Source organism: Beta vulgaris, chromosome 2 (assembly GCF_026745355.1).
Source record: "Beta vulgaris subsp. vulgaris cultivar EL10 chromosome 2, EL10.2, whole genome shotgun sequence".
NCBI classification, from domain to species: domain Eukaryota; kingdom Viridiplantae; phylum Streptophyta; class Magnoliopsida; order Caryophyllales; family Amaranthaceae; genus Beta; species Beta vulgaris.
The window spans coordinates 39,885,751-39,957,839 of NC_079203.1; the positions used below are offsets into that span (position 1 = coordinate 39,885,751).

The following is a 72,089-nucleotide window of genomic DNA, read 5'->3' on the forward strand; positions in this document are numbered from 1 at the left end:
CTTGTGCTTGCTAATTGGTCGATTTCGTGGATTGTGGTTTCAAGGGATGATATGGTTTGATCTATATGGCCAAATTCTTTTCAGTTCCACTCTTTCAATCTCCCTTACAAGGTGCAATTTTTCATTAATGTCGCCGTAGGAAAATTCTCCCCAAGTTTCCTTGATGATACGCATACATCCTGGATGGGTCAGCCAACAGTTCTGAAAACGGAACGGTTTGGGCCCCAATCTGACTCATTGGATGATACAAGAAGTGGGCAGTGATCTGATAGACATCTCTTCTTGATTGAGACTTGTAGGGCTGGAAATTTTTCAATCCACTCTGGGTTAATAAGAAGTCTGTCGAGTTTACTTTTTGCTTGACCCCGGAACCATGTGAACCACCCATCTTTTGCAGGAACCTCAGAGAGGTGAACATTGTTTATGAAGGCTCGGAAGTCAGATGAACCAGATTGAGAGAGAAAATTGCTACCTCTTTCATTGGGGTCTAGGACTTCGTTAAAATCCCCGATCAACAAACATGGAAGTTGTATGCTCAGACAATAATGTGCAAGAGATTGCCATACTTGCGCCCTTTCCTCCTGATCACATGGGTTATATACATTCACCAAGCAGCCCTTGAAATTAAGAGTGGGAAAAAACCCGACAATTGCAATCCAATTTCTCTCTGCTCTGCTAGATTCCATAGTGAATATATTTGATTTCCAAAGCGACAATATGGTTTATTAACATTTACAATCGTTAAATAACTATACTAAAGCCGCTGGCAAAGAATTATTAAATGGTTTATTAACATTTACAATCGTTAAATAACTATACTAAAGCCGCTGGCAAAGAATTATTAAATCCCGACCAAAATTTTCTAACAGTTAAAATCGGTCACCTTTAGTTCAAAAAGATAATAACACATACAAAAAACCTCAATATTTTAAATCACTACCAAACTAATTTTAGATTAAAAAAATATATGCCTATTTGTACATAAGATTGTCGACGTACGCATCACGTGCATATACGGCTAGTATAATTTAAAAGAAAGGTAGTAACTTAGTTCCATTTTGAGTAAATAAAAAAGAAAAGAAATCTATAAAATTTGGGAAAATTAGAGGTGAATTTAGGACGACACATCTAACCTTATTAATTCTTGTTCACATTGTTGCTTCTTTGAAAAAATGTTGTACACGTACTTGTTGATACCAAAATTTAAATTGATGCATTTCTTGAAGGTGAAAACTTTTGTTTCAATAAATGAATTTTCGATGAAGATTAATTACGTTTTTCTTTAAATTTAATTTTTGGAATTTGAAATAAATAAATGCCCAATCCTATATTAAGTAATTAAACATGGAAAAAAGTGAAAAGTATACTGAGAAAAGGAAAAGAGTGAAGAAGAAAGAGGAAGTGTTGCCCCTCTTTTTTCAGGTGCCATCTCAATAGCTCATAGTTTTTCCATGTTTGGAGTTTGGACCCCTAGATGTGAAGCCCTGTTCTATAGAACACCTTAATCTTGTAGTTAACCGGGCATGATGGTTCCCCATGGTATGAGAGAGAAAGAGAACACACAAACAATAAGACTAAACCCACTTATAGACATAATTAGTCTAGCAAAAATAAATAAGCATAGTATCAAAGGAAGAGTCTATGGTCCTGTTTGGCACTAGCGTTTGAGGTAGCGGTTAGCGGTTGGACAAGATTGAAACGCTACTTAAGAAAATTATGAGTGTTTGGTAAGGTAGTGGTTGTAGTAGCGGGTAGCAGTTGGAGTAGATTATAAGTAGTGGTTGTGGAACGTTACTACAAGTAAAGTTTGAGGTTTAGAGGTAACGGTCTACGAAATAAACCCTATATAATAGCATAAGGTAGAATTATTAACCAATGTTTTTTTATCTTTTACAATTCTAATAGCTACTTTTGCCAAACACTTCTAATTAAACAACTAATTTAATCGCTAACCGCTAACAACTACTAGTAGACAGCTAGCAGCTACCCCCAACAGCTACAGCTACTACAACCGCTAGTTTTGCCAAACATGCCCTATATCTCAAAACAATTCTTAATATTAAGAATATTACACTCCAGCGATAACCAACAAAACATACACCATGCATTTAACTGAAAGCTAAGAACACATTCGGTATTACTGTGATTTTCTGTTTTTTGGTTTTTTGATTTTCAAAGTCATAGATATATGTCCTATAATGAATAAAAAATGAGTCAAACTTATCTGAAACATGATAATTTTGAAAACTGACAACTAAAAAGTAAAAACACTTTTTCTGATTTCCCGTTTTTAGATTTTAGTTCTTAAAAAAACTGAAAACAAAAAACAATAACGAACGGACCCTAACATCCAAAGATACACCATGCATTTAACCGAAAGCTAACATCAAAATTTTCTCAACCATCACTTTGTTTCAGAAGTATACACAACAAAGAGACTAGCAAAATGTGATAAGTTAAGAACCTTCAACACCATTCCAGTCTCATATTATGTCCCGTTTAGGTTCCACATCTTCCGCATTCACCAAAGGTCTTAACACTTCATTTGAATACGGAAGGAAAGGGACACAAGATGAGACATAATAGTGAACATATGATCTTAAACCACTAATGTGCATTTAGTTCATAACCAAGATAAGAAGTAGCGGTAGTGGTTGTGGAACGTTACTACAAGTAAAGTTTGAGGTTTAGAGGTAACGGTCTACGAAATAAACCCTATATAATAGCATAAGGTAGAATTATTAACCAATGTTTTTTTATCTTTTACAATTCTAATAGCTACTTTTGCCAAACACTTCTAATTAAACAACTAATTTAATCGCTAACCGCTAACAACTACTAGTAGACAGCTAGCAGCTACCCCAACAGCTACAGCTACTACAACCGCTAGTTTTGCCAAACATGCCCTATATCTCAAAACAATTCTTAATATTAAGAATATTACACTCCAGCGATAACCAACAAAACATACACCATGCATTTAACTGAAAGCTAAGAACACATTCGGTATTACTGTGATTTTCTGTTTTTTTGGTTTTTTGATTTTCAAAGTCATAGATATATGTCCTATAATGAATAAAAAATGAGTCAAACTTATCTGAAACATGATAATTTTGAAAACTGACAACTAAAAAGTAAAAACACTTTTTCTGATTTCCCGTTTTTAGATTTTAGTTCTTAAAAAAACTGAAAACAAAAAACAATAACGAACGGACCCTAACATCCAAAGATACACCATGCATTTAACCGAAAGCTAACATCAAAATTTTCTCAACCATCACTTTGTTTCAGAAGTATACACAACAAAGAGACTAGCAAAATGTGATAAGTTAAGAACCTTCAACACCATTCCAGTCTCATATTATGTCCCGTTTAGGTTCCACATCTTCCGCATTCACCAAAGGTCTTAACACTTCATTTGAATACGGAAGGAAAGGGACACAAGATGAGACATAATAGTGAACATATGATCTTAAACCACTAATGTGCATTTAGTTCATAACCAAGATAAGAAGTAGCGGTAGTGGTTGTGGAACGTTACTACAAGTAAAGTTTGAGGTTTAGAGGTAACGGTCTACGAAATAAACCCTATATAATAGCATAAGGTAGAATTATTAACCAATGTTTTTTTATCTTTTACAATTCTAATAGCTACTTTTGCCAAACACTTCTAATTAAACAACTAATTTAATCGCTAACCGCTAACAACTACTAGTAGACAGCTAGCAGCTACCCCCAACAGCTACAGCTACTACAACCGCTAGTTTTGCCAAACATGCCCTATATCTCAAAACAATTCTTAATATTAAGAATATTACACTCCAGCGATAACCAACAAAACATACACCATGCATTTAACTGAAAGCTAAGAACACATTCGGTATTACTGTGATTTTCTGTTTTTTGGTTTTTTGATTTTCAAAGTCATAGATATATGTCCTATAATGAATAAAAAATGAGTCAAACTTATCTGAAACATGATAATTTTGAAAACTGACAACTAAAAAGTAAAACACTTTTTCTGATTTCCCGTTTTTAGATTTTAGTTCTTAAAAAAACTGAAAACAAAAAACAATAACGAACGGACCCTAACATCCAAAGATACACCATGCATTTAACCGAAAGCTAACATCAAAATTTTCTCAACCATCACTTTGTTTCAGAAGTATACACAACAAAGAGACTAGCAAAATGTGATAAGTTAAGAACCTTCAACACCATTCCAGTCTCATATTATGTCCCGTTTAGGTTCCACATCTTCCGCATTCACCAAAGGTCTTAACACTTCATTTGAATACGGAAGGAAAGGGACACAAGATGAGACATAATAGTGAACATATGATCTTAAACCACTAATGTGCATTTAGTTCATAACCAAGATAAGAAGATAAAAAGAATATTTAAATAGAACACAACAGAAGTATTCCTTGACGGGTCTAATATGGAACATTATTGGGAAGATTTCGGATGACATTGCTCTTCATTCCCATCTTACTCCGCATGGCTTCAACTCCAGATCTGTTAATCTCCTTCAACACCTTCATTCTTATCGTTTGCTGCTTTGATTGCACAGTTACTATACCCATGCTCTTGTACCTAAGAAACACGAAAATAGAATTTCAGAAGAGAACTAAAGAGTGTCCATCACCTTGTAATCCATGAGAATGTCATTGATATAAAATGCTTTTGAATTGCAAACCTTGAGGCCAATGCAATAGCCATATTATTTGCAGCAGCAGGGGCTGGTTTCTGCTTGTAGTAGCGCAAGAATTCCCGTGATCCAAGCGTCTTGGCAGATACACCCTTGTCAGTCCTGCTCTTGATGATGAGCTCACACCCACCACTTCCAAATTCAACAGAGTTAGCCCCGTCGTTGGCTGTGATGAGCTGTTTACCATCTTCATCCATGTAGCTAGCAAAAATTAAAGAGCCAGATCAGCATTTAACAACATGATGAAAAAACATATATTTTAACTTGTAAAAATAAATGAAAGGAAGAACAGGTATATAGTCGAAAGGGGTGGAAGCACCCCCATCCACTCACAGCTCCCAGTCACTCAGGGTCCATCTGAATACATATGAACCTTTAGAAGTCAACAACTCAACACCTACGCTTCCCTGTCTTAGATTTCTTCCTACCTTTCCTCTGCCCTTCCATAGACTAGTAATATACAAGAACGTATAAGCTTCTTCCCGCTCGCACTTCTACCATACATGTAATTTTCTTCCTTCTCTTACTTTTATCCTTTTTCTATTTTATTTTTTTTGGAAGGGATTTATCCTTTTTCTATTGATAGCACATTTGTAGGTTTTATTTTGTAATACTCAGAAACCAAATCAACCTCAAGTGGTAGGAAACAATGAGTCATTAGATAGGTATTAGCAATAGATAAGATTAGTACCTGCTGCTGTAATCATAAAATTCTTCTAATTCCACCTCCTCCTCATCATCTCCATCACCATAACGGACTTTGCAGTGCATTTTTGCTTCCATGTGCTTCCTAACAGCCTCTAAGCTGCTAAATGGTTGACATCTCTCATTGCAGTACAAGCACAAGAAATCCCTTTTCACCTAGCAGAACAGGCAAAATCATAAGAAGTAATGTAAGAATCAGGCAGAAGGGGGATATAATAAAAGAGTGAATTATATGCAAGATTCACAGCAATTTCTGGCCTGATATTTAGAAGGCGTAGAAGCTTGGTACCTTAATCCCAAGATATGTTAAGAGACCCTTAGGATCTTTCAAATACTCAATGTCAGGAATGAAAAACCCATGCTTTTTGTGCATATGAACCATACAGCTTTCTATGGTATCATTCTCCAAATCACACATAAAGCAACAGGTTGGATCCAGCTCTTCAAACTCATCCTCTTCATCATCATCAGTACCCGCTGCAGCAGTAGAGTCCCCATTCACATTCATAGATGTAATTGAATCAATCATGTCTTCCTCAGGATCTACCTCCTCCCACTCACTATCATCACTCTCCATGTCTACATCTTTTGGAGGAAGAGGTCTTACTGGAGTGCGACGTGGCAGCGGCTTAATTATGGTATTGTCTTCATTTTGATTATTTACTCCCTGGGAAGCTCGCATGATGTGACTCTTCGACTCAAGATGCTGAGCATGGGCCTTAGAGCTTCTGTAACCCTTGCCACAAAGTCCACAACTGTAAAGCATGGGGGCCGCATTTAACTTTTCCTTCTCTTCATCAAGTGCAGATTGCCTTGCCAAATACAGTGCTTCAGTTACCCCTGGAACCCCAGCAATCTGCAACACAATTGTTTTGAAGGGCATTAATTACATTACAAACAAAACTGCATCAATAGAACATCACTATCTTTCGTCACTAAAAGGGCACCGGTTCGAGGGCATTTTGGCATCATCTATCACTGTGCTGACAAACAATCAGAAAGTGAAGACACAAGAAGAGTTACATCCTCCTACAAAGACCTACATCAGGCCTCTTAAACAATGAATCAATGATGATATGCCAGAGACCAACCCACTCGAAGAGAACATAACAATTCGAAAAGCCACAAAAAACATAATCTTACAGCGACATGGCTCCTAAAGCTACCTCTCGTATACAAATCCTTGAAAGGAAATCTAATCCCAACCACACTACAAACCACATAAGAAACAAACACAATACTAACTCACCCTAGTCTTGCCACAAAACCCTTTTGAAACTTAAACGTCACAAACTACTTCGCCACCGATGACAACCATTTAGGCGTTTCACCACTAAGTTCAAGACTAATTTTCACAACTCACAAGAATATACAGTGGCTGCAAATCGAGCTTTACATCGATGTATTCAGTCAGCTGCAATTGCTCTCCTCAAGACATCACACTAGAGAATAAGAATTCACAGAAGGTCCCAGCAGTAAATTAACCAACACACCTGAGATATTTTTCTTATTGACAAGCACAGAAAAAAAAAAAGGCTCAAACCCCAATAAATTCAACTTTCCAGATTCATAAATTATCCAAAGACATCAAATCTTCAATTCCTTATGAAAAAGCAAGGAACTTTAAAAAAAAGTTGCAAATTTTCCATCAATTAACCTAGGTTTGGCTTGGTTAACAAACAATCATGTAAATCGTCCTAACCATATATTAATTCCTCCCAACAAATAATCAGAACCACTTAAACAAACAAAAAAAACCAACAAATATAAGAATACAAAAATCAATTAACTACCCAGGATAGAGAAAGAAGCAAAAGGCAAATTAAGCTACAACCCAGAAAACCCTATGAAAATCCCAAGATACCGAAGAAATAATTAGCTAAAACCCTAATGAAAAAAGTATGAAAAAGTAAATAAAGAAATAACCTTGCGTTTAAGGTTGTAACGGTGCCATTCGGATTTATAATGGAGCTTTTGATCAAAATCGTCGGTGAATTCTTTGTTGCAAGCGTTGCAGGTGAGTCCAGGCATTATTATGTCTCGAGATTATTTTTTTTCCTTTGGTTGTTACCAAAAGTAGGCGCTTACAAGAGAAAGAGAAAGAGAAAGAGAAAGACAAGAGACAGAGAGGGGCGGAGGATAAACAAGAAGTGGGGGATTTAGAGTTTAGACATAAGAATTTAGAGGTGGTGATTAATTTATAGTTGTATGTAATGTAGGTGGGAGAATTAAGGTATACAACGGGTTTGACCGCTCCAACTCCAAGTCGGTTTCAGACTTTGAGTTTGTCTAGGCCTCTAGGGTGTGAATGTGTAAATTGTGATTATACATCGGTTAGAGTTTAGACTACGGCGCATGTCTTGGTACTTGGTAGGAAACCTCTAGCGAGTTTGGTTCACCTCATTTTCGATTCTTAATGGTTCTGTTTGGCATTATTAGTTGAAAATAAATTAAATTTGATATGTTAACTAAAATTGATAAAATAAAATTGAAACTGATAAAATAAAGTTGAAATTGATAAGGCAATTGATTAGTTTAACTGTTCGGCAAAATTAGTTGATTAAGTTGATAAATTATTTTGGCAAATGAGTTGTTTTCCAAAATTTCAGTCACCTGATTTTGAAAAGGTAAATTTTTTAACTTATCACTTAAGTCATTTTAGGGCTTGTTCTCTTCGGCATAAAACAGCTGAACTGAACTGAACTGAAATGAATAATGATATGTGAGAGTAAAAGTATTGTCCAGAGCTGAGCTAAACTGAACTGAATTAAACTAAAATGAACTGAACTGAATTGAACTGATCTGAATTAAACTGAACTGAACTGAAAATAAGCTGGGGAGAAGAGGGCCTTAGCCACCTGAAATTTTATTTTAGGTGCTCCCCAAACACTACTAATCATTTTAGCACCTAAAATATGTTAGCACCTTATCATTTAAGGTAGCTAAAATGATTCCCCATAACCAATGTAAAAGATAATATTAGTTCAGCAAAAATAAGTTATGACACTGTTATAACATAAGATTTAAGCAATATGTAGGTCATCTTTTTAGTTTTACTGATATGAACTTATCCGATCTTATCTGATTTGTTCAGCGCTTATTTTTTCAAATCAGTTGAACTTATTTGATCTGATCTGAACTTATCTTTTATAAAACTTATTATTACTAACATTATTATTACTTTATATTTCATTACTAATATTACTATTAGTATTATTTTATTACTGTGCACAACTTTTAGTAATAATAGTAATTATTATTATTATTATTATTATTGGTATTATTATTATAATTGTTGTTGTTGTTGTTATTATTATTATTATTATTATTATTATTATTATTATTATTATTATTATTATTATTATTATTATTATTATTATTATTAGTTTTTTTAAAAGAACACATTAGGTAAAAAAAAACACATATTTTAGGTAGGTAAAGAGAACATATTGTTTATGTCTAAAGTTCGTTTATAATACTAAGAATTTAGGTTTTAGATTTAACAAACAACATATTCTTTGTTATATCAATAAATTATTATTTTTATTATAAATAAACCTATATATATATATATATATATATATAATATATATATATATATATATTATATATATATATATATATATATATAATATATATATATAATATATATATATATATATATATATATGATTTTGAACAAAATTGTTAAATATTCTTCTTATATCATTTTCCCGTCTTATATATAATTTTCTTTTAAAGATAAGTTGAAATCCCTTGTAGGAAAATTTTTAAATGTGATGCTAACACCATTAGGTTATCCCATGCTACTGATAAGAGGTTTTTAGTGTGTCGTTAAGGCACCAAAAATCACTTTCAAATAATATTTATCAAACATAACAAGCAATTACTAAGAATGTAGCAAAGGCAAGTCAAGGGTTAATCCTCAGGAAAAATGGGATTAATTAAAGTTTAACAAGTCTAAATTACCTAATTGAAGGATTTTGGGGGGATTTTGAATGATTTTTGCAACAACTAAAACTAACCATTATCAAGAACTAGCAAGTAACACGAGATAAGAAAAACATCAATAAGGAAGACAATAAAGTTAAGGTTACTAGTATGAATCGAAATGGACAGCGATCAATAACGCAATTGTGATTCGAAGGAGACGATTATGCAAGGTTTAGTTTTCCTCTAAATTACTCGAGTCCTATCTCGAATGGCCTCAAGAATAATCCCTTAATCAATCAACTAAATTCTCTCTCAAATGGTCTTTAGTTAACTGATTAAAAGATTCGATAAGTACGGAAAACCCCTAATACAAGGATCCCTTAATTTCTACCCAATATCTTGGCCTAGAAATTAAGTTGATCCATGAGGATGATAAAAGAGTTCAAAATTCAATTAAGAACATTTGAATTCAAAATACCAAAGTATAAATGTGATCAATATCTATCCTAAGGCCTCAAAACACCAAGATCAATGCATAAACATCTCTAGATCATCACAATCACATTAACAATAATACATTTAAACCCTAATTCATACTTTCACCCTAACCCTAGATAGGAAACTACTCACTAATCATGGATCTAAAGCAATAAAACATGAAATCTATAACTAATCTAAGACTAAACATTAAGAGAAAATTAATCTAATGAAAGTAGCAATTATGAAACTACAATAAAGAAGATCTAATGATATAGAAGAACAAAGAATAAATATGAAAAGAGAGTACAAACTGAAATCTTTGAAACTAATTAAATTAAATGTACCTTCAATGTATAGAAATCACAAGTTTTGATCTAGAATCTCCAATCTTAAACAAAAACTAAATGTTTTTCTCTCTATTGTCAACCCTAATAATAGTCTCCCAAAACACAAATAAAGCATAAAACATAAAAACCAAACCCATCTCTTGTTTTAATTATGCTCGAGCTTTACAATTTTCTAATAGAAACAGGACGCGTGTTGGCGCACCAAGGTTACTGATTTAGGTGTCCAATCTTCGCAGGAATGGTGCGGACGCACCACGAAATTGGTGCGGGCACACCAGTTGGATGCGGGCGCACCTATCTGACTAACAATAAGAGTGTTGAATCTATGGGGTAGTGCGGACGCACCGATGTCAGGTGCAGGCACACCGATATCAAGTGCGGACGCATCGATATCAAGTGCGAGCGCACCAATGTGTGCGGGGACTTCTAAGGCAGTGCAGACGCACAAAGTTCTCAGATCATGCTTCCTTTCTTCCATTTTTGCGCGTGCAAACTCCTCGAAACTCCCGCCTGTTACCGTATCTCCCAACTCCTGACCTTAGGAAAGGTCATACCTGCAATTAGAGCACGGGAAAACACGGTGTAAGCAAATATACTAGAAATCCAGTCAAAATTGACCAAAAATCTAGCAAAATGTCACTATGATCAATAATGATCAAGTTAAAGAAATATAGAAGGAAATGAGGAAGAAAGAGGGAAGAAGAGAGAGAAAAGAGGATTAAACCAAGCTAAAAGGAGCTCAAGTGCGCTCGAAACTCACTTATCATCTACTCATGTTTTATATAAACTAGTAACATATACTTTATATTATTCTGTCAAAATTATTACAAAAAATAAACATCATATACTATTGTCATGTTCATTACATAAACAACATAAAAAAGAACACCACATATCAAAATTGTTAATTAGAACAAATATAAAAAAGAATACATACAAATGCCAAAAGACATTCTTCAAGCTTCTTGAGCACAAATAGCTTCAAATAGTGATATTTAGGGGTAGTAATGATGTGAGTCGAGTTTGAGTTTGAGCTAACTAGAGTTGAGTATTGACCGAGTATTGACTGAGTCGAGCTTTGACCGAGTAGATTTCAAATAGCTTGCAAGTGTCTCATGTTAAAAGCAACAATAAGGTGAATATTGAATTTAGATATTTTGTTTATTTATAATTGGGTATTTGAGCTTCTCGATCACGAGTTTTCGAGTCAAGTATCGAGTTGCTCAACTCGACTCACCAACATGTCAAGTCGAGCTCAAGTTCATTCGAGCTCACTCGAGTCGATTTTGACCGATTTTGACCGAGTCGATCTCGAGTAGCTCGCTAGTTGTCTCGACTCCTTGCCACCCCTAGTGATATCAATGACATTCATAATAATAGCAAAGACATTAATAATAATTACCAAAATTAACAATTAATAAGTACAACAACAATAATAATCCTTTTGAACAAATGTACTAGTACATAGTAACACTAATAGTAATAGTAATCGTATAAAGTAATATTAATAATAATAGTAATGATAATATTATTAACAATAACAACAACAATAATAATAACAATAATAATAACAGTAATAGCATTAATAATACTAATAATTATGATAATAACAACAATAATAATAAGTTTCTAAAGATAAGCATAATCTAAACTTATTCGATTTGATATGATTTAAACTTATATGATCTGATCTGATTTGATTTAATCTAAAATAAGTAAAAATAAGGTGAACTGAGCATAGCCTTAATAAGTTTCGATAGCGTCTATGTAATACCCTGGATTTTTAACTAATTTTATTATTTACTAATTATATTTATTAGCTTAATTTTGTCCTAAATATTTTAGAAATGATCATGATAAGATTATTTTCTAAAATATATTACATTTAATTTAACTATTATAAAAGTTATGTTATGATGGTAATGATTTATTTATAGTGTAGTATATAGTTTTCATATCTTCTTGACTTTGGAAAATCACCATGACCACACAACTCATCTTCTTCCTCAAGCTTCATGACCTTGCTCCCCAAGGCTTCTAGAACTCCTTGCTCCCAAGTATTCTTCACCATTAAGTCTTCATTAGTTTAATGGAGTTTTCTCCCTAAAACCACTATAAATAGTGGGTTAATTTCACCATTTCTCACCCACTTAAAACTTACAAATTAAATTATAACCATAACCTTCATTTATACTATCAAATAAAAATCTGAATTTTCATTGATGTGTCTTATTCTTTTGAGTACCCATGAATGGCCCTAAATACCCACTCTCTTCCTCCTTTGATTTTAGGTTGTCGTACTGTTTTTCCCCAATATCTTCTTCATCCAGTCATAATTTGCATATACTTCCTTCATGAAAGTTGTAGATCACGAAAAGTTATTGAATTTAGACCCAAAAATCATCCGATTTGGAGCTCGGAGTAAAAAGTTAGACCCTCTGTAAGTTTTATGTTGTTTTAAAGTCCATTTTACTTCATAAAATAATCATACAACCAAATTATAGTTTAAAATAGATTATGACATAGTCTCTATTACTACACCTTAACTACATGAGTGGTGTTTTAGTTAATAAGATTTTATTTTCATGCTCATATAGTTATAACTTAAGTTTATGTAATATAAAGTAATACTAATTAAGTACACTTGGATTTTTAAGTATAATGTTAGTAAGCTTAATCTATCATTATAGTCCCACTTTTTAGCCTAATGAAATGAGTATCACTTTTAAGTTGTTAATTAAGTAAGTCACTTATTCATGGACACTAACTAGTAGGAAATATCACTTATACAAGTTAGAGTTTAACAATGAGTTAGATATCACTTTACCATTAAAGGTCTAATCCATAACCTTTTAAAAGTGGCAAAGTTGGCTACTATTCAAATCAATAGTGAAATGAGTGATAAAAGCATGAAAAATACTGTAGATAAGAAATGGGTGAATTTCAACCCTTCATTTGTAAACTGATCTCAGCCGTTGAAGCTTCTTTCTTCTCTCCTCTTTTTTCGTCTTTTTCTGACTCTCTTCATCGCTTCACTCTCTCTCTCTCTCAAAGCATCAACACGCAACAGAGAAGTAAGGAACCCTGAAAAATCAATTATCATCTGATTCTGTTGGTAAATTTCCTTTCTTTCTATTTTAATCGATTTTTCAAGGTTTGATTTTATTTATTTCGCTTTGTATTTTTCCAGTTTGTGATTTTTCGTTTGTTTCATTTGTTTCGCTTTGTATTTTTCCAGTTCGTGATTCTTTGTTTGTTTAAGGGTTAAATTTTTTGGAGACTGAAAATAGAATGTGGAGGAACTCTTGAAATTTATGGCACTGGTGAAAAGCAAATATTCAAGAATTATGTGAGTTTAATGACTACATTCCTTGTTCTGAGAAGGTGGAAAAGATGAGGGGGTTGGGTTTGTTGAATTCTATAGTGCATTCTTCGGTGAATTCTATAGTGCATTCTTCGGTTAAGTTCTTTTCTAATACCAGGCCAAAAGAAGTATATAAGCAAACTTAAGGTGGCTCTTAGTTAAGGAAGTCTTTCATTATTAGCAAAATCATATGCTTTGCAAGTATATATACCTCTGTTTCCCTGATTTAGCCCTTCCAGTAGTTGATGTGAAAAAATTCTTTCACCTCTGTGGATAGATTGAGTTCTCTGAATGGAGAGAAATCTGTCGCTTCCATATGGGGATGTTCACTTTTGTAATATTTACTTCTTTTTCAGCCTTTTGGCCAAGATCTATTCAAGTGTACCTTTAAAAAAAAAAGGTATTGAAGTGTTGTATTTTCTCCTATCAGTTTAATAACTGATACAAACAATATATATATTTTTTAATATTTTTGTGAACCAAATAATATTACTTCATATATATCAACTGCTTTGTATCTCAAAGGAAGCAAATCTTGGAGATATAATTTGTCAGGTCTTCATCTACAGGGCCATTACTCTGTGCTTTCTTTGCTCGTTCTTACTTTTACAGTTTTACCCATATATGTCTATATTGGAACTGTGGCTGTGATCTGGTCGTATAGATTATGCAAATGCAGTGTATCTACAGAAAATTTTCATAAAAGTAACCTAGATCTCGAATACTTATATCTTATTTCCGCCAGGGTCCCCAATATGTGTGCACCAATTTTTCGACTTTTATATGCACTACTTGTGGTGGGATTCAGTAAGCGCTCCTAATTTTTTGTATTTTTGTTAAGCAATGGTGTTTAGTTTAGTTTTTCCATATATTATTACTCATCGAGTCAAGATGCGCGGAGAGGGTGAAGTACTTATTATGCCTATGGTTAACTGTTTCAGCCATGAATTCACACACCGAGTAAAGTCAGTATCAATGGCTAAATTTACACCATAAAAGATTGCTTCTCTTCAAGCTGATGGAAATGAGGTTAATCAAGATATACAATTCTTGCAAATATTTATGTTGCAATCTTATTGGTCAATTGAAATTTCTCTTTCTCATAAGCTTCTTTGTCTATCCTGTATACTCACAGCGTGCAAAGGAAATACACTTTAAAGATTGGGATTCTCAACGGCAAGCTGCTCACGATAGCAGGTTAGTTCTTATTCTAATTCTTTAATTCTAAAACTTTAAACATAGTGCAATATAAGAAGTGTTAAATTTTTATTATGCTTTTGTGACAAGAATCTTGAGTTGGCACCATGCCCTAAGCATTGATCTGCCTCATTTCTTTTCACTACAGATTTCACGAAGCTGCATTAATCTTACCTTTTGAGTTTTAAACGATTTTTATTGGCGGTTCCAAAGATGATGTCCCCTTTGCTATTTAGAAATGTTCGGTTTTACTTGAATATCTCATAGAGTTGCGTGGGCTGAGTTAATAGATATATATTACTTGATTATCTTATAGAGCTGCATGGTCTGAGTTAATTGAAGCATGCCATTCTCCTGCTTAATTGAAGGGATTTCATGTTGTTTTTGCATTAGCTGCACAGTTTGGAATGTTGTGGTAAATTAGTTAAGTTTAAATGGGCCATGCCTTTTTGTAATTATGCCCATATATCAGAAAAAGTTTATTATCAACATGTTTCAGCCCTTTTCCTTGTCCTGAGAATAAGGTTGTCTGAGCGAGGGTAGATGAGAGCATGGAAGGATCTACAGATAAATGAGAAATTATTGGGACTCTTTTTTCATATTTGTAAGAGAATTCCCAGGATTATTAACGCCCTTCTTTTCGGACCTTTTTAGAATGCTTGTTCTAAAATGTATCACATGTTTTGTTGATTTTGCTCATAAATTGGAACTTCGTGGGTTTGTGCCATATCTTTTTTGCTTTTCTTTTTTTGTATCTTGTGATTCATTACATGATGCCATTGATGGGTTAGACCATGTAAGATTTTAAGCCTTTGACATCACTAAGGTGCTTATTGATGGTAAATTATGCAGAGTGTTGAGTTGACAAATGATGTTGTTGAAGTCTTGAAAGGAATATTCAGTATGTATGACAACGATAATGTAAGTATATTGTTTTGTCTTCGTCAATGGGTTGAGCGAACCTGTATCTAAGGCCATTTCCTTGCGACAGAAGTGGAATTTCTGTAGATCATGCGATGCTTTGCTATTTGCTGCTCTGCTATAGTCCTTGAAGCATTTAGATGGTTTGCTCTGCTATAGATAGATAGATAGATATATAGATAGATATAGAGAGAGATTGGGTAAGTCACATACAAATATTGAAATAAAAGAGGAGTGCCCAAGGGTTTGGGTAAGTCACTGCTGTACTAAAACAATGCCTTTTTAAAACCTTTATTAAATCAGCTTCTCATAAGTCTCTCCCACATAGTGAAGTAATTTATGTGTCCGATGAAATAATAGATGTTAAAGAAGAAGAAGATGAATCTTTTGTTTTTGACGTTTGTTGTTTTGCATTTTTTGTTGCTTGTTTCCCATATGAAACCCTGATTTCATATGAATTATTGATTGTCTCGTTCAAATTTCATTTTTTTTACCTTTTCAAAGACTTTGCTCTGATTCGAATTGAAAGAATGAACCACGATTTTGATAAATTTCAGTCTATGATGCCTGGGTACGCCTTCCAGGGACCGTTTCCCGTACCGGGTACGGGTACGTACCGGGTACGGTACGAATTCGCCTGGGATTCGTACCCAAAACGAATCCATAGGGCCGGGTACGCGGGCTGTTGTTGGGGACGGAAAATTCGAACGCGGGGACGGGCTGGGTACGTATTTTATACTAAATCCACGTACCCAAGGTCTTTACCGGTTTCCTCTCGCCGATTTTCTTCTTCAACGCAGGCTGGAACAAGTAACCTTCTCATCATTTCTTCTTCTCGATTCTTAGGGTTTTGTAATTTTGTTCGCCGATTAAATTTAGTTGTTTATCTTAGAATTTTTGACCAGAGGAGAGAGAACGAAAGAAGATCAGAGGAGAGAGAAAAAGCAGATCAGAGGAGAGAGAAGGAAAGAAGATCAGGGGAGAGAGAGAGAGTCATTTTCTGGTTTACTTTTTTTTTCTTTTGTACAGTATGTGGGGGAAGGGGAAAGGTCATTAAAAAAGGCACGTGAAATGGTGAAAGTGAGTAGTGTATTATAATATTATATTTACAGCTGTCTTTGGCTTTTTCACAACTTTGTTTAGTATGTTACGGCTTCTTTTTTTTCTTCTTCTTTTTTGCTAAACTAAAATCAAATTATTTACAGGAAGGAAAGCTTTTTCTCCATAGTTTCATATGCATGTCTTTTAATATTTTTGTACACAAATTTAATGGAGATGTAGGAAAAATTGAACATAATAATTTTCATTAAAAAATATATTTTTTTTTTGCCGAATCCAAGCCGTACCCGTTTTTTGAAATTTTGATTTTGCCGTTTTCTGTCCCCGTACCGTATCCGTATCCGTCCCCGTACCCGTATTGGTGCAACCTAGATTTCAGTTTCTGATACATTTTTTTTAGGTATTTATGTATTAGGCTGTTTCTTCTCTTCTACATATGGATTGTTGAGGTATTGATTGAATTCTTACTTTTTTTCATCTAGGGGGTGTTGATGAACTCAATTGAGTTGTTTAAGTCTTTTAGTGTTGACTTAGTGTCGAAATGAAGTGTTCAAGAAGTTATGTGTTAAGTATGTAATTTTTTCCAAAGCCGGGTATACAATTATGTTATAGACTGTTTCCGTATGATTTGCATTATCCCCTTGACTACTATTGTTTCTTGACCCTCATGTGACCAATACTTGGTTGTCACTATTGTTTTTATTGTTTCCTGGAATTTTTTGTGCTTGATCTGTGTTAATCTAAAGAACATCTCCAATCACTATGAAATCAGAGATATACCTAACAAATCACACCTTGTCTGTTTTATTCAGGAAGAAAAACAGAGTCTTTTAGTTCTTTTCAAGGTTTGACTCATGTAATTGCAAATATCAATTATGTTTTTTAGTCTTCTCTCAAGGTGTAATAGTGATCATATATGATTTGCCACTGTGAAATCTGCATATACTATTAACAGATAAAACATTCACTTTTGGATATTTTGGTAGCCAAACTTCTCTGATTTGCTGCTGTGTTAATTGTTTGATGCTTTACGAGTTGCCTGAGTGGAAATTCTTAATGTCAATTTTTATATGAAAGACCTTATTGTTTCTAACTTTTGTAGGATGGTCGCAAGATCAATGTTGGTGACTGCTCTTTTCAAGCCTGCCAAAGACTCTCCACCTTTTGTAGGTTTAATTCGTTCTTGGACATCTGAAAAAGAAAGTACTTTAAAGCTCCGTGTGAATTGGCTTTATCGACCCGCTGAAGTTAAACTTCTGAAAGGTGCTGCACTTGAAGCTGCGCCGAACAAAGTTTCCTACTCATTCTACAGTGATGAGATTCCTGTTGCATCACTACTTCACCCGTATAAAGTTGCATTTTTGTCTAAAGGTGTTGAACTCCCCCCAGGGATTTCTTCGTTTGTTTGTCAGCGAGTTTATGACATTACAAACAAGTGTTTGTGGTGGCTGACAGATCAGGATTATATTGATGTAAGTTCCTTTGTAATGCTGTTTGACAATTTGGTCGAACTGCTCCTTTTCTTTTTTAATGTTGTGTTTGCTACCTCTTGCTTCTGGCATTAACTTGTCATGGAAAATTTCGCCAGGACCGGCAGGAAGAAGTAGATAACTGTTGCATAGAACACGTATAGAAAAGCATGGATCGGTAGAACAGCAACAAGATCCCCGTTCTCCAAAACCAGTGAATGGTTCAGTAGCAACATCACCATTGAAACATAGTCCGGACAGCGTGCAGGTTTGAGAATGGGAATAGTTTTAGTATTCTTGTATGCTGACATCTGCATTTCTTACGAGAACCATTCTTCTCATAGGAAGGGAAAAAAGAGAGAATGAAGTGATCAGTCTTTTGACGCCGTTAAACGAGAACAATCGACGAGACCTGATGATGGACACTCTTACGTATGCTGACATCTGCATTTCTTCTTGCCAGGTTTGAGAATGGGAATAGTTTTAGTATTCTTGTGTGAAATAGGTATTTCTTGTGCTATAGCCTATACTACTCATATGTGTTTCGACTTTATTTTCCCCTTTTAGAACAAATTCATAGACGACAGAGGTCGGGGATTTTCTCTTGCAGTACATTCCAGTGATTAATCTTTGGCAGACTATATAGTTATAGTATTGTTGGGATCATCTGCAGGGCATATGTTGGTTTTAAGAGGTATAAAGGGCACAAAATTATGTGGTGGTTTTCAATTTTTTTTTGCTGGTTTTTTTAGTGAATTGGTTGGGTTTGGATGATGCATCAGTTAGCCAGCACTTTGCCTTTTTTGTTGCGATCCAATTTTAGTCTTAGCTACTCTTTGGGCTTATGTCCTTCGGGCTTCCGACATGTCCGTCTCAAATGTAACATATGACTGAAATTATATTTACTTGATTGGCCATGCTTCTAGCCCTTGTATATGTATCTCCTTGATCTCCACCAGTGACATCAATTATATTTACTTGAAAACTTTTCCTTTGCTTTGCAGGTTTGCTACTATGGTCAACATTATTATTGATTTGATTTTAGTCATGACAACGAGAGATGGATAATGTATGATGACAGGACAATGAAGGTAAACTCTATTTTCATGCTCATTTGCAAATAAATCTTGATTAATGAAGAGGGTAGTGCACTAGGCTTAAGGGTTGGGTGAAGATGAAAGAAAATTTATTAGCCAGGGCCTTTTTTTTTGGTAATTGAAGAAAAGTGAAAAAAAAATCACTCGGTGTGTAAGTTTTTGATGTGCTCGTTTTTCTCTCTCCTATTTTCTTACTCCTTATTTCTCTATTGGTCTGCCTACTATCGACCTGCATACCCGTCCTGCTTTTTGTCTATTAACAAGGCGACCCACTAATGACACAACCCGCTTTCGAGTATCAACCTGGTCCAGCTCAAGTATGACTGCACTGCTTTGGAATTTTGCGAACAAGTGAGCATTGTCAATGCGTCTAATGTAATGCTTTGATTAAAAAGTTTATATAACTAATGACTTGATTACCTTTCCCTCCATTCCATAATGAGCCATTTTAGAGTGTCTTATAAAGATCTTCACACTTAATTTACATTTTTTTCCCTTCTCCCCAACAATTTCAAACTTTCTTCTGTCTACCTATAACTTTTATTTCGTATAACCTATAGGACTAAAATCTCTTCTTTCTTTCTCTAATGATCCTTTCTGCAAAAAGTACATGCAACTAGACTGTTCTTAGAGAGAATTGAGTACAATTATTTTCGGATTAGGGATACTAAAAAAAACATTGGTTGATCGTATGACTCTCTTGATGATGATGATGATGACGACTTTTCACCTTTACATGTTTAATAGTTATGATTGTGTTCTATGATATGTTAATAGTCCTGTTATACAGAAAATAGTTCTGCTATTCATATTAAAGTGAATTCTATTTTAGGAATCTAATCTTTGTGGATAGTGGATTTGTTATTGTGGATTCTTGGATGTTAGTATGTTTATTGTAAAAATTTGAAATAAAATTAATACTAATAAAGACTCTCTTGATGGTGATGAATCTTTACCTTACAAGTTTGCTTGATATGGCTGGTTCTGTGATGTGTTAATAGTCCTTTGTATAATTGTAGAAATTTCACTCAATTTATTAGTTCTACTACTTATATTGCTGAAATCTGTTTTAGGAATCTCATCGGTGTGGATTTTGGATCTATTATTATGAATTTGTAGCTTCAATTTTAGTATTTGTTGTCACATAAAATAAAGTAAATATCAGTACAAAGGGGTAATCAGTGATTTAGGTATATTCTAGCATAAGTTCTCTGACTTAACAAGTAAAACCTGCAACATCAATTTCAATGTTAGAATGAAATGCAAAGTTCCAAGAACGGTTTTTGAAGTGGGTGAATAAAATGGGTGGATTGTGAATTGAGGATGGATTGGGTGTGGTTAGTATCTTGAAAATGTCTGATTTTTTAAGCTTCTGATTGTGGTTGTATTGGCTTGGTGAGCAGGTAGTGTTTTGGGACTATATGTTTTTAAAATTCTTTATAGTTGGTATTCCATGTTTCCGCTAACAATTATGCACATTTCTTGTAATTTTGCGAGGGTGGTGATAAGCTACATTTTGAAACTGTTGTGAAGAAGCTTAGTTTAATTTTTTGGATGGTGATTATGCACCTTCGGTAGATTATCATAATTAGTTCAAAGTTGCTGTTAGTAATAGTTTTGAAAATCACTATTCAACAAAAAAGCTAAGAATTTTTTGGATTTTCATATGCATGTGTATTAATAAAACGTAGACATATAAGGTATCGGTTCTTTTTCTCTTTTTGAGATTATGGCCTTGTTTGTTGACAAAATTAATCATGGGAAGTGCAAATTCCTAGGAAGTAGAAGTATATGAAGTTTGGTTGGCAAAATCATGGGAATTTGCACTTCCTAGGAAGTTACTTACCTAGGCCCCCCTAGGTAAGTAGAGCTTCCCGTAGGAAGTTCTACTTCCCATTATCAACCAAACACAATTTTACACTTCCTAGGAATTTCAAATACATGGAAAAAATAACTTCCTAGGAAGTATGACTTTCTATATACAACCAAACAAGGCCTATGAATGGCAACTCTTCCCTTTTTTAGACTGCAAGTATGATAATATATAAATTCCTATACTCTTAAGGTTTCCTCCAACTTTAGATGTGAAGATCGCTTTAATGAAGATTGTAGGTATTGTTTAAAAAATAGCCCACTATAAAGAACAAATTGAAGGTATTGTCAGAAGATGGCAGCAGATCAAAGTAGAAGCAGGTCGAGCTCAGATCATAATATTTCATAAGATTCAGTTGCTTTCCTTTGTCATCTATTTGGTAGTTAGAGCGATGGCGGAAATATACGGTTGGTGTCTTCAACAATGTTATTCATCTTGTAACTACTTTGCATTAATACACAATTAGTTTGGTCTTTTGTTACTTGCAATTGTATGGCAAGTTCATATAATTTGCATGATAAAAATTCAAATGAGAATGATGTGTTGTTAGATAGAAGTTAGATTTAATCTTTTTTGTATATAAAACTTATTTCAACAAAATCTAAAAGATAGTCATATTAAAATTAAGTATTGAATGTCATTATATTTTTTAATTATCTAAATTGTTGCTAAATATGAACGCCTTGTGATTGGAGTGATATTTTCGTTTTTTAATTTTCCTTGATCGCATAAATGCTATTTGATAGGAGTTTTAATGGACATGCTACATCTTAGGTGCGATGAAGTCGTACTATATAAGGGGGTGTTTGGTTCATGAAGGGGAAAGGGAAAGGGTTTAAGAAAGAGAAACAAGGAGAAAGGAAAAGAAAACCCTTTTCTTAAAGAATGTTGTTTGGTTTGAAAACTCATCTTCCTCCTCCCACTATTTTTCCTCACATTCTTCCCCTATCTCTCCGAAGTACTACCACCACCACCACAACCCCCACCACTCATAACGCCTCCCTCTTACTACCACGCAACACTCCCCACCTCACCGCCACCTCACATCGCCACTTCACCGTCGCCCGTCACAATCCCCCCTTCCTTGTTTTCCTTCTCTACCACCATTAAAGACCATATTTGAGGTTTTAAAGGTCAATTCAACCATAAAAATTTCAGATTTGAAGTTTATGGCCGAATTTGACCATCTAAAGCCATAATCAATTATTGGAGTTGAGTTTTTAAGTTGGATTGTGCGGGGTTGTTGTTACATTTGGCGCCAACGTTCTTCCTCCCTCCCCTCTTTCGCGGCAGCTGTGGGTTGAATGAGGTTTTTTCGAGTGGGTTTTGGTGGTTTTCAAGGGGTTAGGGTGGCTAACCGGGTGGTGGTTTTTTTTCGGGCGGTGGTTTTCAAGGGGTGGGGGTGGCTAACCGGGTGGTTAGATGATTGGGGGAATGTTTTCCGGTTGGTTCAGATGACGCGTGGTGGTTCTGGTGGCGAGGGTGGTGAGTTCAGGTGGCGATGTGGTGGTTTTGGTGGCAAGGGTGGTGAGTTCAAGTGGTGGTGTGGTGGTTCTGGTGGCGAGGATGGTGAGTTCAGTTGGTGGTGTGGTGGTCAATGATTGGTCAAGGTGACCATGAAGTAGAGGAGAGAAAGGGTAAGTGAAACCCTAGGGGGGTGTGGGGAATGAATGTAGAGGACTTTGGGGGAAAGGACGGGGGGTAAAGACAATGATTAAAATGACCAAACAAACATCAAATGAGGGAATCAAGAGCTTTGTTTCCCTTACCCTTTCATGAAGTCCCCCAACCAAACGCCCCCTAAATACTTTCTATTTCATTATTGTCTAATTATATATGTTTGCTCAAATTTTAATATATACTCAACTTGTGAGTGATACTTTTTTTTTTCCCCTTGATGTCAGAAATAGGGTCATGCAATGGAAGCTTATATCCATTATGTAAGAGTAGGTTGAAGCTCCATTTCAAAAGCATTTTAGAGACATGTGAAATATTTACAACTAACCAATAAGTTCTGGTTTAGAGAACTCTCTATAATTGTTACATTTAATCTTTAAATTGTACTTCAAACAACCGCTAATTAATTGTGGATGTACACCTTGCTTATGTGCTTTACCCCACGCACTCAAACCAACTGTTTTCGAATAATTACTTTACAATCATCTTACTAATTGAAACCAACATAACTCGAATATCACAAGTACTAAATTGGGGTGCAGCGCGTATAGGCACGCGGTTAAAATTTATTCTTATTAGAGAGCTTTTATGGAAATTTACTTGCGAACCTGAAGCAAGTTGAAATATGATGAGGGCTTTTTAATATTTTGGAGGTACTCAATTTTAAGGGGGCAAAATATGAGAGTGTCATCTGCGTATTGCAAGTGAGATTTTTCATCCCATTTCTACAAATTTCAAACCTTTCCCATAGATGCAAATCAATTGCTTTTTTAATTATTAGGCTCAATGACTCGGAAATGGGAGTGGAGAGGGGAGGAGAGAGAGGTCCCCTTGCCTCAATCCTCTATGAAGCTTGAAGGGAGAAGAAGGGAAGCCGTTAATGAGAATCGATGCCAAAGCCGAAGATACATAAGAAACGCTATCGCAGGCTTTATGGAAATACAACTTGAAAAGCATACATACTCATACTTGATTTAATTGCTCCATTGATCTAATTTCTTGTCTATTTACATCCTCTTGCTAGACCTTTACCAACATCTTCTGTATAACTAATGACAACAAGGTTCTTGATCCAAATCACAACTTCTGCAAAAAATAACAGAAATAGGGTGTTGCACTTGAGCCTACAATCTCTCATACGGGAATAGATTACATCTCTGTTTCAAAAACAATTCAATGGCACGCGAAAACCTACAAGTTGACAACAAATTCTAAATCAAAGTTGTTAACTTAGCTATTAAAACTACACTTCAAATAAACTTAATTATGTATTTCTTTCCAAATGAAATTAACGAGAAAATAAACTTTGTTTGCGCACCATACTTCATTGGTTTGCCTGATGCAATTAATACAACCAGGCCCGTAGCAAGGGGTGTGCAAAGTGCCCCTTTGCACAGGGCCCCAATCTGAAAAAAAAAATCGTTTTGTTTAGAGGGCCCAAAAGAAAATTTAGCCCACTACTTTGTCATCCTCCGCGCTTCACTATTCACGGCCTTCAATCTTCAGATTTCACGCTTCAATATTCACTCCACTAATTAAGCAACTTTCTCCCTCTATCTTGATTCACGCTCTATTCTTCAATCTTCATGATTCACCTTCCTCAATTTTCAATTCTTTCAAAATTCTGTGATTCTTCTTCAATTACTTCTCAGTTTCTTAGAGCTTTTCATCAATTATCTCTACTATATATGGAAAGTTGGGGTTTTTTACTCACTCTAATAGGGAAAAAAATTATTTTTATCAAATTTGAGATTTTCATTCATTATCAATGGCAAGCAACAATTAATTTTGATTTCTCCTAAATTTTTCATCACAAACGGCTAATATTTGAGAGGTATTTTCAAGGTTCTTAATCATCCACTTCCCAATTTTCAATCGGGTTCATTGAAGATTTAAAGTAAGTAGTTTTTGATTTTGATTTTTCTGCAATTATGTGTGCTTATGCTTGAATTTGGTTCAGTTTTGAATCCGATTATTTTTCTGCAATTAGTTTTGTGTTCAATTATGTGGAATATCCTTATATCCGAATATGCTTGATTTAATTTCGATTTTGATTAGTGTAAAAGTGAAATATTACATTAATGTAGAATCAGGGGAAGTATATAACAATAATTTATACAAGACACAAAAAATTGAACTATTGGGCATTGGCAGCATGAAATTTGTGGTGGTGGAATCTTATAGCTTCTTGTATGTTTGTGTTCTCGGAGCTTTAGATAAATTCATGAATTACTTGGTTGTTGAAAAAAAAACTCTTGACACATTGTGGATTATTATTCTGGGAGCAGACGAGTAGTACCAAAGTGCTTATGCTTGATAATTGTTGCCTTGCTGGTTGACTATTGTTCACAAATTCATGAATTAGTTTGGTATGTATGTATGTGTATTCTTTCCAATTTCAATTAGTAACTATGTCATGTATGTGTATTCTTTTCAATACAGCTTGTTGATTTTAATTAGTAACTACATCATGTATAGGAGTCTAGATCTTGATATGTGCTGTATTATGTCGACCTTTGTAATTCTTCTAATTTTCATATTATTGAATTGGTAAAGTTTAAATTGTATTGATTTACTACTTTTGATTTGAAAAAAAAATTGAAAATTTCGGTGTTTAAAAAGATATTTGTTCGGTTGAGAATGAATATATATATATATATATATACATATATACATATATATATACATATATACATACATATATATATATACATATATATATATATATATTATATATATATATACATATATATATATATATATATATATATATATATATATAGGGCCCAATTTCGATTTTAGAACAGGGCCCCATAAATCACCAAGAAGGCCCTGAATACAACATGTGTACTTATCGCCTGTTTATTACGTGCTAAATATCACAATTATACTATTTTGGGGCGCCGCGCGCGTAGGCGCGCGGAGCAACAACTAGTTAAAATATAAAAGTTCTATAATCATACCTTCAAGTCATTCAACATGAGTTCCCATGAATCTTATAAGTAGTGGTTATTACTAATTAAATAGTTTCACATAAGTTAGTAACCAATTTACTACATTCAAGAATTATAGTTTAAGTATGTAATAAAAGGTGATAATGAGGTTTCATAACTATTAATCACTACTACAAAAAGGGCCTAGGAAACCGGTTGAAAATGGCCTAAGAAACCGGACTATAACACATCTCCATCTCACAAGTGTCCAAGGTTAAGAGACCGGTTATAATGTCTGGTTTCTTTGTTTATTTAGGAGACCGGTTGATAGGTAAAACCAGTCTCTTAGATAAGTGTACATATACTGTTAAAAGAGGTTAGGAGACAGTTAAACATTTATAACCAGTCTCCTTACCTTACCCTTTGAAACCAGTTATTAACCACAACCGGTTTCTTAGGTGTATTACATGTTTTTTTAAATTAAAATATTACAATATACATACATTATCTAGTCCTGTATTTGCGGTTCCTTGTATATACGCCTTTAAAAAAACAAATCTATAAATAACCACAATAATAATAATTTATGAAACAAAAATTTCTGCTTGCTTTATTAATATTGTAAAAAATATTTGCTACATATAATTTACATACAAAAACAATTTCACTAGCACTACAAAAAAAAGCTTATATAGCGACGGATTTTTGGAGACGGATATATATCCGTTTCTAATTTAGAGACGGAATATTGATAATCCGTCTCTAAATTTATTTAGAGACGGATTTTTTAAATCCGTCTCTAAATTAGAGACGGATTTTAATATCCGTCTCTAAATTAGAGACGAATTTTAATATCCGTCTCTAAATTAGAGACGGATTTTAATATCCGTCTCTAACTTTAGGGACGGATTTTAAAAATCCGTCCCTAAATAAATTTAGAGACGGATTTTGAAAATCCGTCTCTAACTTAGGGACGGATATTGATAATCCGTCCCTAAAGTTAGAGACGGATTTAAAAATCCGTCTCTAAAGTTCGAGAGGGATTTAAAAAATCCGTCTCTAAATTTACATATCTATACTAATATATTAAAAAGCGTGCGTAAACGAGGAACGGTGCCACGTGGCGCTCTCCCTAGGGAGTTTTAGTTCATGTAATCCATGTACAATAAAAAAAATTAGAAATTGTATAGTATAGGTTTTGATCCCATGACCTCATGGTTCATGTACTAAAGTTTTAACCACTAGACCAAATTGTATTTAGTGTTATCATATCAAAGTACAATATTAATAAATGAAAATTTTTCTTACCCGGGGCATAGCCCGGGCCTAATAACTAGTGAATATTTTATTACATGTATTTAATTTAGAGACGGATTTTCAAAATCCGTCTCTAATTTAGGGACGGATTTTTAGAATCCGTCTCTAATTTAGGGACGGATTTTTAGAATCCGTCTCTAAATTTAGAGACGGATTCTAAAAATCCGTCTCTAAATTGAAATATGAATATTTTATTGTGCTTCTTTAATTTAGGGACGGATTTTTAAAATCCGTCTCTAACTTAGAGACGGATTTTGACGGATTTTAGAAATCCGTCTCTAATTTAGAGACGGATTTCTAAAATCCGTCTCTAAATTAGGGACGGATTTTTGAATCCGTCTCTAATATTTCTTCTACATATTACCAATATTATGTAGAGAAGTATACAAGTTGTATTTGGTGTAGTTGGTTGGAGCTTCTTCTCGTTTCTTTGAGGTTACAAGTTCGATTCCTACGAACAGCGATTCTTGCGACTGTGGAGTCTTCTTATCCTTTCCCTTGTAGAGCTGAACCGGGTTTACTTAAGGGATATTCCTAAATGGTAATGAGATCAACTTGAACTAGGTAGGTAATAATAGGTGATTAAATAAATCATGATAATATTAGGAACTATCGTGTTGTTAATTTCGTTTATATATTTTTTATATTTTCAGCGAATTTAGAGACGGATTTTCGAAATCCGTCTCTAAACTTAGAGACGGGTTTTTAAAATCCGTCTCTAAACTTAAAGACGGATTTTCAAAATCCGTCTCTAAGTTTAGAGACGGATTTGCAAAATCCGTCTCTAAGCTTAGAGACGGATTTCCAAAATCCGTCTCTAAACTTTAGAGACGGATTTTTAAAATCCGTCTCCAACTCGAATTAGCGACAAGGGTTTTAGAGAGGGACAATATCCGTCTCTAAATCCGTCTCTAAGCCCATATAGCGACGGATTTGACCTATTTAGGGACGGATTTTGTCCGTCTCTAAATGGACTTTTTTTTGTAGTGTAGTCAAAGCATCAATATATTCCAATAATTAATGTCTTAAAAATAAAATTTCTATAATCTAATGATATCTACGAAAATTAAAATTTTAACTTGAGCAAATAATATGTACAATTGAAACTTGACCATTGTCTGCAATCTCCATTGTCTGTGTTTGATTGTTTAAATATTTCACCCACGTATCTCTTAGCTCGTCAATCATCTCTTGCAAATAAGTGCTAGAAATCCCAAGAAAGTCCTACAAAATAATTACGAAGAATCATAATTAGAACTAGTATATGTATAACCAAGAAGAATGTATAAGGGACAAAGGGTGTTGGTCACTATTACCTCAAGCTGACAACATTTTTCCTTATACATCCACGGACAAATTTTAAAATTACACAACTTAAAGATTTGGTAACTTAAGTTATGGATTTGGCCTCCGTAGATATTAGTTTTGTTATTGGATATCAACAAACTCACTCCTAAAATATATTACAGCAACATGACCATAATGGCAGGGCTGGGGAAAAACTCTGCACATTGTGCAATAGAACAAGTAAACACCCATTAACAGAAAGCTTCATTTGTTACATAACTAGGAATGTCACTATCTCTTATAGAAGGACATCAGGCTTCCTTGAATCTACTCTATAACGCGATACAGGCATACAATATTATCAAAACAATTTTTTTCATCAATCTAACAGTTATGCAAAAGATTATGTCAAGATGCACATCAGTGCATATATAAAGATAAATATAAATATACACACATATTGACATCATCAACATCATACTCATCATCATCAAACTGGGAAATATGCAGATATGCAATACCAGAATCGTCCAAGACTTCATAAAAGAGATACTACTTCTGGTCTTCTAAAACATACCTCTAAAGAGGTTCCCGCCTAGGGTATATCAAAGAGAGTGAAGTATATCCAGTCTCACCCTATGATAGGCTGATAGCAGAAAGGTATTTTTTTTTCTTTGGACTTCTGATTAGAAACACAATGACCATGTAGTAGAACTTCACATTTAAGAGCTGCAGGAATGTTTTTAGCCATTTCGATTCAGTCCTGAAAATAGATACACTAAAATAAAATGTTACTCAATAAAAGCATAATACAAGGTCAATGAGAAATGAGAAAAGCTTTGCTTGTTAGATTTCCAAAATCAACTGCCTTTCACAATGTAATGTATTATGCAAAAAACATTGTTGCCAAAACTATTGTAGCACCATTGTCTCCATCGTCGGCAATCTAGAGTAAAAGTGAGATAGTTTACTTCAAGTGAAATTAGAACCAAGCGCAATACATTCATGTACAATAAGCATTATTTGTCGAAGAAGCATGAAGACCAAACGAAACAAGTAAGAAGTCAGACAAACTAATTGCGAAGTTTATTTGCTACTACACTTCAGGTACTTTGTCACCTGTCAGAGATTTCCTGACAGCCAGGTTCATATGACAAAACTATAAGGGGATGCATACTTGTCCTTCATTGACACCGAGCTCCTGGCCCCAGTAATATGCTGAGTACTGATATAAGGGGGAAGGGGAACTTTTGGTAGTACTTTCATAAGTTAGTGGCTTGAAGACTAAGTAAGTTGGTTAGGATAGAAACTCTATAAATAGAGGAAGTTTGATCAGGGAAAGCATGGAAAATATTAATGAGAGTTCTGGTGAGATTTTAAGAATTTATTAGGAGGGAATCAAGCCTTTTGGAAGTTTGTTACTATCTTTACATATTTTCTACGATTTCCATTTTATTAATACAAATCCATTTTCAGTCCTTAATCATCATTTCAAGCTGAATTAGCTATGTCAGTTCTTAACATAATAACTCGCAAAAAGAGAGAAGAAAAGACATCGCAAAGAGGCTGGAAGCTTGAAGGATCACCGTGCAGGATAAAGAGACAGCATGTCTAGATAGACTAGATTCCTAAACATTGGTAATAACCATTAAACAGGATATGAAATATGTAACTTTTGAGAATTCAGATGATTTATGAGACAATAATATCATACCATATCACACCATTACCTAATATCTCTAGTAGCTTGTGGACTCAAACATATACAACCTTAACCAAAGAGCTGCAAAAAAATCCTCTTTGATCCTCAACCTTACAATTGCAAAGAGGTTTTATCAAATATACCAGAAGCAAGGCAACTCACTGGCAACCACTACCAGTACACAGCAAAAAAAATAAGTAAAGGATCTGATCTAATCCATCATAATCCAAATTCCAAAGTTAGAAAATTTACCCACTACAGACTCCTCAAAGTTCAATGACAAAAGCATGGCTGTCATTGATATAAGCTAAACTAAGCTACATAATTGGCGCAAATCATATAGCATGGATGGATTAGTAGTTACTAATACATCAATTTCTTCCCAAAAAGTTGATGGCTAGAGTAGAAGCTCAAGAGAAAACCCAGTCGCAACATGATAGCTAATAGCTTTCACTTATTGGGATTTTTCAATAAGAAAAAAAAGCACCAGTAATATATGTATAGTGAACAGGTGGACTTCGAAGATACATGCAGAGTACAAATTGAGTTTACTATTTCGTAATATATGTTTAACTCTATCAGTAGATTGTTCCACACAGAACTATTTCGTTGCTTCCATATCTAGATTATGAGAGCAGCAAGAGCACATTGAACCACCTTCTTCCTAAACCAACCTTTAGGATGATTTTTAGCACCTACCTGCCTGCTTCTCCGAAACTCCTTGAATTGACAAGTCAAGTCCAATTCCAGCAGGCAGATTTAGGTGGCTCATAACACCACCAGTTTATTCCTTTCAAATACACGTGATTAACCCACCTCGTGGTTGATACGTGGTGGTGCTATGCAGCTAGCGATAGAGGAGAACAACAACAAAATCAAAATACAACAACAACACCAACATTTATAACAATTCTAAATTATATAATATGATATATAAACGCCCATAACAACTGATATTGCAATTTATTTTCCAATCCTCATGAAATTGATAAACCCTAATCTATAAAGTAAAACAAGAAATCAAGCAAATTGAGTAGATTAAGATGTACGTAGTCACGAGTCACGACTCTTGGAAGTTGTTCGTCCACCAAGGCACCAATTCCGACCACTTCTGCGGCTGCAAGTCGGCGACTGCGGGTCTGCGAGGCACGACACGTCAACACCCAGTGGCGATTATACGATACGAAGGCACGAACCACCAGGCAATAGCAGCAGGAGTTCCGAGACTCCCAGTCCACGAAGACGCCGCGCGGTGAGGTCGTATGACGGGAGGGAGAAGTGAAGGTCTGTAAATTTTATGAGAGAGAAGGCCGAGAAGGTCAGCGAGGTACTGAGGTGAGAGAAAAGAAAGTTGAGAGAGTGAAAACTGAACAAATCGTGCGTGATATTGTTTGAAAATTTTGTTTTATTTTTTTTATTCGTGTTAGTAGGTAAATCCGTCACTAACTTGAAAAGATATTAAATTTTAAAATTAAAATAATTCAAGGAGACCGGTTTTACTTAGAAATAGTCTCCTATCTCACAACAAGAAGAATATATACGTACATTATAAGATTATATTGAAAGAAAATTGAATTAAAAAATTAAAATATATCAAGGAAACCGGTTTTACATAGAAGTAGTCTCCTATTTCACAACAACTTTTTCAATAAGTGAAATAGCTAAACTTAAGAGACTGGTTTTGGATAATCAATGGTTTTCTATATCTAAGAAATGTGTTAGTAATCTCAACCAGTCTCTTATAGATGGTCTCTTTGACCTTTTTTGTAGTAGTGAATTTCAGAAACTCACTGTTAAGTTATAATAAAGTACTTCCTATAATGGGCACATGATGGAAATGGATCGTAGAGCTTAAAGATCTAGAATAAAATATTAATAAGTCGTCCTTTATTAATTCTTGAATAGATTAGAAAGGAAAAAGGGACATTACAAGCCTCCTCTGGCTATCAAATATAATGATCGCGACTCGAGGTAACGTCTACTGCTAACACTCGCTCTCCCCTTCCAACTACGTTTTATGACGCTTTTACATAATGTTTTGATGATATGGGTTTATGGATTGCGGGATATGAAATGTTTTGCTAAATGATGTTTATGGTGATGAATTGGTTATCATGATGCTTAAGACATGTTTTATCACATAAATATAAAAATGACGAAACATGATTAAATGAAAGTGAAAGACGGTTCTTGGCAGTACTTTATGGGCACCGCAAGTGTCACCTTTGTTGTGACCGCCTTTCGGATATGGGCACCGCAAGTGTCACCTTTGTTGTGACCGCCTTTCGGATATGGGCACCGCAAGTGTCACCTTTGTTGTGACCGCCTTTCGGATATATTATGGGCACCGCAAGTGTCACCTTTGTTGTGACCGCCTTTCGGATATATGTGATGGGCACCACAAGTGTCACCTTTGTTGTGACTGCCTTTCGGATTAATGTTATGGGCACCGCAAGTGTCACCTTTGTTGTGGCCACCTTTCGGTTTAATGATTATGATGTTGTACTTGCCAAGTTACCATTAAAAATGATGTAAGATTATAAAGGATAATATCTCAAAATGGTTGGATTTCTAATATCAAGTTATATGTTTATGAAATGATGTTTGCGATATTCTCTTCTCCCTGTTTTCAAATAAAATGAGTTGAAATGAATTTACGCTGTTAGAGTAGTATGTTACTGAGCCTCGGCTCATGACATTTTATTTTCTGTTTTAGGTATGGCAAAGCATATACAAGGGTGATATTATGGATTTCGTTGAAGTGACTCTACATATATTTGGGATATTTAGAATACTATGTATTATGAGTAATCATTATTACTCTAGTTGAGAGTTTGTATATATATTAGAGACCATTTTAAGGCTATTATTTTATTTATGGGCCCATGACCCACAGCTTAAGTTCCGTTTCCGCTGCCAATCATGAGTAATTAAGGTTATGGATTCTCGGGGCATTACAGTCTAATAATGACTAATAAGTTCAGATAGAGTATAATAATAACTAATAAGTTCAGATAAATTGAATAGAACACACCCTTAGAATTGATTTACTAACAAGTTGAGCGAGTTCGTGCCAATCTTTTATGCCCAAAGCTTGTGCTTTCGGGGTAAATATTGCGAGACAAGCCCAATAGTTTTGCCTTGCTTGGGCATTTTCGGCCCGATTTGAGCTATTTTTGATCATTTCTAAGATAGGTTAAATTGGCCATGTGGGTTATGTTTGTCTGAAAATTGTATATATTACTTTAATTGTTACTCATTTCTTTATATTTATTCGTCAGCTATGGAAAAATATTAGAGGTGTTAAAATGAGTCGACAGGTGGAGTTTGGATTGGCAAAATGGATGACAGATAGAGCATGAACAGTGGAGAGAATAATAGAAGCATGGAGAGTTTGAAGTTTGACGAGATATAAGGAAGGGTTGGGGTTGACAAAAGGGTGATTGATATTGTTATTTCCCTAGGAAACTACAAGAGGGGGGGGTGAATTGTAGGTGTAGAAATAAACATAACTTTTTGCGGAAATTAAAACTTAAACGAATAAACAAGCTAGAGGAACACAAGGGACTTTTACGAGGAAAAACTTCTTGGGCCCAACAAGAAGAAACAACATCGACCACTAGGGATTTTAAACTCAACTCTTTCACTAATTAGGCCAAACAACTTTGTTACAACCTAATTCTAACTCGAGCCACACCTTGAGTTCCTAAACTCAAGTTCCTGAGCCACTGTTTCCTTAACAGTAGTTCCTCTCAACTTCACTCGAAGTTTTCTCACTCATTCAAGCTTCACTCAAAGCCTTTCTCTTACAGAACTTCACTCAAAGTTCCCTTACCCCAAAAACCAAAATACAATTGATCGAAATAAGCTTAGTGGAATTAGAGTAAGAAAGCAAAGAACAAATGGCTATTATAGAGAATGAAGGCAGTGACACTTAATTAGTTAAACTCACTTAATTACTTAGTCAGACACACTTTGGAACTTATCTAGACTTTAATATTTATAGTGATAATCACAAGAACGTGGGATTAATTGAGTACAGTTTAATCCATTACCCATGATGTTCCTTCCCCTAAGGAACACGTTTCTCACATGTCCCATGATCCCATGAACTATAATGAACGTGGATATATAAGCCATTACTCCTAATAATAGGAGTTCCTTGAGCTTATCCGAAAATCAGTTTTTATAAAATCTTTTTATCTTTAAACTGAATTTTAATCTTTAAGAAAATAATATCTTTTAAAAAATCTTTCTAACAACCGGATATTTATTTTCTTATTTTCCGAAAAAAAATCTTTTCAAAACAGATTTTCTTTTTAAAACTGATTTTATCATTTGAAATTAGATAAAACTAATTTCCTATAATTAGGCATGACTTACTCAATTATCTTTTAACCGTTATAATTCACGCCTAAGTCTAGTTCCTTTTATTACAGTTCCTTTAACATATTCTTAAGTGCCACTTAGTTTGTTCCTTACGAAGGAACAAACTCTCATTCTCAAATAACTGCCACGTTCCTTACCATTCTTTTTGTTCCTTTACATTGGAACTAGAAAATAAAACGCCTAGCTTCTATTCTCTTGATCCAATGCTTGCTCCAGTATCAACATAGAAACTTCTTTACTTAGCCTTTGAAATCCTCTCTTGACTTCTTCATTGACTTCGTATTCTCCCAGTTCCTTGATTGATACCTTAAACACCATACACTTAAATAATTCATTAGTTCACTACTTAGTTTGTTCCTTTGTTTCTTTGTCATTATCAAAATTAGGGTTCAACAATTTCCCCCTTTTTGATGATGACAACAAAGGTACAAACTAAGGAAAATAACAAATAATATAAGTGAATGAAATAAAAACATAAAGAAGAAAATGAAAAATAAAACACAATTATGTGAGTAACAGAATTTTGATTTTTCATTTACCTTAACCTATTTTTGATTTTTCATTTACCTTATCCAATTTTTAATTTTTTTAATTTTCAATTTTAATTTATGTACAGTTTGTTCCTTAAATCCTTTTCCCCCTTTGTCATCCTCAAAAAGAATAGACTCTGCATGATTGATGAATTGATTTAACACCTTAAGACCAATATCAAGCACCATTAGTGGTTAAGTTAGAAAATCAAAGAGTAAACTTGCTCAAACATCAATCACATAATACTAGCCATTCCAAGGAAGAAATTATGCAAAGCATTTGAAACAAGACATATAGCAAAAGTCATTGATTATATAGCACTTGTTCCATAACAAAACAAAGAAAGAAAAGAAAAAGGAAAACAAAAGTTTGTTCCTTGAAGAAGAAACAGGAACAAAACAACAAAAAAAGAAACTAAGAAAGGGAAGGGGAATGGTGTTCCTCTACAACTTCTTCTTCAACCACATCCTCCAATTTTTCATCACCACCCCATGAGTTGAGTCAACCTGTTCCTTCAGCTCCTCCAAGTACGAGCCATAGAGTCCATCTTCTTTTTGCGCAACCACGTATCACTCAATTCTTCATAAGACTTACATATATCAGTTTTGGCATCCAAAGTCCAATGAAGATGATTTAAAATTTATCATATGTTGTGGCAGGAAGACAATTCATTAACCCAGTGTCATCATCCGGATTTCCTGTTCCTTACCCTTGGAACTGAGGCAGATGGGGATTTTGGAAGGAACTGGAGGGGTTTGAGTGGAAGGTCATCTGTTCCAGGAATGGAAACAGAAGGTGAAGGGTGATAAATGGGAGGAAGAATGGTGGTGTGGGTGGAAGAGTTGTGGAGGTGGAAGCAAAAGGATTTGGTCCTTTTATTTCATCCTTCAACTGCTCAAAACTGAAGGAACAGAGAAGGAGAAGGTGAAATGGAGGAGTTTTGTGAAAGGAACAGAGAGTTTGGAGATGGTGGTGGAGTGGTTCCTTGAGAGTGAGGGTACCTGTTCCTCATTATCCGAAAGGACTAAAGGAGAGTCCCTGTTGGAAGGAACAGAAAGGAGCAATTTTTGACGATGCTCTTCTCACTCTCAGGAACAGAGGTTTAGGCTTAGTGCAATGTGTTTGCGCCTCTTAGGTTTTGGTTCCTCGGTTAGGAACAGGTTCCAAGATTACATCATTATCTTCTTCTAAATCAGTTAGGCATTTTCTTTTTCCTGAGGAACTGGAAGCCATTCTTCCTTGAATGAGAACACCTTCTTGGACAGACAGACCAAGTCCATTTAGAGGTCTTCTCATTCAAGATGTTCCCTTGTTTACTCCTATGTGGTCCAACCATAAGTCTTACTTCAAATGATGAAGTAAGGAAGTTATCAAGGCACCGTACCCAATCACACAATTGTTTCAATACAGTGAGTTAAGGTTGAATGAAGAGGGAAGGGAAGTTGATTTGTATGTGGTGGTCAAGCAAAACATGTAACACATATCAAGAGACCCACTTCATTCCTCTTTTCAGTTCGAGGAATGAGTGCTCTCCAAACCAAGTTAAAAGTACTTTGTGAAGGGGAAGAGTAGGTTATGGTTTAGTTGTTTTGGCCAGCTGTTCCTCCAAAATATTCTAAATTTTGTCTTGAGGAAAATTCGGAAAGAAACAGTTCCTTTCCTTTAAAATACAAATCAGTTCCTTTGCAAGGAACTTCCCATACTTTGCTTAAAGTGCTTGATTAAACCTTATTTTCTTCCTCTAACCTCAGTTGTGCAAGTTCCATTAGTTAAAAATTTGCACAAAATCATCCATAGCTAGAGGAACAAGAGCATTATTAAAGGCGAATTCAAACAAGAATTCCATGCCTTGTTCCTTTAGAATGGATTTTCTGAAATTCAATTTATTTCCCATTCTAAATCGACGCAAAAACCCAAACATACCTAGATTCACTTCGTTCGACCCTTTTCTTGGAAGACGAAGAAACAGTTCCTTTGGAAGGAACAGGTGATTTCTTCTTCTTCCCCCTGAGATTGTTCCGGGGTTTCTTCTTCATCATCTTCCCCAATCAACTTTCTTCTCGCATCTCCTTCTGGAGATTCTAATTGTGTTCCTCTATGGGGTTTTCTTGAATTGTCGGTTTCAAGGGTTTTGTTGGAGATGAAGAAATTTCCATTTTTGAAGTGTCGGTTTTTTGATGTTGGAAAAGGAGTTTCTTGAAGTTTTTGCCATGATTTGAGAAGGTTTGAGGTTTTTATGGAGTATCAAAGGTGTGATGAGGTTTCGGTATTGGTGAAGATGAAGAGTTGAGAGGAACACGGTTTCTTAGATGATAATTGAAGAAGGGTTTTGCATGTAATAGTAATTATGACACGCGGGAAAAAATAAAGCAAATAAAAATAAAAAAAAAAAAGAAAACGAAAAGATAAAAAAGAACCAAGATTTAATTAAACTGGTTCCCCTTATTTTTGGATTTTTCGGATTTTTCGGATTTTTATGATTTTAATTTTTGAAAGAAAATAAATGCTAAGGAACTTGTGCTATAGGAACAACTAATGCTACATATCAATTCCTTCATATATGCATGTTTCTTGACCTTAGGAACAGTAAGGGGAGTATTATGTGACATTTGTGAGTTGTTTATTTCTTTGATTCATGTTTATGTTTTGCAACATTCCAATTTGCAATGGTCTTAGGCAATTAAACACAATTATTTTTAGCACACAAAGTCACTCAAATTGATTCAAACATGGGGGAATGACATAGGAACAATCACTTAATTTTTATTAACCTAACTCAAGCCTTAATTTTTCATATCTATCTCTTTGCAAAGGCTTAGTTAGATATCAGCAATCTGATAATCAGTTTGACAAAACTCAAGTTTAATCAAACCTTTTTCAACATTTTCTCTTAAAAAGTGATGTCTATATGTATATGCTTTACTCTAGTGATGCACTGGATCTTTAGATATACTATAGCACTTGTATTGTCACAATAAATAGGAACACATTCAAAGTTTATTCCATAGTCACTAAGTTGTTGTTTTATCCAAAGCATTTGAGAGCAACATGCACGCAGCTACATATTCTGCTTCAGCAGTGGATAAAGCAACTGTGTTTTGTTTCTTGGTACTCCAAGAAACTAAACTATGACCAAGGAATTGTGCCATACCTGAGGTGCTTTTCCTATTTACAAAGATCTCCAGCATAATCTGCATCTGCATATCCTTTTAGTTCGAATGTATCACTTCTTGGATAGTAGAGTCCAAGATCATCTGTTCCTTTAAGATATCTAAGAATTCTCTTCACAGCAGTGAGGTGAGACTCCTTTGGATTTGCTTGAAATCTAGCACACAAACCAACACTGAAAGCTATGTCTGGACGACTAGCAGTTAGATACAAAAGTGAACCAATCATTCCTCTATATTTTGTTTGATCAACACTTGTTCCTATGGAGTCTTCATCTAATCTAGTTGAAGTTCCCATAGGAGTGTGATTTATCTTTGAATTTTCGAGGCCATATTTCTTTAATAGTTCCTTTATGTATTTTTGTTGGTGAACAATTATCCTTTTCAGTTTGTTTGATTTGTAGTCCAAGAAAGAAATTTAACTCACCCATCATACTCATTTCAAATTCATTGCTCATGAGACTTGAGAATTCTTTGCACAATGTTTCATTAGTAGCTCCGAATATGATGTCATCAACATATATTTGAACAAGCAAAAATCAGTTCCTTTAGATTTTAGGAACAAGGTTTTATCAACCTTTCCTCTTTTAAATTGTTTTCTAAAAGGAACTTGATAATCTCTCATACCATGATCTAGGTGCTTGTTTTAACCCATAAAGAGCTTTATCAAGCTTGTAGACATGATTTGGGAGATTATTATTTTCAAACCAGGGGGTTGTTCAACATATACATCTTCGTTTAGATAGCCATTTAAAAATGCACACTTAACATCCATTTGATATAATTTAAATCCCATGTAAGCAGCAAATGCAATTAAAATTCTAATGGCTTCTAATCTAGCTACAGGAGCAAAGGTTTCTTCATAATCAATTCCTTCTTGTTGGTTATAACCTTTTCTACAAGTCTAGCTTTGTTTCTTACAATGGTTCCATATTCATCTAGTTTGTTTCTAAACACCCATTTTAAGCCAATTACTTTTTGTTGTTTAGATGAAGGAACTAGATGCCATACCTTGTTTCTTTCAAACTCATTTAATTCAGCTTGCATTGCAGTAATCCAATCAGAGTCAGTTAAGGCTTCTTCATGATTTCTTGGTTCCATCATTGATAGGAACGCATGAAATGCACAAAAGTTCCTTAACTGAGATCTAGTTTGCGTACCTTTGGATATGTCGCTGATTATGAGTTCCACAGGATGTGACTTTTGTAATCTCCAAGGTTTTGGTTGAAACTCTCTTATAGGAACATGTTGTTCCTCATGAGTTCCTTGAGTGATGAGGAACTCTGCTCAGTTGTTCCTCTGTAGCCTCGGTGGACTCAGTTCCTTCATTTGAGGAACAGGAACATCTTCTCCTCCTTGAGGAACAGGAACATCATTGATTCATTATTTTCGAATTCCTCGTTCCTTTCCTTTCACTTCTTCTTCTTCTTGTGAATCTGTGTTCCTTGCTTGGTTGTACTAACCATCTCATAGTCATCAACCTGTATGCTTGGATTATGTTTGTCAGATTCATCAAAGATTACATGAATGCTTTCTTCAACACACATAGTTCTCTTGTTATATACTCTATAAGCTTTACTATGTGAGGAGTATCCTAAAAATTGCTTCATCACTCCTTGCATCAAATTTTCCAAGATTATCTTTTCCATTATTATGCACATAACATTTGCATCCAAATGTTCTAAAATAGGTGATATTTGGTTTCTTTCCAAAGTAAAGTTCATAAGGAGTTTTATTAATGATAGGTCTCATCATGGCACGATTAATTATGTGACAAGCAGTATTAACAGCTTCAGCCCAAAAGTTCCTTGGAAGTTCACTAGCAATTAACATGGTTCTAGACATTTCCTCCAAAGTTCTATTTTTCCTTTCTACAACACCATTTTGTTGTGGTGTTCTAGGGGCAGAAAAATTATGATCTAGGCCATTATCTCTGCTTAGTCATCAAATTTATAATTTTCGAATTCCTTGCCATGATCTGATCTAATGTGCATTATTTTATGTCCACTTAGGTTTTGAACTCTTTTAGCAAAGACAAGGAACTCATCATAAGTTTCATCTTTACTAGGAGAAAAATAACCCAAGTGTACCTAGAGTAGTCATCTACAATCACAAGTACATACCTCTTTCCACTTCTGCTTTGAATTCTCATGGGTCCACATAAGTCCATATGAATTAATCTAATGGTTTAGTGGTACTTACAATCGTTTTAGATTTGAAAGAGGATCTTACTTGTTTACCTCGTGCACATGCATCACAAACTTGATCAATATGAAATTTTATGGATGGTAATCCTAAAACAAGTCTTTTGATCTAAGTTTCTCAAGTAATGAAAAGCTAGCATGTCCTAGACGCTTGTGCCATAGAAGTGAATCATCTTCAATAACACTAAGACAAGTTAAATTGATTTGAGGAACAAGGTCTAGATCCACAATGTATGTGTTCCCTTTCCTTGTTCCTTCCAAATAACCTTCTTAGTTTTAATGTTGATGATAAGCATTTTTCTTTATCAAATTTTACAGTATTTCCTTTGTCACAGAATTGAGAAATGCTTAATAGATTATGTTTTAGACCTTCAACTAAAAATACATTTTCAATGGAGTGTAATGGTGACTTACCAACCTTACCCATAGCAACAATGTTACCTTTCTTATTATCACCAAATGTTACACTCCACCTTCATAGGTTGTGAGTGAGAGAAACTTCTTTTGTCTCTGCTGTTTTGGAACAACCACATCGAGATACCAGTGTTGTTCCCCCTCACTCCAACCTGCAAAAATCAACTAGTGTTAGTTGTAGGAACCCCATCTTTCGTGGGTTCCTGTTCTTGACTAGGATTTGTTTTGACAACCCATTTTTTCTTACTTATTGTCACATTTTTCCCAATCATCTCAGATTTTAATTGACATTGATTTATGTAATGACCTACCTTGCCACAATACATACAGAACTTATCACTAGGTAGATCAACATATTTCTTTGTCTTGTTCCTTTTCTTGTAGTTTTCAAAACCAAGACCTTCCTTCTTTTTGGTCTGTGGTTTCTCAATCCACTTAGGAACTTTCATGATTTTGCCTCTGTTCCTTGCGACAACCAGTTCCTTTTTAAGATTACAGATCTGTTCCTTTAAAATATTTTTCTCTTTATTATTTTTCAATCTCAGATCTGTATCCTTTCAAAGGGTTGATCTTATATCAAAGGAACTCAGAACAGGGACAAATTCCTTCAAGTGTGAAATCTCTAAATTAATTAGATAATTTTCATTTTTCAAACTTCATAACATTCTTTGATTTTTAAGTTTTTATCAAAAAAATCAAAATCTGTTTCGAACATGTTCTCATTTTCTTAAGCCATTCTATGTGTTCCTTGCAAACTTTAAGGCTTGTTCCGTTTGTTACGTTTTTCACGTTCATCTCTACATTCAAGAATTGCATCATAAAGAAGATCATATATTTCAGTCCTAGTTTTACCATCTAGTTCTGACTCAAGTCCATGTTGACTTACCTCAATTTTTCTTCATCTTCTTTTTCGTCAGTGTTTGCCATGAGGCAAAGGTTTGCTGTTTCTTCAGTTGGTTGTTTCTCTTCTTCTTCCGTCTCTGAATCTCCCCAAGCAGCTATCATAGCTTTGCGCACATTTGCCTTAGAGAAAGGTGCTTTTGATTCTTTGTTCCTTTCAGCAAAGCGTTCCTTGTTCCTTTCTTTGGTTTTGTCATTTTCCCAAAGAGGACATTCCTTGATGAAGTGATCTGTACTTCCACATTTATGACAAGCAGCTTTGTTAGAAAATTTCTTAGTTTTACCTTTGAAGTTTCCATTCTTCATGTTCCTGTACATCTTTCGAAATTTTCGAACCATGAGGGCTGCTTCTTCTTCTTCGAGTCCGAATCATCTTCATCATCTGCTTTGAGAGCAATTGATTTTGATTTGGAGCTTTCACCATATTCAGTATCAAGGTGAAGCTCATGAGTCATAAGTGACCCTGCCAGCTGTTCTAAGTTGAACTTAGTGAAGTCTTTTGTTTCTTGAAGAGCAGTGACTTTAGCCATCCATCTGTCCTTAGGAAGACTCCTAAGAACCTTTCGAACCTGTTCCTCAGATGAAATAAACTTTCCAAGAGAAGCCAACTCATTATAATGTTAGTAAAACGAGTAAACATGTCTCGGATGCTTTCTTTGGATTTCATGCAGAACAGTTCATATTGATTCATAAGTAAATCAATTTTCGATCTTTTAACTTCATTAGTTCCTTCGTGGGTTACTTCTAGTAAATCCCATATTTGCTTTGCGGATTTGCATCCCATGATCCTATTATGTTCATGGGGTCCAAGTCCACAATGCAAGTTTAATAGCCATGGCATTTACTTCCATTTTTTCAAAATCAGATTTGTCATAATCAGAGAGGGGTTTACCTCATTTTTGTCATTTGTAGTTGTGACTTCGAAATCACCAACTTCAATGACTCTCCATACCTGATAGTTTTCAGCCTTGATGAATATCTCCATGCGGTTCTTCCAATAGTTGTAGTACTTCCCATTGAACATAGGAGGCCTTTGAGTGGAATAACCTTCTTCAAGTTTCTCGGTGGTATTCATTGTTCCTTGGATCTTTTTCTCAATAGGGTTTCCTATCTTACGTGAGTTCTGCTCTGATACCAATTGTTATTTCCCTAGGAACACTACAAGAGGGGGGTGAATTGTAGGTGTAGAAATAAACGTAACTTTTTGCGGAAATTAAAACTTAAACGAATAAACAAGCTAAAGGAACACAAGGGATTTTTACGAGGAAAAACTTCTTGGGCCCAACAAGAAGAAACAACCTCGACCACTAGGGATTTTAAACTCAACACTTTCACTAATTAGGCCAAACAACTTGTTACAACCTAATTCTAACTCGAGCCACACCTTGAGTTCCTAAACTCAAGTTCCTGAGCCACTGTTCCCTTAAACAGTTCCTCTCAACTTCACTCGAAGTTTTCTCACTCATTCAAGCTTCACTCAAAGCCTTTCTCTTACAGAACTTCACTCAAAGTTCCCTTACCCCAAAAACCAAAATACAACCAGATAGCATAGCATAAGCAGGAAAGTCATTAATTGTCCACATCAAAGATGCTCGTAACTTAAATTTTTCATTACTAAAAGCATCAAAAGCATCAACTCCTTTCCACAACAACTTCAATTCATGTAATAAAGGTTGCAAATATACATCAATATCAATTCCGGGGCTTGATTTTCCAGGAATTATTATGGATAGAATAAAAGATGATTGCTTCATACATAACCACGGGGGCAAATTATAAGGAATCAACACCACAGGCCACATACTATGATTAGTATTCATTAACCGATAAGGATTAAAGCCATCTGAAGCCAATCCTAACCTCACACTACGTGGATCAGAAGAATAATTAGGATATTGTTTATCAAAATCTTTCCAAGCTAAGCCGTCACATGGATGCCTCAATTTTCCATCACTTTCACGCTTACTATAATCATCATGCCATCTCATATCTTCTGCAGTTTTAGATGACATATAAATCCTTCTTAACCTCAGAATTAATGGAAAATATCGCATAACCTTAGCGGGCTCGCCTTTTTTAGTGGTATTACTTGTTTCATTCTCCTTACCTTTCATCGTCCTGCATCTTGAGGCATTACATACATGGCATTCATTCTTATCACAATATTCACCCCAATACAACATACAATTATTTGGGCATGCTGCAATCTTTTCATACCCAAGCCCCAAATCATTGATTATCTTTTTGCATTCATAATAAGATGATGGAAATTCCATGATTTGGGGAAATGCATCTACTAAAAATTTCAATAACATGGTTACAGACTCGGCTGACCAATGATGCATACATTTGAGATGAAACAAGTATAGAAGAAATGACAACTTTGAGTATGAAGTGCATCCTGGATATAATTCCTTATTAGAAGCTTCGAGTAGTTTCTCATACTTAGCCTTTTCTTGTTCATCATATACTGGGATTGAGGTAGGGGTTGGATTTTGTTCTTCAAATGAAGGCTCAAAGATATTATCATTGTCTACATGAGTTAACTCTTCAACAGAATGATCAACAAGTGATTCAACTACAGGTTCACTAGCATAATCAGGAACATTCATCCCAAAAGCATCCCTTAGTAACCCACCCATGTCATTTTGTTCGATTTGTATTGAGCATGTACCTAGAGAACTGCCACTAGCGTTTCCTGTAATTTTAGCATTACCTGATATATTCTCAAGAATACTTCTTTTTCCGTGAAAAATCCATTTTTTATATGGCTTGTAAAAGCCCTTGAATAAAATGTGCTCCTCAACTTGCTTTATTGACAACCACTTATCCACTTTGCACTTTCTACATGGGCATTGAATTTTTCCTTCTACAAGACCCTCTTTCGCAAACTCAATAAAATTTGCAACTCCTTGAATATATTCAGCATGATCATTTGGAAGTTCTATCCAACTTGTATCCATGGCTAATAAACACCAAATATGTTTATATCTTTTAGAGAACTACCTGAAACTATTACTTTGTATCTTATTACCAATAATCATAAAAAAATGATAACACATACTTTCAAACATAATTTGTTTTGTTTCCACTTCCTAAATGTTTTCCAGCGATTACATTAAGCAGAGAGGAAATTAAGCAATAGAAACAAAGCATATTGAATACTAAACCAAGTTACAGAAGCACTCATTACTCGCACACACAAAAACTAACAAGTCTGCAAATGTAAAGCACTCAACTAATAACCAAGAATACATAATAAACCAATATCCAAATAAAGATGCAAGTCAAATAAGGTGGAGTTGTAATTGTAGAAGTCATAAAAAGTATTGTTGCATGAACTTAGTTTCTCTCACAAACCAAATAATATAGAAAAATTGAAATTCACATGTAATAGGACGAAATAAGATTCAACTGAACATTGGACTTGCAATTAGAATAAGATCTAACACTTTGAATGTCCTTAATATAATGACTGCCATGGAATTTGAGATAAGGAAATTACTGGGATTATGTCACAAAATTCTCTAACTTTCTACTGTATATAATTTATGAAATCAAACGATGAAAATGGTTGACTGGTGTTTCTTTGATCTTAAATTCCAACACAAATCAAAGAAATTATCAAATCAATATATAAAAACTCATCGCAATGAGTAATTCAAAAGAAATAGTTACCTGATTTGCCGCTTAATATTTCACTGAATCCCTACACTAAAATCTGTAGTCTAATATGTCGAGACAACACTCTAATTATAAGGTAAGTTTGACATTTTAAAAAGCGTCTAGATTAAAGTGTCGAGACTACACTCCTTTTCTAGTAGTGGCTTAGTGGAATTAGAGTAAGAAAGTAAAGAACAAATGGCTATTATGAGAGAATGAAGGCACTGACACTTAATTAGTTAAACTCACTTAATTACTTAGTCAGACACACTTTGGAACTTATCTAGACTTTAATATTTATAGTGATAATCACAAAGAACGTGGGATTAAAAACTTGATTACATGTTAAGTCCATTAACCCATGATGTTCCTTCCCCTAAGGAACACGTTTCTCATCATGTCCCATGATCCCATGATCTCAATATGAACGTGGATATATTTTAGCCACTACTCCTAAGTAATAGGAGTTCCTTGAGCTTTATCCGAAAATCAGTTTATAAAAACAGCTTTTATCTTTAAAACTGAATTTTTAATCTTTAAGAAAATAATATCTTTTAAAGAAATTCTTTCTAAACACCGGATATTTATTTTCTTTATTTTTCCGAAAAACAAAATCTTCTTCTTAAACGGATTTTCTTTTTTAAAACTGATTTTATCATTTGAAATTAGATAAAACTAATTTCCTATAATTTAGGCATGACTTACTCAATTGCACAATTAACCGTTATACTTTTGCACGCCTAAGTCTAGTTCCTTTTATAAACTAAGTTCCTTTAACAGATTCGTTTAGTGCCACTTAGTTTGTTCTTAGAAAGGAACAAACTCTCATTCTCAAATAAAACTGTCACTGTTCCTTACCATCCTTATTTTGTTCCTTTACACTGGAACTAGAAAATAAAACGCCTAGCTTTTATTCTTCTTGATCCAATGCTTGCTCCAGTATCAACTTATAGAAGCTTCTTTACTTAGCCTTTGAAATCATCTCTTGATTTCTTCCTTGACTTCGTATTCTCCCAGTTCCTTTCATTAATACCTTAAACATCATACACTCATAGAAACTCATTAGTTCACTACTTAGTTTGCATCTTTGTTTCTTTGTCATCATCAAAACTAGGGTTCAACAGTGATTGATGAAGTGGAAGAAGGTTTAGAGTTATAGGAAGGGGCGTAGTTGGGGTCTTGAGTGGTGGACAATATTAGTTTGTTAATTAGGATGAGAGGAACTGAAATGAGGTGATCGTGTCAAGTCGCCAAGTTCAATGGAGGGTCTTGTACAACAATACACATAGTACGCCAACCAATATAGTGATTCTTTATAGGATATAGATAATTTAACGAAAGAGGTTGGAAAGACATTTTTGAATTACATTTAAAGACATTACATGACTTCAAGTACGTTTCATTGCAAGAAGCAACAACTTGAAGATGCATGTACCATTGCAAGTGCAACCAAATTCACAATATCTTAAGGATGCATATAATCACATTTTTGGTTTATAATAAAATACAAACTTTGAGCTTTATGGACACCTACGCGAGAAAAAAAAGAGCACTTGAAGTGAAAAAGGAGGAAGAAAAGTACATGAGACGGGGGGGGGGGATCTTGAAGCAGGCAACATAAGGAGGAAGGAGGGGGTTACACTTTACCTGGACATTTCAGTGAAAACCTATTAAAATATTTTCCTTCTGTAGAAGATAATTATGAATTCTTGTATGATTTTTCTCCCTTAATAATTTGATATGATCTTAACCGTTCGATCAAATAAGATTACAAAAGCCATACTATTTGTTGCTTTAATTTATTATGTGATTTTGTACTATGTTGACTAACTAAAATTTATAAAGGATTTAATTAACCACCAAATAAGGCACTAGTTTCAAATTTTCTCAACCTTCTTTAATTGTTTCCAAATTTCAGACCATATATTTTTCAAAATAACCTTGTTTCTTAACAAAGACATCGATTCAGATTGACCATAAATAATTTTGTCAAGGTTTTAAAATATAATGTTTAGAATTATTTAGCAAACATCATGATGCAGGAGCATCTAGCTTAAGCAACCAAGGTCTTCTTCTACATGATCAAAAGGAGAACATGGTAAAGGAGGTTCAATTTCTAAGCCTAACTAGCTCGGTTTATTCTAAAACCTTACTTAAGCAACTTGATTAGGCTAATCCTATGTTAATCTCTACTTAAGCAAGATTAGTTAATACTTAATGACACCTTAAACATCATTATGTATTGGTAATCAAGTTTAGTAAGTGATTAGTAGCCTAAGTACATGCTTAAGTTATGTTAATCATGCTTTAAGAGATAAGCTAGTATAAGCTCTTGTAAATCCGGTTCTTTAAGCTAGTTTTAGGAGATGTTTTTGTTGCTTTTGGTTGCCACCTCCTACTGAATTGAAGCCCTTGGGAAGTGTATGAACCCATATGAAGACCACATGGGAAAGGGAAGCCAAAACCAATGAAAGAAGAAGACTTCATGTGAAGGCATGCTGCTGCCCCAGTTCTGGCGTCTCTCCTAGCTTCCCTTTGAAGCTTTTGGGCAGCAATGATTTGTGCTGCAAATGGTACAAGCTTTTGAAGGTTTATAGTTTAATATGTTTACTTTAGTATTCCATTGGTAGTTCTTCTGTTTTGTACTTCCAATAGGGTGACTAAGCTAGTTTGTAGGAAGTGTGCTGGAAAGATTGTAATATTTGTTTCATGTTTTTTATCAGCTTAGTTGGCATAGCTCTAGTTGTCCAAATCAGCTGAAATTTGGACACAATGTAAACAAATATGTTAGCTTTGTACTCTTTTTGGAATTAAGTCATTTGAATGAAAATTGAGAGTTTTATGCTCAAAACACTAAGCTGTGTGCTTATTGTATTTCCGGTCAGTTTAAACCATTCTCAAATCTTTGCTTAATTCTATCACTTAATCGTTGAATTAGTGATTGAAATTCAAAGTGGATGCAAGTTAGAAGCTTATTGTTATAACTTGATCTTAGATTGGTGGTATTTGGTTAGTGAAAGTGGTGGTTGTTCAATCCAATTGAACCGGTTTGTTAACAAGTTCTTATGTTCTCTTTCTTTGTTCTTACTTACTTGTTCGAATGCTCTTGAATGCTTAATCAATATGTATCATTTGGTATCAGAGCTATAGGTTGATTAAGATCATTCTAATTCATCCCCTAAACACATTAAACACACAAACAAAACCCAAACACAATCCCCCCTAAAACCGAACCAAATTCTAAGCCAAACACACTTCTTTTCTTTCTTTCTAGCCTATTCTTGTTGAGGTTGAATCAATCATGAGTGGAGGTGAAGAAAATCAGTTTAGAAGAGGTATGAATGTACATGAGGCAAGGATGGTGGGATTGGAGAATCAAATGGCCACTTTGAGTGAGCAAATGACCAATTTGATGACTGTGGTAAGAGAAGGGTATAGAGGGCCTTTAAGGAGAGATAATGTGGAGGATGAAGGTGTAGCTTATGATAGTAGTGAGGAGGTTCTTTCTGAATCTTCAAGAACTAGGAGAAAACCACAAAAGAAAGATGATTTTAGAGACATAAAACTAGAAGTTCCAGAGTTTGATGGAAACCTAAATCCGGATGTGTTCTTAGAATGGATGTCTAGGTGTGATCGAATTTTTGAGCTTAAGGAGTATGATGATGCTAAAGCTTTCAAGATTGCAGTAGCTAAGCTAAAGGGGTATGCATCCCTTTGGTGGGAGAATGTGGTTTTAGCTAGAAATAGGAAACAAAAGCCTAAACTTAAGAGTTGGAGTAAGCTAAAAAAGAAGATGAGGGAGAAGTTTTTACCATCTACTTACACCCTTGATTTGTATAACAAACTTGCTGAATTAACACAAGATCATAAAGGGGTAGAACATTACATCCATGAGTTTGAAAAGTTGTTAATGAAATTGGATGTACAGCTCGAGAGGAGCAAACAATGTCTAGATTTCTAGGAGGCTTAGAAAAAGACATTAGGAGGAAGGTGGAGTTACATCCTTATTCTACCTTAGATGAACTCTTTAAGTTAGCTCTTAAATTTGAAAAACACATTAAGGAGAAGAAGAAGAAACCTTTTGTGAAGGGAACTACCTACTCTAAGGGAGTTCTAATGTTAAAACCCATACACATCTCCTTACACCCCTAAAGTGACGGTTTGAAGGTGATTGATAAAGGGAAGAAAGTAGTGGATGAAACCTCAAAAAAATATGATGTGAAGTGCTTTAAGTGTCATGGTTATGGTCATTATCAAGCTCAATGTCCTAATAAAAGAGTAATGACTTTAATTGACATTAAAAACATTGAAGAATCACTTGAACATGAAGGAGACCATGAAGAGGAGTTCGAAGAAGAGGCCGAATGTGAAGAAGCTTTGGAGGTTGGAGAGGTGACTCAAGGTGATCATTTAAGCCTTGTTTTAAGAAGAGTTCTTCATGCCAAAGAAGCTGAATTGGTTCCTTCTCAAAGGGATCAAATCTTTCAAACCAAGTGCTTGATTGGAGGGAAGATATGCTCGATGATCATTGATGGAGAGAGCTGCACTAATGTCGCCTCATCTTCTATGGTGGACAAGCTCAATCATGCTACTTTCTCACATCCAAAACCATATAAGCTTCATTGGCTTAATGATGGCAATTGTGTGGAGGTAACAAAACAAGCTTTAATTACTTTTCTTTTGGTGATTTTTATAAGGATGAAGTTTTATGTGATGTATTACCTATGGATGCATGTCATGTACTCTTAGGTAGACCTTGGCAATCTGATAAAGAAACCTTGCATAATGGTAGGACTAATACTTACACTTTCATGCATAATAAGAAGAAAATTGTGCTTAGTCCTAGTCCATGGCCGAATACATTGAAACCAAAAACAACACCACCAAAAACACAAAACAAGAAAACCTTAATCCTTTCTAAACCTCAACTTGATAAAGCTGTAGAAAAGGGGAAGGTTATGTATTTGTTGTTGTTATTGGATGAAAATGATGAAAACTTTAATGAAGTGCACGAAATGGTTAAGCCTTTAGTGAAGGAATTTGGTGATGTTTTTCCTATTGATCTTCCATGTGGTTTACCCCCTAGTAGAGGAATTGAACACCAAATTGATTTAACCCCTGGCGCCCCTTTACCTAATAAACCAGCTTATAGATGTAATCCTGAAGAAGCTATGGAGTTACAAACACAAGTTAGTGAATTGTTAGCTAAAGGATTTGTGCAAGAAAGTCTTAGTCCATGTGCTGTGCCTGTCATTTTGGTTCCTAAGAAGGATGGTTCTATGAGGATGTGTGTGGATTGTCGTGCCATAAACAATATAACAGTGAAGTATAGGTATCCAATACCTAGGCTTGATGATTTGCTTGATGAGTTACATGGTTCCACTATATTTTCGAAGATTGATTTAAGAAGTGGTTATCATCAAGATTAGAATCAAAGAGGGTGATGAATGGAAAACAGCTTTTAAAACTAAGAGTGGTTTGTATGAGTGGCGTGTGATGCCATTTGGTTTGACAAATGCTCCTAGTACTTTCATGAGACTTATGCATGAGGTACTCAGACCCTTCATTGGTATCTTTGTTGTTGTTTATTTTGATGATATTCTGGTGTATAGTCAAAGTGAACAGGAACATCTAATGCATCTCAAGAAGGTTTTCCTTAAACTAAGGGAAAAGAAGCTGTATGCAAAGATGGAGAAGTGTGAGTTCTTTACTTCAAGTGTGACATTTCTTGGATTCATAGTGTCATCTAGTGGCATTTCTATGGATGAATCTAAGGTGGAAGCAATCAAGTCATGGCCAGTTCCTAAATCTATCACTGAGGTTCGAAGTTTCCATGGTTAGCTTCTTTTTACAGGAGATTTATCAAGGACTTTAGCACCATATTGGCGCCATTGACTGAGTGTATCAAGAAAGGGTCCTTTATTTGGACTCCTGCAGCACAAGAAGCATTTGATCAATTGAAGAACGTGCTTAGTAAGGCTCCTGTTCTAGCCTTACCTGATTTCAAGAAAGTGTTTGAAGTGGAGTGTGATGCAAGTGGCGTGGGCATTGGAGCTGTTTTGCAACAAGGAGGGCGTCCCATAGCCTATTTCAGTGAGAAGCTCAATCAATCTAGACTCAACTACAACACTTATGATAAGGAGTTCTATGCTATTGTTCGTGCCTTGACTCATTGGACTCATTATCTCAGACCAGCTCAATTTGTGTTACATTCAGACCATCAAGCTTTGAAGTACATAATGGACAACATAACTCAGTCCAAGACATGTAAAATGGGTGGAATTCCTTCAGTCCTTTGATTTTGTTTCAAAATATAAAACTGGAGTTTCTAACATTGTTGCAGATGCTTTATCAAGGAGGCATTCTATGCTTTCTCTTATGGAGGCTCGTGTACTTGGCTTTAGTCATCTTAAAGATTTGTATTATGATGATCCAGATTTCTCTTTATTGTTAGAAGCATGCAAAGAAGGATCTCATGGAGCTTATTCATTGCAAGATGGCTTTCTTTTTCGAAACAACAAGCTATGCATCCCTAAATGTTCATTAAGGGATTTGCTAATCAAGGAAGTTCATGGAGGAGGACTAGCAGGACACTTTGGCATTAACAAAACTGTTGATGTATTGCAGGAACACTTCTACTGGCCGAAACTTGCAGGAGATGTTCATGCTATTCTAGCTCGATGTTCTATATGTCAGAAGGCTAAAAGTTCCTTTCATCAAGGACTTTACACGCCTCTACCTGTTCCAGTTCAACCATGGGAAGATGTGAGCATGGATTTCATTGTTGCTCTACCTAGAACTCAAAGGCAAAAAGATGCAATCATGGTGGTGGTAGATAGTTTCTCTAAAATGGCTCATTTCATTCCTTGTAATAAAACTGATGATGCTATTCATGTTGCTGATTTGTTCTTTAAGGAAATAATTAGACTTCATGGAGTGCCTAAGTCTATTGTTTCTGATAAAGATGTAAAGTTTCTTAGCTATTTCTGGAAGAACTTGTGGAAGCTTTTAGGTACTAAGTTGCTGTTTAGTACTACTGCTCATCCTAAACTGATGGCCAGACTGAGGTGACCAACAGGACATTACTATGCTGCTAAGGACACTTGTGAACAAGTCTCAAAGGGATTGGGATCTAAAGCTAGCTCATGCTGAGTTTGCTTACAATAGATCACCAACCTATGCTACTAAACACTCACCATTTGAGGTAAATTATGGGATTAATCCTTTAAGTCCTATTGATTTACTTCCATTTCCTATTGAAGCACATAGTAGCAAGGAAGCTGAAGTGAAAGCAAAGGAAATGAAGCAACTTCATCAGCAAATTCGAACCAGAATAGAGAAGGTGAATGAAGCATACAAGGTTCGAGCAAACAAGCACAGGAAGGAAGTTCTTTACAAGCCAGGTGATCTAGTGTGGTTACATCTAAGGAAGGAAAGATTTCCTACAAGGAGGAAGAACAAGCTAATGCCACGAAGTGATGGTCCTTTCAAAGTGCTAGAGAAGATCAACAACAATGCATACAAGATAGAATTGCCAGATGAAATGGGAAACATCTCAGCTACATTCAATGTTGGTGATTTAGCTCCATATCTTGCAGATGATTCTGAGTTACAAGAAGACCTTTTGAACCTGAGGAGAAATGATGCAGGAGCATCTAGCTTAAGCAACCAAGGTCTTCTTCTACATGATCAAAAGAACATGGTAAAGGAGGTTCAATTTCTAAGCCTAACTAGCTCGATTTATTCTAAAACCTTACTTAAGCAACTTGATTAGGCTAATCTATGTTAATCTCTACTTAAGCAAGATTAGTTAATACTTAATGACACCTTAAACATCATTATGTATTGGTAATCAAGTTTAGTAAGTGATTAGTAGCCTAAGTACATGCTTAAGTTATGTTAATCATGCTTTAAGAGATAAGCTAGTATAAGCTCTTGTAAATCCGGTTCTTTAAGCTAGTTTTAGGAGATGTTTTTGTTGCTTTTGGTTGCCACCTCCTACTGAATTGAAGCCTTGGGAAGTGTATGAACCCATATGAAGACCACATGGGAAAGGGAAGCCAAAACCAATGAAAGAAGAAGACTTCATGTGAAGGCATGCTGCTGCCCCAGTTCTGGCGTCTCTCCTAGCTTCCCTTTGAAGCTTTTGACAGCAATGATTTGTGCTGCAAATGGTACAACTTTTGAAGGTTTATAGTTTAATATGTTTACTTTAGTATTCCATTGGTAGTTCTTCTGTTTTGTACTTCCAATAGGGTGACTAAGCTAGTTTGTAGGAAGTGTGCTGGAAAGATTGTAATATTTGTTTCATGTTTTTTATCAGCTTAGTTGGCATAGCTCTAGTTGTCCAAATCAGCCGAAATTTGGACACAATGTAAACAAATATGTTAGCTTTGTACTCTTTTTGGAATTAAGTCATTTGAATGAAAATTGAGAGTTTTATGCTCAAACACTAAGCTGTGTGCTTATTGTATTTCCGGTCAGTTAGACCATTCTCAAATCTTTGCTTAATTCTATCACTTAATCGTTGAATTAGTGATTGAAACTCAAAGTGGATGAAGTTAGAAGCTTATTGTTATAACTTGATCTTAGATTGGTGGTATTTGGTTGTGAAATGGTGGTTGTTCAATCCAATTGAACCGGTTTGTTAACAAGTTCTTATGTTCTCTTTCTTTGTTCTTACTTACTTGTTCGAATGCTCTTGAATGCTTAATCAATATGTATCACATCAAATAAATAAGAATCGTGTATTATATACTGATAAACATAACACACCATCGGCCTCATACACTTATACAAATTGTTTTCAGTTGTAATAATATCAAATCAAGTTGGTGGAAGTTCGGAAGAGCAAGAGCTTGCACAATCACAATGTGAACAAGACGATGCTTTTTAGTATGAATTTCACTTATTTGATACATCATCTTGTAGTATCATTATTATAATCTTCACTATTTAATACGATCTAGTTCTACTGGTCTTATTCTATCATCCTTTATTCATCTGAAGTAGGATCACAATCCTAGCAATATTGATTCTAATGAATTAGTTATTTTCCCTCTCCAAACATTTTCAACCATTAATTTAGAAAACGGACCATCCAAAAAAGGATCCCAAATTCGCAACTCCTTGCACATCTCCTTTTTCTCATTTCATTCTACATCTATCCTCTCCTAAATCCTTGTACCAATACTATAACTCAATGTTTCAAATTAAGAAAATGGAGGAAACAATTATCAAAAATAGAAGATTACCAATAAGAATTTAAAATAAATATTATGCACTTTATAGCCTATGGCCCTATACCACAACCTCACAAAATCACCAACGGGCAACAAATCTTAAACCACCCCCTTCCAAATATCCCCTCCAAAAGAAAAATAAAAGACCAAACAATTTTTAAAAAAATCCAAACTCATCTAATTTTTCTCTCTCATCCAAAAACCGTTGTTGTGAAATGTACTTGTGTTTCCACAGTTGTCGTTGTGGTTAAACAACAGTTCCTTTCCTCTCCAACACAAATTTCTCCACATTTTCTCTCTCCTCCCAACAATGGCGTCCACCTCTTCCCGGCGAACTCCCGGCGCCGGCGGAAAAATTGTCAAGAATCGGAGAGTTCAGCACTCTCCCTATTCTCGACCTCCGCCTTCTCCTCCGCGTTCCGACGACGTCGAAAACCCTAATTGGCTTTCTGGTTTGATTTATCCTGCTAAAGCCATTGCAACTGGTGCTGGAAAGATTCTTTCCTTTTTCGGCAATGATTATTCGTCTTCTTCTTCTTCCTCCGCCGAAGATTCTTCTGGTAATTATTTTTCCTTTTTATTTTGAATTTTTTCGAATTTTTGTGTGTGATTTTGATCATTGTTTGAGGATTAATGGAAACGGAGGTAAGAATGTGGAATTTTTTTGCTCTAGTTGATGTCGTTTGTGGTTTTTTTCCCGGGAAAAAGTGGAAGAATTTGTAAATCTTGATTTTGGCGATGAATTGTACATTTCAAATGTGACTAGAATGATTGCGTTGATGATATTTGGAGAGTTTGATATTATGTTGCATATTGCTTGAATCTTTGTTGCTGCTGTTGTATAAATGAATAAACTAGGACTTTTTCGTCGTTATTGTATCATATTGTGGTTGGAAGTAGTTATGAGTCTTCTTATATTAGGACTTTCATTGGATTATTATGTAGGATGTATGTTGGCAGTTGGCATTCTGTTGTTTAAATGGCAAATGAGTGTATTTAGACATTTTAGTGAAGTTGTCTGGTTGTTATAAGAACCTAAGTGAATTAGTCTAGTCTGTTTCTTGAAGTTAGATTTGGCAAGTTGACATTAGTGAAAACGAGTCGCTTGGCTGTGTAGGTGTGTGGTTTTTCTCTAGATAAGGAAAACTATATGAGGCGTGTTCGGTAAGAACTACTGAGGTAGTAGGTAGAGGTTTGACTAAGTCGAAGATTTAGTGATGTGGAGAGTAGTGTTGAAAAGAGTGAGGTTTTAGAATGTCAAAATTTATAAATATTATATTGGGATTGACCTTCTAGAACAGCGAATGAAGTGCCATAGTTTGCAACCTTAGGCCTGTTGGAGGTGAAGTTTGACATATCTATGTATATATGGAGGAGTCATCGGTAAAATGGCTTCCCTTGGCCCTTGCACATCATCTGCTTGAGTTTATGATGAAGAAGCAAGGTTCTGAGTTAAGTTGTTGATGTTTCTTCTGACAAGTTTTTCTATTATGGAAGAGCAGAGATCCTAGAGTTCCAACAAGATGCTATACTCCATGTTTCTGTTTACTCATTGTATATTCATGAGAATTGTGGGTTTTGTGATGCAATTTGGATATCTAACCATGGCAAGGTCAACCTTCAACCCGACTCTGATGCTGTATCCAAAACACTACAACCTTACTCTGAGTATTCCAATGCCTCCAACTTTGATCCAACTAGCCTTGTAACCTGAAAAATACCTTTCTCATTTCTTTTGCCATGATCGTAAACCTCCAATTTATAACCATTTAAAGTTTCAAGGGAAAACTACAAATTATGCTATCAAATTCCAACTAGTGGCTTATATAAGTTTACAACTAAACCATTCTCAAAACACCTCATTTATACAAATTTTGTGTACGATTAGGAGAATTGAAGCATAAAAGTTTAATCTTTGTAACCCAAACTGGATACTCTGATGATTTTAGAGTCACATGCTTCAAATTTACACTCCTATACTAGAGTAAAAATGTGAAATGAAGGTGCTACAGGTCTTTGTCTTCTTTATTGTGTGTTTTGATATTGTGGCTTGATGTCTTGGTATCGATGCATATAGAAAAAGGGATGACAATAGGAGTTAGAGGCGTAAGAGAGTGCAATAGAATGAGGGAAGAGATTAAGATTTCTTGTTTCTAATTGTCCTAGTGAGAGGTGAGACAGTTAATAGTGAAAAGAAATCTGTGATACATCATACAATGTGTGGAGGCAGACTCAAGCTAGACCCTGCTCAAAGTCTGATTTCAGCCTGGCTCCTAGTTGAAATCAAACTTTTTACCGGACTCGGATCTGATTTGTTTTTCAGACTGGCTGGACCTGGATCAAATCGGGTTCAATTGCCATTCTTATCAATGAGTGTCACGATTCACAAGGAGTCTGGCGAGTTTATGGTGCCTTTTATATAAATGATACTCTGTCTGGCTGTCTGTTAAATATAAATCTTATAAAGTTTTGGTAGATAAGTTGAGGACAGTAAAATTTTTAAAGAAAAAAAAGTAACTTGACTACAATATCCTTCTATTACCTCTGTCAAATTTTGATAAGAGGGGAGAATATGGGTAAATTACTTTAATGATTCATTGATTTTCTAAATTAATTCACAGCCATAAAGGCAGAAAAGAAAGTCCTTAAACAACCTTGCTTTTAGAGGAGTAGATATTGTGTGTGCTTGTTAATAATCGTTATAAACAGATTATTCTGGTATATAGTATTTTCCAATAAGCTTCAGAATATTCCTAGGTACCTTCTTTTTGATGTTGGTCATTCAGAGTTAGATGCTTTTTATTGTAGTGCTAGAGCAGTAACGTTACAATGGTTTATAATAAATCTGAAGTTTTCAGTCTGTGTAGCTTCATCATAGTTCGAAAATACGGTTTCGGTTGCGGTTGCGGAAACAGTAACGGATTCATTGGAACGGAACGGATACGTTTATCGCGAACCGCATCGCGGCTGTCACGGACGAGTCTGATTTAGTATTGAAACTGTTACCGTTTCCGCAAGTTGTTCTGCGTGAGATGCTTCCACAAGTTGATGGCTTGTCACCTTGTGCTTCTTTTAGAAGAGTGTGGGTTATCTAATTCTGGATTCATGTTACTTCCATAGTATTCTAATCAGGGAAAAAAAACACGGTTGCGGGAACAGTCGCGTTGTCGCAGGAACGACTTATAACGGGAAATAGAACGTTTCGCGGCCGACGCGGCGTGAATTTTTTTAAAAATTCACATTAATATGTTTTAACCTTATTTGTATTTGTTTAGTTTATAAAGCATTATTACAACATAATATAATCAAATCTAATAGAATATTATGCTTCCTCAACTACATAATTAATCGTTAAAAATAAAAGCGTTCTAACGTGGCAAGTTCGCGTTACGGAACGTACAATGCGGCGAGAAGTATGTGAATTTCATTATGGCGTTCTGTAACGGGATTTCGCAGAACGGCAAATTCAAAATTCCTTACAGAATGGGAGAGTTTTAATTCCCTGATTCTAATGCATATTAGCTAAGTATGAGCTATATCTGTAAGTTTTGTGCTTATCGCTGCTGCAGTTACCATTTTGGGAGCTATCTTCCTTTCTATTTGCAATTTGCATCAGCCAGTAGTATGAATTTCTTCTGAAGCTTGTTAATAATGAAGTTTGTTTGATTTCAGAAAATGATGATGGTCATGAGGAGATTCAGAATGGTATGTCGTTTCAAGAAGATGATCACTTTGATAAGGTAAAGATGCTGCATCCAAACCCTGTAGATTTTGCTTGTCAGAAGCTGTTGATTACTTTGATTTGGTCACTTATTTTAATATCAAGGCTGTGACATTGTTTTTGCTGTTGTTGACTCGTCGTGTGAGAATATGTAGGTTTTGATTTTGCTTGCTTTCATGTCTAATATTTCTTTTTACCGTTATGCTGTATTAAATTTTATCCAGATTACGACCTAGCTTCTTGATTTGGCATGTATCTCTATGGTGATTGATTGGTATACCAACCTTCCTTCGTGTTTTTTCGAGTCAGTCTTATTATGGTGCTATTTTCTAGTTATCTATTTGCCGCTGCCTTTAATTTTAAAGGTTGATGGTTGGTTGATGCTATTCGCTTTATGCATGATGATTAGCTCCATTGCATGTAAACGGAGACAAGATTGTGGGAGCTTTTTGTTATGTTGCTATTATCTAGTAATCTAAGAAATTTAGCTTTTTTTCATAAGTTACAAATGGGGAGCACTTGAGACGTCCCTCATTGTGCCTGTAGTTGTTAAAATCTTGACTTAGATCTCATATATGATCTTGACAAATGCAGTCTATTTAGATTATAAGTAGGATTCTACTGTTTTTAGGATTTAATGATACTATCTAAGCTGAAATGATTAGAATTGTAGGATCTTGATGTGATTCTACTTGTGTATGGTCTTAGGATCCATTAATCTTATCTTACATTACGATTTGAGAGGACAAGTTATTCTTGTTCTTTTGTTCGTGGTAGTTTTTAATGGTTTAATATTTAATTCTCGTCTTATTTCTCACAGCTTCATATACTTGTATATATCTAATTCATCTTATCATTGCAATTAAAGATTATAGTATGAGTTTGTTGTAAGCCATTCATATAATCTCATTGCTAAGTTTTTATGACAGAATTGGCAATGAGTTCATTCCTTTAGTTGGACCTGTTTTGACTATACCCTAATGTAAAAGAATGGGTCTAATTCTTTTAAGACTCTATGGGTCCTTGTATGCCATGTGGTTTCAATCTAGGCATTCTCCGGTAAGGTATAGCTTCGGGTGTTATGTTTTAGAAATAGACTATCCTCGATAGATTTGCACTTAGATTGTTAAAAAAGACACTGAAGCTTATGTTGAACCCTACGCACAACATAAAATAAAATGTTGTCATTTGGTGTTCACCGATTTTAGACCTCACCTCTTCTCTCTTTCTCAATTCTCACCAAGTCACCATCAAAGAGGCCAACCATTGCCGAAGCTATGTGTACTAGGCTTTTCATATTCCAAATGTATGCATCGATAAGACTCTGAAATGTAATGCAACAATGGACTAGGATGTTTTGTGTGGCTAGTAGCTTTTTTAGTTTATTGCTTTGCCAATGTTGGTTATACACTAGATTCGTTTGCGCATTATGTACTTGTCGATAAAGAAATTGAATATTGGCAAGTGAAGGACCTATTTGGGATCTATTTTAGATCTCGACTTGCTAAACCTGATGGGTATGGGTAAGGGTCTTAGATTCTATGGGTTCGGAACCTACCCAGATTCGTTCCTAATCAGATTCAAAAGTCAATTTCCCAACTAATCACAAATTGATGCTTTTAGTACTTTGAACAATAATGTTCATTATTTCCTTCTATATTAGACTATCACTATTAATTTCTTTGGCAAACATGTGCATACCGTAATTTACCTCTACATAGGGTTTAGCTTTGCAACTAGAATTAGTTTTAATACCTATTTGCTAATACCCTTACTCACCAGTCACAAGTTTCAACTTGACAATGTTAATGATCTTGTAATAAGCTGGATGATGTTTTAAGATGCACCTTGTGCAAAAATCTAATAGCATTACCCATTATTCAATGACTTTTATTTGGCACGCTATGTTTCTATATAAATTTGATTTAGGCACAACATATACAAATCAAATTTAGGTTGACCGAAGCTTTATGGGTTTTGTGGCTTTGGAGTTGCCTATAGGATGCCTTGCTTACTCAGAGCTATGGTGTGCATTTGAGACTTGAGTGTACAGATTAGACTGTCCTCTATTTTCTTTTTCTTTTTACCTTTCATGTTTGAGTTTTGGCAACATGTGATGCTACAGAAAATGATAGCTGATGTGTTCAATACTTCAATCTGAATCCATAGGTGCTATCACCATCCAGCAAGAGTGATACTAAGCATGCAATCGAAGAGTTGGTGAGCCAGGAAGCATACTCAAGGTACGAAACATCTTCTGATGTCACTTCTCTGCTCAAATGTAGTTGAACAGGTCTTTGTATTCCAAATACCCTTGATTGCTTGGTCTTGTCAGGAAGCGAATGGTCTTAGTGTGTTACTTTTGTGTGACTAAAGCAACTAATGTTTAGTGTAGAGCTTAAAATTTTTTTTGAATTGAGTTTAAGGAAGTTCACTTCATTGTTTCATTTTCTTGTATATATAAACTTTTGTATACAGACATATAATACTCAATTGGTTAGAGTTGACAACATCGGATCCTATAGCTAGACTATACTTATGTTGAAGACATGTGGTGATATACTAGTAACTAGACATGAAGTGGAATAACATCATGGTTTTATTTCTATCCCCTTCAATTTGGTTTATTCCACTAAATGCTGATAAATGAATTACACCAAATTCAATTAGTATTGGCCCTTCTTACGTGTTTTTGTGCATTTTGGCCTTACGAAATGGTGATGCTTCTCTAACAGATTAAGATGTATTGCCAGTTTATATTTTTTAAATTGATTTTTTTTTTTTTTTGCTCTCTGCCTTTATGGCCTAAATTTGCACTTTCTCTTGAGATATGTAATGTCCAACAATTGAATTCGTATAGGCTACATTGATATCTTAGAGAGCTTGGGAATAACTTATTTAATGAACTGATGCAAGTATTTACAGTATCAAACGTGTATCTGATACTGTGCAGGATTTTTCTCATCATATTGTATTCACACTAATACATTGTCATTTCTTCCATTTGATCAATTGTATAAACATTTTTATTTAGTAATTATCAGTATACTTATGTGATTTTCTCCAGTTCAATTTGGTGTTGTATGTTCATGTCTTAGATGTTTTCATCTGACCAGGAAAGAAGCAAGTGAACTGATAAAGCTTGTCAGATCTCGTATTGTGGATACCAGTGGAACTTCTGGTAAACCGCTTTTTAAGATTTCTGATTCTGATAATTAACAGCAATGTCTATTTAATTGCCTGATAGAATTTTGTTCATTTGTTTTCCTTGTAGGTGAAACAACTCCAAATGTGCGCACCACAGCGATTATGGAAGCCCGGAAATGGCTGCAGGAGAAAAGATCAGGTTCAAAGAAAACACTTGAGAATGAGCTTGATGTTTCGAATATGGCCTCACCATCCCAGGTTGGTGCCTTTCTTGTAGATACCGTCAATGTCTTACTTTCGAAATGGTTTCTACAATTTTTACTGATTTTCTAAATCAGCTTTTAATTGCTGAATTTTCTGTTCTGGGTAAAGTTGGTGGCTTCCTGTGAGCAATTTACACTAGTGTGTCTTGTATGTGTTCTTGAGCGAGTGTTTGTAGCTTTTGTTGTTGTCAAGCACTGATAGGATGTGGACTCATATTGCTTGGTATCATTGCACTTCTATTTTGGATTTTTTTTTTTTGGGGGGGGGGGGGGGAGTGCTCTAGTGGATGTCTGAAGGAGTGTATTGGAATGAGTTACTCATAATAAGATGTTTATTTATGTTTTAAGGCGTATCAGAACGAGTACCACTTTAAAATGAGCCAAAACTTCTTAAAATGATCAAAAAATGCTTAAAATAAGCAAAAAAACATAATATGAGCAATAACATTTAATGAATAAAAACATAAAATGAGGAAAAAAAACATTAAATGAGCAAAAAAATATAAAATGAGAAAAAAAAACATAAAATGAACAAAAAAACATTGCTTCTCACAGTAAGGGTGGTTCTCATATGAACCTAAATCATAACGGCTATATGCCATCTTCTTAATGTTAGAGTTTCGCAAGAGTAGGTTTGATGTGACACATACTATCTTTGAAGTATTATTCATAGTTTATGGATAACATGCTATCCCTTGTTGTAATGTATTTAGATCTCCAGAAATGAGAAGGGCTCCCCAGTGGATATGGCGAGATCATATATGCAGAATCGTCCTGCCTGGGCATCTCCGTCTTCAAAGCAAGCTGAGGTTGGATTTTCATCACCATTGGGCATACTAAATTTTAAGGATGAAACACCAAAGTCAACGTTCCGCAGTTCTGAGGTATATATTAAGTCATATAAAAACAGTTCTGCTGCTGCAAAGGAACTTTTTGTTTCATTCTAGGCGATTCCAAGAATAATTTAGTTATCCTAAATTGTTAATTATATGTTTCTCCAACAGACAAGTAGACAACCCTTTCGAAATTTGCTAATGTATTTAATCACGATCATTTGCCACTTTCACGATCATAATTTAGTTATTGCATAAGCTGAGGTTGGATTTTCATCACCATTGGGCATACTAAATTTTAAGGATGAAACACCAAAGTCAACGTTCCGCAGTTCTGAGGTATATATTAAGTCATATAAAAACAGTTCTGCTGCTGCAAAGGAACTTTTCGTTTCATTCTAGGCGATTCCAAGAATAATTTAGTTATCCTAAATTGTTAATTATATGTTTCTCCAACAGACAAGTAGACAACCCTTTCGAAATTTGCTAATGTATTTAATCACGATCATTTGCCACTTTCACGATCATAATTTAGTTATTGCATAAGCTGAGGTTGGATTTTCATCACCATTGGGCATACTAAATTTTAAGGATGAAACACCAAAGTCAACGTTCCGCAGTTCTGAGGTATATATTAAGTCATATAAAAACAGTTCTGCTGCTGCAAAGGAACTTTTTGTTTCATTCTAGGCGATTCCAAGAATAATTTAGTTATCCTAAATTGTTAATTATATGTTTCTTCAACAGACAAGTAGACAACCCTTTCGAAATTTGCTAATGTATTTAATCATTATCATTTGCCACTTTCACGGTCATATTTTTAGGATATTATTGCATAAACGTGTCTCCTCGAATGTCTTCTGAAATTAGAGGTTACCTTTGTGCTTGAGTAGAAGAGTTGTCTGTAGATGAGTTTTTGTTGTGTTTGTTATCGTTCAAGTATATTACAGTCACTGGTTATGGATCATGGATCTTTTGTGTTCTTCTCTCTTTATGTAGAAGCCAAATGCTGGGCATCCTGTGTGAACTGTCGAGGAGTGTATTATTTTGTCTCTGTAACATGGTTGAGTTTCTTTACTATGTGTTTTTGTGAAGCTTGCTTTTGTCGGGTTTTTTTTCAAGTACTCGTCATCTTGTGTTTGTACATATTGATTTCAGTTGCTGCTTTTGGTTTGCAAAATTTTGTTTCATGCTTTGTTTGCTGTGCTACTTGGAATTAGTAGAGACATCATCTATGTTTTGTAGTAGGTCATGTGTTGTTGGCCTCACAGTTTTTGACGCCTCATATCTTACACTCATTTGGTCATTGACATTTCCCCCCAGTTTTCTTGTATTTATCTTTAGTAGGATTATTCTTATCATTTGAGTCCCAAATTTTTTACACTATGCTTAAAGAAAAGGTGATGTGAACCCTATATAAGATGAGAACTCTTTTTTGGAGTTTATGTACTCCAGATTACACCATTATTGTTACATTGCTTCTCGCGATAAAAAAAATGAAATGTACATGAAGTCTTAAATTATCACAAAGAGACCTATGCTTTTGGGAAATATTTACCGGAAAAGTGCGCTGGTTACTTCTTTTTTTTAACAATCAATTATTGTATACCTGATCAAAGTGATCCTGGCCCGAAAAATGCCCGGGCTTGGGAAGATTTTTTTTGATTTGGGACGAGTTTCGGGTAACCTAAAAATAACTTTTTAGTTCAAATTTTGGCCCGACCCGATTTGTCCCGAAAAGCCCGTTGTTTTAGGCCTGAAAAGCGGGCTTTGGGCACAATTTTGGCCCGGCTCCACTAATTGGAATTTTTTTAGGCAAGGCCCGAACTTGGCCTGGCCCACCACTTGATCACCTGTAATATCATTGTGAAGCTATAGATTTGTATTCTCAATGCTCAAAATTATAAAATCTACTAGATCATCTTTGACATGAGATTAGAATGTATATCTTTCTTTAAATCCTTTAATAGAGAAATAATAGTCTTGAGCTAGTGATAGGTTAGGAGATTACTTGATTCTTCAATTTCTGATATTCATAGTCATGTAAGGCCATTCCTGGTCAACCACTAATGAAGATCTTTTGTTCAATTAGTGCCCTATCCTGCTTGCAGGCCACTGAATTTTTTCGATTAGACATGGAGCTGGTATATTAACTGTCATGGTTATATTAGAATGGGTCATCTAATACATAAAACAAATGCAATGTACCCCAATCTGGTAAATACTTCATAGGTTACCTTCCTAGTTCATTTTTTTCCTGTTTTCCTGGTTGTTTTTACTTCACATAGCAGATAGCTGCATTCATGCTGTGTCAGAAGTCAGAAAATAACAAAAAAGGAAGGTAAATTAACTTCCGTAGTGTTTGAAAAGCCATAGAATTGATAAGATTTTGTCAGAGTTTATGGCAAAATCAGTTGTGTCCTGTGGACTATGTGTTGCTGTCTTGAAAATCTGCTGGCGTTCCATTTTATAATTTTATTGTTTTTACTTCTACATCGAACTTCCCGACTATTGACAAGTCCCAGTTCTACAGTTATCTTGCATAGAGCTTAAGTTTTAAAACAACACAATTGCTATCTATGTTATATAGAAAGGCAAAAGGCTTTTTTAGCTGGATAATTTTTCCCTTCCAAGAAAGCCCTTGACAACTTTTATCTTGATATCTTTTTTTTTTTCCTTTCAAAAACAGTTCCTTTAAAAGGAAAAATAGTTTTTCCTTTGTTAAGATTTAATTTCTACAATCAATTAACCTTCTTTAATATTTCTTCATTTTTGTTTATTTTTTGTATATTGCACAAGCCTTACGTGTGATTCCAAGCTTGTACAGATAGTACTGAAGTCCCAGTTAGTAACATATATTATATCCTAATCTGTTGCTTTATGGCCTATTCTGTTCATGCAGGTAAAGAAAAGTTCTTTTACTTCTGGTTCATTTAATTTATTAGATGAAATTCGAAGAGTACGCTCTAAGGCTACAGAAGAATTATTAGCTGCTGCACCATTGACAAAGACCATTCGATCTTCATTCTCTCCTGAAAGAAATATGCCTCAAGATTCCTTGATGAATAAAGGAGTCACAGAGGGAGCAGGTCAGTTGCGTAACTTGCAATTGCTGGCATCTGAATGATTACTGAAGTGTAGACACAAGAACTAGCTGCTAAAATCTGTTAAAAGTGTAATGTTCAGTTTTCAATCATGTACCATACTGGAAATTTATTTTTCAGACTATAAAAACTGATGAGGGGATTTGAAGTAAAGCGACGTGCTTACTCAGGTTGCAATTAGAGAGTTCAATCTCAATCTCAATATAATTTTCAACTCCATTTTTCAGGCCCTGCAGAGTCTAAACATGATCGGCAAGAAAATGTTTTGCCAGATGCTGCAGAGAGTACCCCTTTTAGAGTTTCTCAGGTGTGTTCTTGTTAGAACAGTGACTTCTTTGTTTGTGTGTGCATGTATTGCGGGGTTGGGTTGGTGCTTGATAGATCTATACAAGGGATCATATTGGGTTTTTAGTTTCCTAATGCAAACAGAATATTAGAATTTGACATTCCACAATATCTGAAAATGTTAAATTTAACTTTGCTTTAAGAGTGATTATAATTATAGAAATAATATATTATTTATGATATGGCCATAGAAAAAAAATGAAACTCGAATGTCACTATACATGTGGCTAAGGTAATCCTAAAAACCTTGTAGTTATGTGACCAGATGAGGGTGACCCCTTGGGAGTTACTCAGGTGTGTGCTTGATAGAACGGTGACTTATTGTTTGTGTGTGCGTGTTTGTGGGGTTGGGCGGGTGTTTAATAGATCTATATGAGGGATCATATTGGGTTTTTATCTTCCTATTAATCGAATATTAAATTCCGACATTTCACAATGTCTGAGAAGGTTAATTTAACTTTGCTTTTAGAGTGACTATATTTATGGAAATATTATTTTTCTTTATGATGCGGAAATAGAAAAATGAAACTCCAAAGCCACTACACATGTGGCTAAGATACTCTTGAAAACCCTATAGTTATGTTACCAGATCGTCAGTCTCTGCTCAGTGATGCCAGGGACACTACTCCTAAAGGGAAATTTTACAACATTGGAAGACACAGACTCCTAAAAACCCTTGTATGCCTCCAACTATAGCACACAATAGAAAAATAAACTAAGCTATAGCCCCTTTTGCTCACCTTTACTCGCAAGTCTTACTCGATATTGGTATCAGGTGAAACTTGATACACCTCAACCACATTAAAGAAGTGCATACCCCATAAAAAGAAGCCAACTTCTTGTGTAAAAGTGGTACCGGTTGTTGTAGAATGGATGGACTAGATTGAAATTCGGTACGTTCCAAATCCAGTCTGAAATATTTTTGCTTGAAAATATTGAGTTCTAATCTAGTCTAAACTTTTAATAAGTCTAGTCCAGGCAGATTTTCTTAAAATCAAATCCAGTCCACACATTTTTTGTTAGTTCCAGATTCAACCCAAATTATAATATGGAAACTTGATTTTTTTTTGTAGGTCATATCAAAGCTTCTTTCATAATAAAACTAAGAACCTGTATTTTCTGGATTATTGTTAAAGCAAAAAAACGAACACAGTCTAAACTAATAACATCACTGCATAAGTTCTAAGTAATTCAGAACTTTTAAAACAACTTTTGGACTTAAGTTTGGACTCGAAAAGGTAGAGTTGTGACAAGACGAGTCCAGTCCAAAACAATTTGGACTCAGAAATTTGAGTTGAAATCCAGTCTATACTCCATATCTTTCCGGTCCATTACAGTCCGATATGTTTGGACTAGACTATGGACTTTTTCCGGTCCACTTACACACCCCAACTAGTACCATGCTTTTCGTTCTTGGAATTTGAATCATGTACATGGGGAAACATTATTTTAGGAGACTCATTTTAGAAGGTAAACTTGGTCATTTTAGGAGATTCCAGATGGTAATAATATTCCTTTCTTTGGACTTTCCAGATGGAAGCTCAGTTCTATAATAAATATCTAGCTATGGTTGATTATGGCTAATGTTCTTAAAATTGTGTCCTATAGGATGGCGATGCTGTTTTATCTAAGGAGCACCACGAGTCCCAGGAAGCAGCTGGTAATACTTTTTCTTTTTGATGTATTTTTTACTAGTCAGTAGAATGTAACGCTGTTGAAACAGAAGGAAGGACATATAGGATGGGAACATGCATTGTTTTTTCTTTCTTTTCCTTGGTATATTAAAGGATCGGGAAAGAAAGTATCTTGATTTTTTGGCATCTGGCTGCTTATTTTGTCCTCTAGATGTGACGAGTTTCATATTTGGGATTAAAATACTGTCATACTGATATGCTTGGTAGTAGATTAGGCTCATTGCGTGAAACCCATCCATCAAAGACAAAATTATTGATAGGTTCATTGGCTGCTTATTTTCTTCCTCTTTTCCTCCCTGTTTTTTCTGATTCCACCAAATTCTGAGGGGAAATATTTGATGGGAGGTTTTTGAATTTTTCTCAATGAACATAGGAAAGTGGTGCTTTTTTTGGAAAATACCTTCTTAATTTTTCTCACTGAACATAGGGAAGTGGTGCTTTTTTTGGAAAATACCTTCTTTCCTACCAATTACTTTCAAAGGAAAAAGACTGTAGCCTCTGAATATTATTGATTGTGTGACATCTTATTGTACTATTTTTGTCTTTGGAGCTGTCCAGTGCACCATAACTGTCAGGCTGATCCTAAGTTAAGCTCAGTTTAAATATATATTTCAATGTATATGACTTTTTAGCTCAGGCAAAGCTGTGTTGCATGTCTGATTCCTACTTTACAACTTAACTTGGCAGAGTAGGCATAGATTCTGATGCAGTGATGCATATTTTTTTTTGTCTAGCTGCTAATAAAATAAAACGTGGCTATCCTATTTCTTTCCATTTCTTTGATTATTATGATTCTAAGGCAAAATATTTTCTTTTAACAAAGTAATTTGATTGCCAGCTTTTCTTTGCAAGTCGTAAGAACAATATTACATAGACACCCAGGTTGTTAACCTTATACAAAAGGGGTGCTAGGATATCATAGGCGTCTCAGATGCTCACAAGTCACCAAACAAAAAGCCTGTAGGCAAAACCATTATCCATACATGCATTTACTTTTCTTGGTGGTGCAACAAGGAAGCGACATAATTTGATTCTAAGTTGAAAGCATAGTACTGTTCTTGAAGACATGATTGCATTCTCTAGTCACGAGATTCACTTACTCTTACTGTCTTATTTAGAATTTCTTCTTGATGAAGCTTCTTTCTGGCTGTTTATTGTCATTTCCAAACTTTTATTTACAAGCAAGCTAGTTATTTCCAACATATACTACAATGGTTCTTCTCAGCACAAAATAATGGTAGGAAAAGTATGGAGAATTGGTTGAGAGAAAAAGCTTTTATCTGAAGTCGTGTGATGTATTTTTCTCCCTTCTTCCTCTCCTCTCCTAGATATATGCAGTTTCTCTGTCGAACTTGTCTCTATTTGAATTTTGTTTGGTTTCTCAAAGATAATTTTCGGTATGGCTTTCCACTCTTTTAGTTTCTATACTCTTATCTAGCTGCATCCTGGTCTCCGTATCGGTGCACCATCATGTGATATTAGCTTTCAGTTTATATGAGGAACTTCATGTTTATAACATTAATATGAGATCATTTGACACATTGATGGTAGACCTGTCAAATGGGTCTGTCAGGTTCCAGGTCAGTATAATGTCGGTTCCATGTTTGGTCAATTTCGGTTCTATTTTCACGTCAGTTGCTTGAGTGAGGTTTATAAGGTTTAAAAGTTGTTTATAAGACCCTAAGTTTTGAGGCAGGTATAGGTTCAGTTTTCTATTTGACCTAATAACTGCCAGGTCAAGTTGGCTGTAGCTTGCAACTTATGTCTCCTGCACCTTAGATTTATTAACCTGATATTAGGAGTATGTAGGAAGAAGACTCCTTAGAGATGAGATCAGCAAATTACAGGAATTTCCAAATCTCGATTGTCCTATCGAAAGTTGTTTACAAGACCCTAAGTTTCAGTCAGGTATTGGTTCAGTTTTTTATTTGACTCCTTAGAGATGAGATCAGCAAATTACAGGACTTTGCAAATCTCGACTGTCCTATCAAAAGTAGTGGCTGTCTGTCAAGCACTAAGAAGGGATTTTCCCATTAAAATATAGGTCTGATAATCGAGGATGTATCTAATCGTGACAGGCGTCACAAGCATTGGATGTTGACATTGCGATACTATGCTCTGGAAGTAGACAAGTTTATGGGAATTTGAATATTTTTGGGAAGTGGAAAGGGTTGAGATTTTCTTAGAGTTTCCTCATTGTTTTATTGTAATCTCGGCTTTTACAAGCTCCTTCCAGTATTTAAACTTCTTTCACTAGCCTCACTCAAATAGTTTTGCTAAGTATTATGTCCCATCATCAGTTAACGCTCTTTGTACGTTTTATGTGTTAGAGTTGAAGCATAACAGTATTAATGAAGTGAAGCAGTTGAAGAACATCACAGCAGAAAATGGTTTCGGGTGTTCTGCATCTGGGTAACTGACATATTACTTGTTCAATTTTTTGGGATAAACTCATTCTTCTGTTAAAAAAAGGAATAATAAGGAATCTCATCATCTTCATACCTCATCTTCTGGGCAGTTTGGCTGAAGGACAGGACACACATGAAGCACGTCCATCTGAAGGAGAAGATGGAAATATGGTTGATTCAAGCCAAGGAGGCCGCGATATTCATATGGAGAACTTAAAACCTCAAGAGGAGCCAGCTACAGACATCACAACTGATACTGTGATTAATGGGTCGCAGAATAGCTCTAGCATGCAGCAGGAAGAACTATCGCAAAGTTTCAGTCAACCAGTTGCAGAAGATGTCCCATCACCCAAAGTGAAGGACACGCAGAAGGAGAGAAAATCAAGGGGATACACTCGGAGAGGCAGGGGAAGGGGTAAATGAATTGCTCACTTAACACTGTAACTCCAGTTGTATCATGTTCTGTATTCTAGTGTAGAATTAATCTTAACACAGGTAGATCATATGTTAGGGTTTGAACTTTGAAGTAGTCCTTTGCATTTATCAGCCTTCAATCAGTCTAATCATGATGATTTTAGGCTCCGTGTAGTTGGTAGTGTATGGCAGTAGAAGTGAATACAATACGTGATGGTTTGTGTAGCTATTTATGGGATAAATTCCCACTGATTTATTTCTTAATTATTATTAGTTTAACATTTGGCAGTTTGATTATGATCCTCTGTTTTTTTTTTTTTTTTTTTTTGTTTTTTTGCTGCTGTCTACTCTTCCCTCAATGTCATATTGGTAAGACCTAAAAGACAAGGCTAATATTTCTGAAATGGCTCAAAATGGAAACTCGAAAAGACGTTTCCATTTTTGCCATTTTTCAAAACAAACATGACTAGTATAATTGTAAAATTCCTTATGAAACTTATATCATATGAACTTCAAATTAAGTTTTTAAACATCTATTTCTGTAATAAAGTATTGCATAACATTACAAAAAGAAATTGACAATTTAAAAATGTAGATCAAAATAAATCTGCCAAGATAAGTGATTTATATGTTCAATTAAAGTTAATAATTGCAGAATACGCTCTCAATAATTATGTCAATTGTAAAGTGTTGAATGCATAATACAAGTTATATAGGTAGAATGAAGTGAATTACTTTAGTGTATAAACTACTTGAAGAGATTGTTCCAAGAAGAAGATATGAAGCAAATGTTTTGTTAAAAGTAATAGTAACAGTAACAGCCCTTTATGCCTATTTCTCATGTCTTTGCCAGTGTTGTTCTACCAGATGCCCAAGAGTAAACTTCAGGAGGCAAAGCCCTACCATTAGCCATATAGTTCTGGGGAACACCACATATATCAGACACATCAATATGCTGGTAGTGATGGCGACGATTATTCTGATAACATTGGTTCTGAGCTGCAACTTCGTTATCCTCCTCACAAACAGGTAAACGATCAAAAGAAGCATTCATAAAAGTAGCAGCCATAATAACCACAGGACCTGAGGCAATGAGGGCACCTACTACTCCCCCACCCACAACCTGCCCCTGTGGACCTGCCAAGTAAACTGTAAGACCTGTGATTCCTGGTGGTGCAACTGGCGGTGGAAGTATCGATCCAAGAAGCGAGAGTATTTCAAATCGACCATGAAGAGTCACTATGGCATTGGGTCCTGAGGAAGCAGGGTGCCTTAGAGTGACATTGGTTACATAACCTGTACCACTTAGTATGCATACTCCTTTCTGCTTCTTCCTAGCAAAAGTGACTAGACTTTCATTAACATCACATCCTGAACTTACCTCCATGGCATGGGCAGTTAGTGTGTTTGGGCTCTCCCGTGTGATAATGATTGGTGGTTTAGGCTTGTTTTTCGATCCAGCAGGTCGGCCACGAGGCCTTCTAATAGGCTCTCCATGCCCATCACTTAGAGGGGCTGTCAAGGGCATCATTTTTTGTAGTTTCTGGTGGTTTTGATCTTTGATGCCATTTGATTCAA

The 72,089-nt window shown here is 35.1% G+C and overlaps 4 protein-coding genes across 4 annotated transcripts in view; 1 reads left to right on the plus strand and 3 right to left on the minus strand.

Annotated features, from left to right (window-relative positions):
- Positions 1–4,113: 4,113 nt before the first annotated feature.
- On the minus strand, positions 4,114–7,638 carry LOC104885035 (cytoplasmic 60S subunit biogenesis factor REI1 homolog 1). The gene is made up of 5 exons (XM_010669745.4): positions 7,343–7,638; positions 5,706–6,272; positions 5,403–5,572; positions 4,700–4,912; positions 4,114–4,596 (listed from the first exon to the last, which is right to left on the minus strand). Exons 1-5 carry the CDS (start codon positions 7,445–7,447, stop codon positions 4,437–4,439), a joined length of 1,215 nt encoding a protein of 404 aa, XP_010668047.1. The 5' UTR covers positions 7,448–7,638; the 3' UTR covers positions 4,114–4,436.
- A 12,842-nt stretch (positions 7,639–20,480) lies between these two features.
- On the minus strand, positions 20,481–44,640 carry LOC125494865 (uncharacterized). The gene is made up of 2 exons (XM_048638714.1): positions 43,198–44,640; positions 20,481–20,513 (listed from the first exon to the last, which is right to left on the minus strand). Exons 1-2 carry the CDS (start codon positions 44,638–44,640, stop codon positions 20,481–20,483), a joined length of 1,476 nt encoding a protein of 491 aa, XP_048494671.1.
- A 10,048-nt stretch (positions 44,641–54,688) lies between these two features.
- Positions 54,689–70,808, plus strand: LOC104886526 (hypothetical protein). Its single transcript, XM_010670972.3, has 11 exons — positions 54,689–55,142; positions 58,255–58,322; positions 60,473–60,546; positions 61,420–61,484; positions 61,578–61,708; positions 62,427–62,597; positions 65,449–65,635; positions 65,878–65,957; positions 67,604–67,655; positions 70,020–70,101; positions 70,208–70,808. Exons 1-11 carry the CDS (start codon positions 54,893–54,895, stop codon positions 70,518–70,520), a joined length of 1,473 nt encoding a protein of 490 aa, XP_010669274.1. The 5' UTR covers positions 54,689–54,892; the 3' UTR covers positions 70,521–70,808.
- Positions 70,809–71,138: 330 nt separating this feature from the next.
- LOC104886527 (AT-hook motif nuclear-localized protein 16) overlaps positions 71,139–72,089 on the minus strand; it is a 985-nt gene continuing 34 nt past the window's right edge. Inside the window, exon 1 of the mRNA XM_010670974.4 lies at positions 71,139–72,089. This exon is cut by the window's right edge and continues 34 nt beyond it. Coding sequence (XP_010669276.3) covers positions 71,350–72,089 — 740 coding nt within the window. The 3' untranslated portion in view covers positions 71,139–71,349.

Bases quoted from the DNA above. Each gene is read 5' to 3' on its own strand.
- LOC104885035 (XM_010669745.4), bottom strand. From the start codon at position 7,447: ATGCCTGGACTCACCTGCAACGCTTGCAACAAAGAATTCACCGACGAT. The intron at 6,273-7,342 runs GTTATTTCTTTA...ATTGTGTTGCAG, and splicing joins GTTACAACCTTAAACGCAAG to ATTGCTGGGGTTCCAGGGGT. The intron at 4,597-4,699 runs GTTTGCAATTCA...CGTGTTTCTTAG, and splicing joins GCTATTGCATTGGCCTCAAG to GTACAAGAGCATGGGTATAG.
- LOC125494865 (XM_048638714.1), bottom strand. From the start codon at position 44,640: ATGGATACAAGTTGGATAGAACTTCCAAATGATCATGCTGAATATATT. The intron at 20,514-43,197 runs GTAAGGGAACTT...TTGATGTTGCAG, and splicing joins GTTGTATTTTGGTTTTTGGG to GTTTTACTTGTTAAGTCAGA.
- LOC104886526 (XM_010670972.3), top strand. From the start codon at position 54,893: ATGGCGTCCACCTCTTCCCGGCGAACTCCCGGCGCCGGCGGAAAAATT. The intron at 61,709-62,426 runs GTTGGTGCCTTT...TAATGTATTTAG, and splicing joins ATATGGCCTCACCATCCCAG to ATCTCCAGAAATGAGAAGGG. The intron at 65,636-65,877 runs GTCAGTTGCGTA...TCCATTTTTCAG, and splicing joins AGGAGTCACAGAGGGAGCAG to GCCCTGCAGAGTCTAAACAT.